The sequence below is a fragment of the Thalia democratica genome, chromosome 9 (assembly GCF_965202585.1).
Source record: "Thalia democratica chromosome 9, ktThaDemo2.hap1.1, whole genome shotgun sequence".
Lineage (NCBI taxonomy): Eukaryota > Metazoa > Chordata > Thaliacea > Salpida > Salpidae > Thalia > Thalia democratica.
This window is the reverse complement of record NC_139173.1, coordinates 35,487,794-35,559,882: the sequence shown is the minus strand read 5'-3', so window position 1 is coordinate 35,559,882 and position 72,089 is coordinate 35,487,794. Positions and strand designations below refer to the sequence as shown.

At 24.8% G+C, this 72,089-nt stretch overlaps 2 protein-coding genes across 3 annotated transcripts; both read right to left on the bottom strand.

Moving 5' to 3' along the window:
• Positions 1 to 16,489: 16,489 nt before the first annotated feature.
• On the bottom strand, positions 16,490 to 44,240 carry LOC145843808 (proton-coupled zinc antiporter SLC30A1-like). Of its 2 annotated transcripts, none has more exons than XM_082951043.1 (12): positions 43,995 to 44,240; positions 43,142 to 43,260; positions 35,884 to 36,062; positions 32,562 to 32,691; positions 30,796 to 30,893; positions 26,339 to 26,512; positions 24,939 to 25,063; positions 23,882 to 24,025; positions 22,145 to 22,274; positions 18,733 to 18,858; positions 17,205 to 17,241; positions 16,490 to 16,964 (listed from the first exon to the last, which is right to left on the bottom strand). In XM_082951043.1, the coding sequence occupies exons 1-12, from the start codon at positions 44,225 to 44,227 to the stop codon at positions 16,906 to 16,908; spliced, it is 1,554 nt and encodes a 517-aa protein (XP_082807169.1). In that variant the 5' UTR covers positions 44,228 to 44,240; the 3' UTR covers positions 16,490 to 16,905. The 2 variants fall into 2 exon arrangements, with proteins under 2 accessions (XP_082807169.1, XP_082807170.1); XM_082951044.1 differs by lacking the exon at positions 43,995 to 44,240 and adding an exon at positions 43,868 to 43,881.
• A 9,875-nt stretch (positions 44,241 to 54,115) lies between these two features.
• Positions 54,116 to 60,213, bottom strand: LOC145844454 (uncharacterized). The gene is made up of 6 exons (XM_082951856.1): positions 60,132 to 60,213; positions 59,604 to 59,727; positions 57,380 to 57,494; positions 56,863 to 56,982; positions 55,144 to 55,275; positions 54,116 to 54,433 (listed from the first exon to the last, which is right to left on the bottom strand). The coding sequence occupies exons 1-6, from the start codon at positions 60,193 to 60,195 to the stop codon at positions 54,335 to 54,337; spliced, it is 654 nt and encodes a 217-aa protein (XP_082807982.1). The 5' UTR covers positions 60,196 to 60,213; the 3' UTR covers positions 54,116 to 54,334.
• Positions 60,214 to 72,089: the final 11,876 nt, after the last annotated feature.

Here is a 72,089-nt window from a genome sequence, read left to right as displayed (position 1 = left end):
ATATTTTATTTTAAAGAAAACATGTATACACCAACTTTATTCTATGCTTCTATTCTCTCATTACAGTAATTATTTTTTTGCAGAACCTAGTTGAAGTGTGTTGATTCGTTAAATGAAATATATGTCGGTATAATAAAATAAGTACTGTATAAGTTGTTGTTGTAGAAATATTAATTAAATTAAATTTATAAAAGTATTAATTCTATGCCTACAGGTTAAAAAATTTTACAAAGTTTACCGAAGTTTATACTTATTCAAAGTGTATTTTAATTTAAAACAAACTTTGGTAACCAAACCCTGCAAATGCATACATAATGTTTTTCTTATTGAAAATTATTTTTATAATAAACTAGTGGAGTGCTTCTGAACCTTTTTCTAGTGGCGGAACCCTTTTCCAAAGTTTAACTTTTCTGCGGAACCCCTAATTTTAATTTTACATAAAATGTTCAATTAAATAAATGTTCTGTTTTAAACTTCGAAAGGCGTCGCGGAACCCTAGGGTTCCGCGGAACCCCATTTCATAAGCACTGAATTAGTGCACATAGATAAAGCAATTTTTAAAATATAATATTACGATTCTTTTTTAACTGATATTTTTACAAACAAGAACCATAAAAAATATCATTTATTGCATTTATATAAAGTTTAAAGTCACAGAAAAAAAACATTATATGTGTGTATAACTTTAAAAAAATAATGAGTGAATTTAGTATTATAAGACATAAACAAAATAAGAAAAAAAATCTCTATAATTACTAACTGGTTACAGTTTTTTACTCGCATTGTTAGTTTAACCATGATGCATAAGTTTTAGTCATAAAGCGTCATTTATTGGTTCAGTTTTAAAAAGAAGGTTAATTTAGTTCAATGTCTGAATATGTAAAACTGAAAAAAAGAGGTTTAGATGGTAAATGCAAGGCAAAAACATCAAACATAGTAAAAATAATATATCGATTTTTCTGCATACACCATTATTAAGCTTTATAAAAATTTTGTGATCTATTTTTGCTATTTTTTTGTATTTCGAAATGATAACGCATTTTTACTTTTATTTATCGAATGCCTTGAAATGTTTTAAATTTTATTTTGAATATTTTAAGTAATTTTTATCATAAAATAATAATTATCGAATTGTTGTATAACTTATTTAACCATTCTACTAATTCTTACAATGCTCTTCAAATATCTTTACTAGAAATATTAATTCGATCAAAGTTTTAACTCAAGTTTTATTTTTTGACTAGTTTTATAAGTCTTAGTAATGCTACCATCATAAAAAATTTTTGTATAACCAAAAAATTGTAATATTTTTCTCAATAAAAAAAATAATTATATTTGTTTTTTAAACAATTTTTATTAGATTTACAATTATTTTGTAACTTGAAATAAAATAAATCAAAAATTAACTTGACTTAGCTTAAATATAACTATTCGTTAAGAAACTGTAAAAACTTTTATTCACATCAATTTTAGGATTTATGAGTCTGATAAAAATAAATAAGACTAAACGAATGAAATTAATGTAATATTGCAATAAAACTGTTATAAGCACAAATTTATATTTTGAAAATTTTACAGTGAATTAAACTAATTTAAACAAGTCTTACAGCTTTATACAAGCTGCTTTAAAATTTTGGACTTGGCCAAAGAAATTGAGTGTTACGATATAGTTACAAGTTTTAGTTTTGTTTATATATAATCATGTGATTCTTGGTGTTGCGATTAAAGATTAATGACGTCAATAAGACCACTGGGATAAACATGCTTATTGTCTTAATGACGTCATTATGTAAACATTAAATTAAACTGATTTGATATTTTCTGTGTTTTAATATGTGTAACAGTAAGTTAGTATACTTTTATATGCACAAGTTTAGGTTTTTCATTATATATTGAAATTTACACAAGTTATTAATTTTATTTTAAATAAGCTTAGTTATACTTGATAGTACTAATGAACTTTCAGATAAAAAGTATATTTTTTAATAAACTAAAACATGTTTTTAATAACTTTAAAGTAAACTTTATAAAGATAATTTGTAGTTTTTACAACTCTCGCATATAAAAAGTCCTAAACATTAATCACACCAGTACTTGTATTTTATGTTTTTAAATATTTAAAAATTTAAAATTTGTTGATTGTAATTAGACACAAACAATTAAATAGTTTTAATTCAATTAAAATTTTAATTTGCAGTCTAGAAAAAAAACATACTTTTTAATTGTTTTGATGACTTTTAAAAATTTTGTGTCTAAAAACTTTTTGTTTAATTTTGCATACTATAAGAAACGTTGATATAGGATATTGCTAAACATTAAAAATATTATAGTTTACTTTTACTGGTTACTTTTAGATTGTAATAAATATCTTGGAAATATCAATAAAATTTTATTGTTTAGTTTAAACTTAAAATAATATTATACACTACGTTTTTTATAATACATATAGTGCTTTCAAAAAATAGTTTTTGTAAATAAACTATAACTCAAACTATTTTTAAAACGTTGACTAATTGCAATTATTATATTTGGTTATTTTTTAAAAGTTTTAGAAAATATTTGTGCAGATATTTAAATCTGCAAAAATATAGTTAAATATTCTTTAAAGTTTAATAAACATGAAATTTATTGATATCAAAACTTAATTGCAATATTTTGTAAATGACTTTGAACACACGTTGTTCAATTTACTTTACAAACAAGTATATGTTAGCGTTTTTAATGGAAAACACTGAATATTTATCGAATAAAAATAATCAAAAACTTAGTTATCTTCAAAAGTTTAATACTATAATTGTTTGTTCACATCAAAAAAACAAAGTCATTTTCGTTCTAACTTGTTGAAAAGATATTACAGGTGTTATTCACCTGCTAAAAAATACCGTAGTCATACCTGTAGAATAATAATAGTAAGTATATTTAAACAAAAAATCGAAGGACATATTTTGTGGGAAATAGTTTGTGACATCGCAAAAAAGTTATTTAATTCTTTGTTTTTTAAGGCTTTATCAATAAATTTTAAACTGTCTCGTTTGTTTATTTTTAATTACTTTCAAAATTAAATTATTTGCGAAAAATGTTTCTTAAAAAAAAATATAATTGTATTATAATTTTAACTTTGTAAGCTTTTATAACTGAATACGTTATTAAACTGAATAAATAACATATGCGTATAAAGTAGCTGTGAGTAAAACGTAGTAAAGGTTTATTAAAAAAAAACATAACTTGGCACTTTTTTACTTATAAAAGTTCAATCATATGTGTTTACTACTTATTTAATAAAAAACCCATTTAAACTTAATATTCCAAATAATTTATCACTTGAGATATGTTTTATAGTATATCATATGTAACAGATTGCCACATTATTTTAGATGAATGAGTGCATGATGCTAAGAAAATTGTAAAATTTTGATTAAAATTTCGGAAACTCGTACTTAAATACTTTAGGGAAAATTTTCAATACAATGTTTTCATAATTTTAAAATTATTTTTAATGTTTAAACTATTTGTATCAACAGCTAAACTAAAGTAGACTATAAATTAATATATGATATAATATACCACAAAGTAAATTCTAGTTTGTTGACAGCTAGTAATATTTTGAATGTTTTCTACTAACGTAGCTATCGGTACACAGCATTAAAAATTTAAATTACTTGTATTTAAAACTAATGTGATTGTAGAAAATTGATTTAAGGTCAGATTCTAGTTTTTAACAGGTGGATGATAACCTGTATTTAAAACTTTTTTATTTCAATTATTTTAATCACTAATGTTTGGAAAAACAGAATAAAAGTTATACAGATGAAATAGATTTGAGACATAAGTGTTTATTTTGTTTTAAAAATTTTAAAATTGTTCATAATAGAAAAATTGTTTATTATCTCATAGAGTGCAAAATATATAAAAAGCCAAATAATATCAGCATTATAAAGCGCATATACACTTATTGTCTAACACTTATTGTTAAATATTTTTTTTAAAAACAAACTATCTAATGTTAAAAAAAAATAAATATAAAGGTACTTACTTTTTTTTATAAAAGTTTAAACTATGATTTAGCTTGAAGTGTTTGACATTTCTATAAACTTAACTAATAAATCACAAAAAATGAATTCATTTATTAATTAAAACATAAAAGAAATAATTTGTTGTCTTATTACAGTAAATATTAATTCAAAGTTGTTATATGGTACCTGCCAAACCCTTAGACCTGTTTGATAGTATAAAAAATCAACTACTGATGAAATCCTAAATTTATTTATCATAGTATAAATTATGAAACAAATTATTTCAAACAACGAAACATGCTGGATTATTAAAGACAAATTGTACTAACGTGTACGAAAGGTAGCATGAAAATTCATTTGCTAACTTAATTGTAATGTGTATTATAACACAATAAATTAACTAGATTAATTTAAATTATACGTTACTGCAAACTAAAGTTAATAATTTTTAAAAGACACTTACTTTTTTTTGTTCAAATTAATTTCAAATTAAGCTAAACAAAATATTTAGTTATATTTAAAACTCACTACGATAGTTGTTTACAAACATATTAAGATAATTTATACTTGATTGTTTACGGCTATTTGTAGTGTTACAGGTGTGCTGTCCTGTTGAAAATACTTTTGAATATAAAAGTAGTAAAATTAAAAATGATAGAGTTATTCAGACAGATATCTAAACTAAATGTTATTTGGTTAATTTTTGGTGACGTCAAAAATAAATTCAATAAATATCCTTTTTTTTCATAATCCACCAACATGCATTTAACTGTCACATTGTAATTTTTTATTAAAATCTTTAAGAAGAAACAGTTCTCCATTAAACATTTCTTAAAATATAATCTTATTTGATTTATTCTATTTATTTTCCATTTAGTTGTTTAGTTTTTAAATACATTTTGTGTAAAAAAAGAATAAACTTGAAAATTCTATCCATTAAATTAAATTTTGTTGATAGTTTAATCGAAATACAGAACCTAGTTATATTAGAAAAAATTTAGAAAAACTATCAAAAAGTGTATGAAGTCAGGTGTCATGTAATAAAACCAAAGTATTACAACTATCTACTTGTTATACTGAATTACTTTTTCTTTATTAAGTTTAAAAACTTCAATATTAAGATGTCATGAAACAAATTTCATATATGTGCTGACGTGCGAAAAGTTTACTAACAAAGTAAACAATTGTTTTTTATAATAAGTAAACATAAATTATGAACATTCAATTACTACCATTGTATATTTATCTTTATATTATAATATTTTGTTATAATCTAAATAAATTGCAGGTATAAAACATCTTTTATGAATGTGGTGCAGTTTGCAAATGTATATTGTGTAAAACATAATTCAATAGCGTATCTAAAAAGTTTAAAAAAGCTCTTCATCGTTTTTTCTCAAGCCATATCAGTAAAAAGAAAGTTAAATATCTTAACCGATGAAATATTTTATTCATATTTTGATGTAATAATCCAGACCAGGATAGCTAGAATTTTGGTGTTTCAGTTAATTCTCAACAATAAATACTTATAAACTTTGATTTATTTTAGTATAAATCTTCATGTTTGAATAATTCTTATTTATCTAATGATGGAATCTCTATTTCAAAAGCCTTTATCTTTATTTGCATTAAAATAAAGTATATAAGAAATCGAATATTAAACAATAACAATTTTTATTTGAACTTATTTACCTTGTTGAAGGATTTACATATAAAACTTAATCAAAATAAACAGAAATCCACCAAGGTTACATATCATCTTAAATGAAAATATCTTAGATGAAAAGCAGGACTTCGACGCTTCTTATGTCATTAAAAAATATAATACCAAATATATCAATTGCGTTCCTCATATTAAATTTTAAGCAGTCTTAAGTAAAACTAAAAGTGTATGCTGTAACTAGCAAAATGTAACAGAAACTTTTTTTTTTCTGTTTTAATATTTAATTCAAAATAAGTATTGTATCATTTGGGATGCTGTTTGGATGTTTTATTCGACTTAAACTAAATCACATGCACTCAGGAAAACTTTTTGCACTAAGTAAACCTAAAACGTCAACCATTTTTCTAACATAACCACAATCTATGTATTTCAGTTTCTGATGGCTAGCGTTGTAAGCAATACACAATGAAACTGTAATAACATTAAATAAAGAATTTAATTTTAGTACAATTTTCAAGAAAATAATACATAAAGACCTTGTACTTTAAACATGATTAATCTATGTTGTTGCTAATTCTTACTTTGTTTTGATAAGTTTAAAAATTTTCGAAACTTGTATAATATATTACATATTATTATAAATTTTTTTTAATATGTTAGCTTATTTAAAACTTGATTAACGAGCTTGTTTTAGAAGAATAACTTATCCTCTCCTAAATATTTAGCAAAAAATGAACTAACTAATTAGTAAAGTGCAAATATTTAAACGTTTAATTTAAAGCTGGTATTTGTTGTTAGCTTTTGAAAGAAAGAGAGTATTGTATGTTTACCACACTAATTTTTTTATACAGCGGTTATAAAAGTTAAAAAAACTTGGGGTAAAAGTTTATAAACAAAGCAAATTAAAATATTGAGTTTAAAGCAAAATTTATTACTTAAATTTAAATATTGATATTTAAATTAAAAAAGGTTGTTTAAATTTAATAACTAACTAATTTGAAGTTAATCTTGAGTTTTGTCCAATGTGTAAACAAGCAACATTTTACGAATCATCAAGGCAAAACATGAACTTACCAATACTAAAAGTGCGCTGATTGTTGCGTTAGCATAGTTTAGTTTATTGAACGAAATAAAAAGCGCTCAAAATATCTGGTCCTGGTGCACGAAAAAACCTTTCGGTAACCGAGTTGCACACAACGGATGCCTTTGAACGTCTTGTCCAGGACATACCAGGGCATAAAACTACTTTAACTTTTATCAATGATGTGTGCAGATATAATGATAAGTTTTTTGTTTGTTTTTTTACATTTTTTCTGTTACATACTTTAAAATTTAGAATGCGTTATAATTAAAATTGGTTTTTAACAACTAAATTAAAACTAAAAATATTCCATCATTATTTAAGAAATTTTTTATCATATATAAAACATTTTTGTTACCAAAAAGTGTTTTCTATATTTGAATATTCAAAAATTTAATCTTAATCTTTTGCTAACAAAGATCTGAGCGAAACAAGTATAGTGTTTTAGTGTAATAAAGAAAGTGTTTAATTTATTATTAATAGTTTTCTATATTTGTAAATTTTCTAAATGTATTTAAAGTTTCAAATAAAGACTTTTCATACATAATTATCTCTAACTTATGTTGTTCAAACGTGAGTAGTGTAGCACTTTGTAAAACAAATCAATGTTAATATAAATTTTATGACCACTGAACACATAGTAAATACTCAAACTTATATTTCGAGGTACTAATTAAAGTTAGACAAAATTATTATACAGTATGTAAAGTTTAACAAACTTATGTTTAAAAAATAGTTAAGTTTATAAAATTTGAACTAATTAATTACAAAATAACGTCAAAATTAAAGTAATTCAAAAATAAGTCAATAAAGATTTTATTTGAATTTTAATAAATGTAAAAGAATATTTTCTTATTTACTCTTGAATGCAACAGGTAAATTTTATTTAAACAATATAACCTAAGACGGTTGTTGAACGCTGTATTTACTTTTATTTGTGGTTTAAACTTTTAATTGACTATCTAATTTAGTAATAGAAAATTGAAAGAATCAAAAAAATAGAATTTCAGATCTTAAGCTGAAAAACATAAACTTTTACATACTATTATAGTGTTTTTGAAATGACTGTGACATAATATGTATATCTAAGGTCATTATTAAAAACTAAAAAAAAAACTATATATGTTTTGATAAACCCAGTAAGACAAAAAATACAACTCTAATTACTTTATCAATACATAACGAAATAACAAAACAAATATTTAGCTTAGCAACTTATAGCTTTTGAAACATTTATTTAAAAAACTAGTTTTCTGATAATTTTCTATTGACGTCATCAACTACAAACAACAAAATAGTTCATTAATGTGTTTGTATTAATATTCTAACTACTTTTTAAAACTAATATTTAACATTGCCAAATAATTTTACCAAGTGATTATTACTTGTAACACTATTTCTATAAAGTTAACATTTTTTTAATAAAGAGAACACATAAAAAATTAGCAGGCTTAGATATGAAAAACATTGATAATTTATCATTGTAGTGATCAAAAGTTATACAAAAGCTTTATTAACTTTGCTTTTCAGATAAATGTTTGTATTAATTATAAACAACTCTTAAATATCTTATTGACTTTAAGTTAAGTATCATAAGTAATACCTTTGCAATCAGAAAACTTTTTGTGCATCAAGTATAAACTAATCTAACTATAGTTTTAAATAAATTTTGTAGTTATATAAAGCGAGCACAAGTATACATACAGTACAGTAAACACTATCTATTCTTAAGTGTTAACTTTTTTCGATATCATGTTGAGATATAATTTTATAAGTAAACTTAAATAGTTTTGTACAACTTGGTTTAAGATTAATTAAAATAAAAACTTATTTTGGACTGCGGAATTTTTTTTTTCGAATACTAAATATACTCTTTCACATGTTGTGAATACTCTTTCACATATGTTTGTATGTAAATAACAAAACTTGAACTTACAAAATTAACACTTGATCAATAAACTTTTTGTAAAAGCAGTTTTATTTTGCTATATACTGTGATAGCAACATTACATAACACCAAAAAAACTGTTTAAACTTTTCAAGCTAACTAACTATTATATATTAAAGATTGAAATAAAAATTACAATATGTAGCAAAACTATTTTATACTTTATAAAGTACGTCGTTTATCATCTAATGTTAAAATCTTATGTTTCTGCTTAGCTTGGTAATGAATTAGACTTTTACATATAATAGACATATTGAATTTCTTTTACCCTCTATAAGCTGTATCTAAATATTATTTAGTAAAATAAAAACAGTTGTTAATTTTTTATTACTGATAAGTTAAATGGTTGTTTAACTTTATGGTGAGCTATAATTCCACAATAAAGAGCTCAACTGAAATTTTTTTGTATCAAATGAAAGTTGAATTTGTATTTAATTTATAATTTTATAAACTAATACTTTACAAATTCATATTATAATAGATACTAAAGAAGTTTAAGATAAAATGCAAACATACTAAAAAGGTTTGGCACAATAAAAATGTTAACTACTACAACTGATTTTTACTGTCATTGTATTGCATCATAAAAAAAACATATTTAACTTTAACATAAGGTACAAACTTGATACTGTTTTTTATTTCATTTTTAATAGTTTTTACATGGTGTGTAAAAAGCATTCAGATTTTAAAATAAACTAGAAAATTTTAATTCAAGTTGATGTTTTTATAGGAAAAACAGAGTTTTTTATCAGTTTAGGTTTCAATCAAGTCTAAGTAAAGTAAAACTATTTTCGTCTTTAAGTAACTTCAATTATTGTATTTTACATTTAAAACTAGTTCAATAAAAGTTAAATACTTTCGGCTTGAAAAAAGTGGGATTTTTTTTATGGGATATTTACTTATTTTAAAATTAAGTTTTAGTAAATCAACGCAAAACATTGCTTGTTCAACCTAACTTTAAATTTGGTTCATACAAAATTAGTTAAGTATTACTGGCGTTGATGACATGTAAAAAACTTAGGAATCAAAAAGTCTCTTCACTGAAAATTTGTAACTTGTTTTATACAAAGACATAATAAAACTAGTTCGTTGTTAATCGTTAATTGTGTCACGAAATGGTATTGAAAAACACTATAATAGTTTTAAAATTAAGTTTAAATGAGTCAAAGCAAGATATATTTTTTTAAGTAGCTACAGGGATGACACATAGAAACAAATTTTTAATTATTTTATTTCTTTTGCTCAAACATGAAGAATTGTTCTACAAGTGAAGTTTTCTGTTAAACGTTTTTAGCAAAATTTCTGTTAAAAACTTTGAAGTGCTAAATTTTTAATGAAACTTTATTATATTTCTAGCTCTTAGTTGTTAAGGGCGTTAAGGAAAAAATTATGTTTAGCTTTCTAATTTGTAACACTTCATTAATATAAATATTATAAAGAACAAATTTTCCTTGTTTAGTTTTTGTTACTGATACCAAAGTTCCTTTTTGTGAATTGTAAGTCGATCAGTAATCAAGAACTTCCAACACTTAGTTATTTAGTTTATAACTTCAAGCTCTAAAAGTGAAACTTACAATTTACAATAAAGTAGTATTGAAGTAGCAATGTAGTATTTAGTAAATTTTAATGTACTAGTTTTTAGTAAATTTTCAATATTAGATAAACATATTTTAAAATCTATAATTGTTTTATAGAAACTTTGTTAAAAATCTAGTCAACATAAAACACCTAGTAATCAAAAAAAAAATTATAAAACCAAAAAGTTTATCGAAATTGTTTTCGCATAACATAACTTAGACTTTACTTCTTAATAAGTCCTGGCTAAGACACTTAACTCTACCTGTGGTATACGGCTCAATTAATCAAAGAAAATTTCGTACACCTGATCCTTAAGCTAAACATTTTAAGTAATTTTTTCATTCACAAAATAATACTATTAAAAAAAAAAAGAGCATTTATTTCAAGAACTTATCACAATTCTATATAACTTATTAATAGAACTATAGATTTTAAAGTGTAATACAATTGCCACACAAATTTCTTTAATGTACAGCTGACGTTATCATAGTTTACTCACAAAGTTAATAACTATTTATATAAACATATTTATAAAGATGTTCAAAATAAATAGTTTGTTTTGTTCTTTTAGTTTGATCAGTTAGTCAAGCCTGTAATAAGTCAGTTTAATAAGTTTTCTCTTGCAAAAAAATTTGATTGTTAAAAAAATTTATATCAGTTACTTTATTTAACACATAGAAAAATTGTTTGTAATTTTTTAAACTAACCTTGTGTAAACATACCAACAGTGTGTTTTGTTAGTTAATGTTCATGACGTCAGTATTAAACATACAAAATTTTATTCATTATATTCAAATTATAACACTTTATAACTTTATAAATTATGATTTGGATTCAGAACTATATAAAAATTTTAGTTAAAACATTTAAAGACTTTTCTAAATATTGCTTACTTTATTAAGTCTAGAGTTTTAGTCTTAAATTTATTTAAGAGAGTAAGTTTATGTTTAGAAACTTAAACCAAGTAAAAATTCAGGTAAACACAAATATTGATTTAAACTAAATGTATGACATAACTAAATGACTTTATTTTATTTTCCTATTTATCTAGTGAGTGTTATAGTGTTCTATTAACATTTTTAGGAATAGTTTGAAACGTTATAAAACTGAAATTGTTATAAGATTGCTTATTAATGTATTTTATTATTTTGTTAAATATGATATATGTTTTTTTATTGATTTTTATTTTTCTGCTGATGTATTATTGAATAAATTGTAATAAAACGAATACAACTCTATAAAACAGTACGTAAACTTAACTATAAATTTTAATGAAACATTACTAAAAGAAAAAGAACGTATATAGAGCTTTGTATATCAATCAATTCTTTAGCACTATAAAAGACATGTTCAGATTTTATACCAAGTAGTTTAGTATTTTAATTTAACTAAAACCAAGAAAGTTTACTATACTCATCACTTTTTAGCGATTGTCATACTAAGAAACTGCTAAATTTATAATAATACAGGTAGCATTTGCCTGCTAAAAACCAAAAAAAAAATTCATGATAAATTTTAAATTTAACTGTTAATTTTAATACAAACACATCAACAATATGTTATATTATTTAATGTTCATGACGTCAGTGAAAAGTATACAGAAAAGTTATTAATCTGCTCAAGATATAAAACTAAATCACTTTAAAACTGATAATAGAGATTAAAAAGTTAAAAACTAGTTAAAAGTTTCACAAATATGTCAAGTTTTTAAAAATTAGAATTTAGATTGAAGAAAGAAAATTTGAGTTCATAAACTTAACACTTAGCTTTACCCAAATAATGGTTTCAACTTAAAGCTTAAAAAACTAAATTAATGTTTACTTTATGATTTTTTTTATCTTATAAATAACTTAGTTTTTTTATTGGAAATAACTTTGAAAGTTATTAAGTAGATCAAAAATTTTTATAAGTCTACTTATATAGGTATTTGGCTTAACAAAAAAGAATGCTCAATTTACTGGGATGTAGAGAGCTTATTTAAATAGATTTATTCAAATTATATATTTTATTCGCGACCGGTTTCGGTGGTAAAAAATTGATAACTTTTCAAGCAAAATAAAAAATTAAACTGTTTAATATTTTAGTTTTGCTTGAAAAGGTTGCAATTTTTTGCCACCGAAACCGGTCGCGAAAAAGATATATAATTTGCATAAATCTATTTATATAAATCTACTTATTATTATTTTTGTTTAAAATGATTCTTTCAGTGATTGCATGTTAATCGTAACTAAGTGAAAAATTAAATGCAATAAAATTAATATAGCTTAATAAAAAAAAAAATTGTTATGAACAGTTAGTAAATGAAAACTAAAAAACGAATATAGAGCTTTGTATGTTATAAATTTATTTAGAACTATATAAAATGTTTTTAATTTTCAGAACTTAAAAGTTTTGCGTAAAAGCATAAATAAAAATAAGAAAGTCTAACCTGGTAAATGAATAATGAGCAATTTATTCAAAATGTTAAAAAGAAATAGATTGAGCTTAACACATTTTACTTCAATAGAAAATAAAGCTCCAAGTGTCAAAATGTAAAAAGTTTCAATACTTACGCTTTGTGAGAAAACAACAACAATACGCAGTATACTAAGTAATTGTTAAAAGTTAGCTAAATATTAAATTTTAGACTACAATAAGGGCTTGCATTTTGGAGAGGATTAGTTATTCCTCTATTATTGAAAATATTTTATAGAAGTATCAGTAGTCAAAGAAATAAGTCAAATATTTACACTACAAGTTAAAAGTTTTTAAACAATAGTAACAACTTTTTACCTTTATTTCAGTGTTTAATGACTAGTACAGTGATTTTTTTGATGGTTACAGGTCCACAGCAAACCATTTTCTACCTGATAAGATTCTAGTACCACTTCAACATAGGACTGGCTTACTAATACATGTTTACTATTATTTATTTATTTTTGGTTTTACTTATATTGTGTAGCAAAAGTATAACTTATCAATAAACAAAATAAATAGTAAATTCAAAAATATATAAAGACTGTATACATAAAACTAAAGTTTTTTAGGAATAAATCATTTTTATACAAATATAAACAAAACTGTATTTTATATAGCTATTTTTAAGTTATATTTTTATATATTAAGTATATAACTAAATAGTAAACTAAAAAAAAACTATATTTTTAAGGAATACTTTATTTTTCACAAATTACAGACCATATTTTGACAATAAAAAAGTAACATGGGAATTTTTGTAATTCTAATGTGAAGCTTTTTTTAATTGTAAATTGGCTTTTATTACAACAGTTTAGTGTGGGAGTTGTCAAATTTAATTAATCCTTTCTTTAAAATAAAATAACAGTTTCTAAAATATTGTTTGATTCAAATAGTAAAATAAACTTATAACTGATTATAATGTAAATAATTAAATAATGTTCTTTAAAGATATTATTTTTTGTTTGTTGTTTTGTTTCGTAAACTTAACTAGTTTAGAAATATTTATTTTAGAACTAACTTATACATTATTTGTTTTTATAACAATCCTTCGTTTTATTGAAATACTTTTTGAAATATTCAAGAACGTGTTCAATGAAATATTTTGAATTATACCTGCATTTGTTTTTTATGTTAGGCTTGATTTTGTTGTGAAGTTATAAAAACTAATGGTTACCACAAATGTTTCTAAATGATTAATATTCTAAAATTTAAACTTTATATTAACAATACTATGAAACATTTTAATTTAATGCAGATAAAATACTACAAAACATAATTTATATAGTTTCGAAAATGAAGTTATACTATTGGACATCGTAAAAACAGTATTTAGCACTAATAGGAGTTAAAATATACATATGTAGTGCGTATTATCTATGTTTAAGTACTAATACTAATCTTTTAGAGTACAAGCGTATAATGTGAAAGCTTAGCATAAATTTTTAAAATTTCTTGAATACTCTCTCGGCTCCAACAAAATGTATTTTGTGCTATTTTAACTTAGTTTAACTCCACCGTATAAAAGTGCTAAAGAGCTTTATTTTAATATTTAATTTTATTTAAAAATAACTAAAACATTGTGGGCTGGACAATATGTTAAAAGGTACCCGTGGTGTGCGGCTCGATAACCGAAAGGATTTTTTCGTGCACCCAGGTCTTAGGACCAGACATATTTTGAGCGCTTTTTTTTGTAGTTCAACAAACTATACTATGTTCTGCATACCAAAATATCACTGAATCAGTTTGCATATTTTATAATACAAAATTGTCATAAAAAGGGTTTCCAAAATCCACTTCTTAGTTGCCTACTTCGCGAAAAAAAACAACTTCATTTATTTGATACCGCCCCTCACAGTGGGCCCGCAGCTGGAAATAGCAAAAATATTATTTTTGGAATTTTACAATCAAAATATTTGTTTATTGAAAGTTAAGATTCTGGCGCATTCATAAATAAACTAAAAACTCATCTATAACAAAAGTTATGTTGGCTGGCGAGAGGCAGTTTGAAGGGTTTGTTTGTGCTTATTTGTGCCTTTAAATTTTGATATTTTATGTATACAGGTGGAGTATATATATTAATATACTTTTGACACAAGATTTAAAACCTTCAAGAAAAGATGCTCTACTAGTGTCAGATTTTTGTAATAAAAACTCCATAAAAAAAAGATACACTACTTTTAAAACTTTCATTAAACGATTTTATTAGATGAAGTTGTTTTTTAATAGAAAAACTGTTTTTAGCAATCACTAAACATCTACAAGCTGTTAAAGAACAAAATTTACTAAAATGTGAGTTTAATTTTACTTAAACTTAATTTCAGAACAAAAATATTTATAGTGTTTTAAAATTTCATAGAGGAAAAACAGTTTATAAGAGCTACCACTTAAAGTCCTACAACTTTTGTTCTATAAGGAGTTTATTTATTTACTTTGTAAAATTTAACAGATACAACCTTAGACTACATTAAAATCGAATATTTGTTTAGGTTTGGAAGCATTAATTTTAGAATAAATTCATTCCCTATTTCCGGTTAACCGCGGTTTGGGGCCAACTTTCTAGTTATTGCCCTCTTTAGCCAAAATCGCTCCAATGAGAGCGTTAATGCCCACACATTAGGAAAACCTGTTTTATATTTTTTACCTGCTGAATAAAATCAATCTAATACCGCTGGAGATGTTAATTGACTAATTTAAATTACAGTATAAAAGTGGTTTATTGAACAAAAACTAAAAATTTTTTTTGTTAAAAGGATTCAGTTTTTTTGGGCCTGGATGCGCAAAAAAACCTCTCGGTCATCGAGTTGCATACCCAAATCTTAATTATTATACTTATTTAACTATTAATAAAAAAAAAGATCATTTTTACCAACAAAATCAGATTAAACTTTTTTCTGTTTTAAAGTACTTTCAAATGCTATTGTTAAAGGTGTTTTTATGAAGATAAACAAAACTTTACTACAGAAAACTTATTTTTTAATAAAACAGACTTTTCATTAGTTTTTTTTTGTCAAAAGTTGGATATTTCTAATATTTTCACTTTCATTAACTTCTTCGCAAAATAAAGATTAAACTTTAAAATATCAAAGCCTTTGTAGTTTAAGTTATCTTTAGTATTTTCATTTAATAAAAGGACTATATAAATGTTAACCATAAATATGTGATTTACCTACATTAAAATATAAAATATTCAAATAAGTTATTCTTAAGTAAAATATAAGCTACCGAGAAAATAAATATTACAGTAAATAAAAGACCAAAAGTTTTAATACTTATTTTATTTTTTTGCATTACATTTATGGCAGTAACTTCTTAAAACAGTTTAAAAGAAAAAATATTTTTTACATTTAAAATTCAAGCTGACTACAAAGCAAAAAAAAATCCTTTTTATTTTCAATAAAATAATGTAATTAAAAAAACAAAGAAAAAATAAAAATAGTGTTTTTTTTATGTTACTTGAATATATGACACTTTTAATTTTCTAATCTATATTCAATTATGCTAAAGCGTATTATAAAAAGTATTAAAAGTAAAGTTTAAAAATTAAAGCATAGGAAAAATACTAGAGGGCACAAGTTTTAATACCAAATTTTGAACTATAAATTAATGAATATATATCATATCCATTTAAAAATTATATTTTTAAACAACTTTAAATAAAAAAAAAAGAAGTTTTTCTACGTTTTTTAAATGAAACATAACTAAAATACTTAATACTTAGTTTTTAATTTTATGGTTTTAATTATTATTTTGGAACCATAATAGCTATGTTAACTAGTTTAACAAAAAAGGTATAAGTCAAATCTTTTATGACAAATCAGTAAAGATATATATTAAGTATATAATTTGGATATAATTTTACATTCAAACTGAAATAAACAAACAATGTAAAACAGATAAAAACCGGCTATGCCTAAAATATTTTGTCATTTTAAATGAAAATATAAGCAAAACATTTTGAATAAAAAAAAAATAATTACAGTCTTATATTAAAATGAATAAGGGCATTTAAACAGTACTTAAAAATTTACAGAAAAATATTTTGCGATTAAGTCGTTACTTAATACAAATAAAACTAATTTTAAAACAAATACAATACAAACAGTCGACAAATGTGTAAAGTTTTTGAAGATTTTAGTCCCTAGTATTGTTGGAGCCAGTTTTGAAATCAGACAATTTCGTTCCGAATTCTCCCGCCTTCATTGTTGTCGAATGTCACGTTGAACTCTGTGAAGAGTTATTTTTAAATAATAATAGTGCTTTTTAGATTATAGTTTCACAATATAATCTTAAGAACAGCTTCAATTTACTTTTTTATTTTTCAATCAAGTTTATGTGTTTCTCTATCATCCAAATATTATTGTTCTTTAGTTTATAAATTTAACTTTTAGTGATGTACTTTAGAAGATAATAATTTTTTATTCATCAATTTTTTTTTATAATCTTAGAAATTGTAACCAAACTTACGAGGTGAATTTCTCCTGGAAGATGTTTTGGTTTCATTCTGCAAACAATTTTTACTTTTAAAACAATGTTTATTAGTTTCTTTTAATAATGTACGAAAACTTGTGTGTGTACTTTTACTAACAACTTTCTAAAACTCTACAACCACAAAGAAGTCTAACATGTTTAATCTTCTTCTAAAATACGCTTGACGTTTTTATATACTAGGTTTAACTATGTAAAATTTGTTGAAAAGTTTTAATAGTTCAAAATAAAATGCCACTGAATTATTATCAAAATACAAAAAAAAACATAAGACCTATGTAAGTCGCATAACAACTACTTTCACAATATATATATAAAATAAGGTGATTAATTCAAACTTGAACACCTTCTACAGAGCCCATTTGAAGGGCTTTCAAACAATTTATTACAAAAAACGATTTAAAAAATACTATAACACATGCTTCTTAAAGCTAAATGCTTTAATCATCAGCCAGTTCAACTTAAAATAAAAAGCACTTTGGTAAACAGATATGCAAAAGTTATACAAAAAAAAAAGTATGACGTAATAATTCAATTATTACAAAAAAAACATAGGGCTTTGTAAGTATATATATATATATATATAGAAATAAGTTGATTAACTAAATAAATTAAATTTTTCAACACAGAGCCCGCCTTAAGGGCTTTTTTAATAAAAAAAAGGTTATTTAAAGATACAAAAACTTTCAGGACTCGAGTTTCGTGCCTGTGCACTCCTCAACTGCAAAGCTCAAAATAAAGCACAAAACAAAAATTTCAAATAAAAGTTAAAAATTTGAGCATAAATAGATTATGACGTAATTTTGAAACTGTCAAAAATCATGCAAAACGAATTGTGCAAAAATTAACTTACCAATAGCGTTAAACTGGCACAATTTCGTAAAACTTCAGTGAGTGACTACATATTTGAATCGAAAATTGAATAACATAAAAATAAGATAAAAAGTTAAACAAAAATTTAAATTGAAAGTCTTATAAAGTGAAATTAAAACTTATTAAACTTCAAAAGCGATTTTGTATATGTCTACAAGACGATACAAACTTGCTTCTTTTGTTTAAGCATCTCTTATCTTTCAGTGCATATACAACGGCTGTTGCTTCTTTGAGACAGCTTTGTATATATATAAAGAAAATAATGTGGTTAAACAAACTTAAGTAAGCCCACTTGAAGAGCTTTTAGATAATTTATTATGAAAAGTAGATTAAAAATCTTTATAAAATATAAATAATAATGATAAATAAATATAAAGCAGCTTCACAGATACGTATCTAGCTACCAACCTGTTCGATAACAACACCAGGTTTAAAACAATTATGTTATATACACAGCTACGTATCTAGCTACCAACCTGTTCGATAACAACACCAGTTTTAAAACAATTATGTTATATACAACGCAGCTTCGCAGCTACGTATCTAGCTACCAACCTGTTCGATAACAACACCAGTTTTAAAACAATTATGTTATATACAATACAGCTTCGCAGCTACGTATCTAGCTACCTACCTGTTCGATCGCAACACCAGCCTTGCACTCCACAGCGGCACAGTCCATGCAGCAGTTGTCTTTATCTTCGAATTCTGGTTGCACCGTCAGTGAGTGAACTCCTAAGTCGCATAACTTCTGCTTCAGCTGTTGGTAAAAAAATGTTTAGTAATAAAGTTTTCAATAATAACAAAAAATAAATTGGTACTAGTTGTTTGATTTTATTTCAAAAAAAAATTCAGTTTAAATAACGTTATTTTTATGTCTCTCTAAATGAAAACAATTTCCCAAATCGCATAACTTTTGCTTCAACTGTTGATAAATAAAAATGTTCAGTAATAAACTTTTTATTAATAACAAAATAAATTGGTACATAGCTGTTTGATTTTATTTCAAAAAAATTTCAGTTCAAATGCACGTTATTTTTATGTCCCTTTAATTAAATTAATTCCCAAGTCGCACAATTTCTGCTTCAACTGTTGGTAAATAAAAATGTTCAGTAATAAACTTTTTAATAATAACAAAATAAATTGGTACATAGTTGTTTGATTTTATTTCAAAAAAAATTAAGTTGAAATGCACGTTATTTTTATGTCTCTTTAATTAAATTATTTTCCTAGTTGAATATTTCTGCTTCAACTGTTGATAAAAAAAAATTGTACTTAATGTTGATAAAAAAAACTAGTAATAAATTTTTCAACATAAAAACAGAAACTTGTATTTATTTAAATTCATGTTTTGAAAGAGTTCAGTGTATATTCAGATTATTATTATTTTTTAATTAAATAATTTTTAATTAAAAGCCGCACAGTTTCTGATTAAACTGTTGATACTGTATTTATTATTATTTTACAGTTTAGTGTAGTATCATATTTTTGAAATAGAGCCAAAAAGAATGTATGATACCACATTAATTCTGCTAGCTATGAAGAGTGGTACTAAGCAATTTATACATTGATCTTAAAAAGATTATTAAAAGTCTTCTTAGGGTTTAGACAAGTTATCTAACTTTTCATTTTGTCTTTTTGTTTTTAAGAAGTATTTAAAACTAATTTTTTTCAAACTGAAAAAAGTTTACTAACACGTTTGCTTTTAACCTTAAAAATCATAACTTAAATAATTTTTGAACTATAACAAGCAATATACTAATTAGAATTTGTATCAAACTATATTTTTGTTTTTATTTACATTAAGTATTAGTAAAAGCATTACCAAAATTACTTAAGTGATTTTTTTTTGAATTTTTCAGTTTCAGTTTAGAATATAACATATTGACTCGATTTTAAATTGTGCTTAAAGTTTAATAACTATTTACACAACTATTTAGGAGTTTAAAAAGATTCTAACTTTGGTCATGTTTAACTTATAATAAGTTGTTAAAATATTTGAGTTTGTAATTAAACTACATTTTTGTGTTAAATTTTAGTAAGTGTCATTAAAGCAGCATTATGAAAATTACTTTTCAAGAAGTTTTAATTTGAGTTTGTGAGTTTTAGTTTGGAATATAACATATTGACTCGATTTTAAATTGTGCTTAGTAATATTATACACAACTGTTGCAAACTTTTATTTAAAAAAAATTGACGTCACACCTAAATTTACTATTTATTTTAAGAATTACTCATTGATAAAATAATAATTGCTTTTGAAAGATGGTAAACTATGGATATGGTAATTTTAAAGCGACTATAATTAATACTATTCTAGTTTCACTGTTAGTTATTAATTCTTATTTTTGTTTAGATAAACAGCAACTAAATGCTTAAACATGCACGAAATTTAAAACAACCCTGTACAATAAACGACAATTTAAACTGTACAATTTCAATTTGCACCAAAGGTTAATATTTAAAGTTTAAATGGTACTTGAGTAGAGTCATTATTTACACAAATGGTTTCAACCAGAAGGAAAACACTTGATACTAAACAGAAATGGTTTTTCCCACAAAAATGATGGTTTAAATGACTCATTGTAAATTACTCTTGAAACATGTATAATTTCAGAAGTGGTTTTCACGAAAATGGTAATTTCAAAGAGTTTTTTCAAAAGGTAGCGTTTAACCAGTTAGTTATGGTTTAACTCTGATTACTATGACTCACAAAGAAGCTAAATCTCACACAGATGTTTGAAAAAATTTGGGAAATATTAAACTTTGCACCTGTAAACTTTAACACTATAAAACTTTTTTGAACTTAAATTGATCTTTCTAACAGATCTAAACCAATAATTTTTCTTCTGATTAATATTTAATTTTCATATGTTTAAACTTTAATATTATAAAGTTTTTACTTTGAATCAGATTTTTAACAGTATAAACTTAATTTATTCAAAATATTTTTTACTAGTTACTAGAACATAGCTTTAAACTTTTATCTTATTATGTTAAAACATTTTAAAACAAATATTAATCAAACTTTTTTTGAATCAATTTCATAAGTTTTATAACTTTCCACATTTATGTGGCATTTAGCTACCATTTTTTATTAAAATATTTAAAACAAACAAACATTTTTAGAAACGATTTCATATGATTCATAGCTTTCAACATTTACGTGGCATGTAGCTACCATTTTTATTAAAATATTTAAAATATACAAACTTTTTTAGAAACGATTTCATATGATTCATAGCTTTCAACATTTACGTGGCATGTAGCTACCATTTTTATTAAAATATTTAAAATAAACAAACTTTTTTAGAACCGATTTCATATGATTCATAGCTTTCAACATTTACGTGGCATGTAGCTACCATTTTTTATTAAAATATTTAAAGTAAACAAACTTTTTTAGAAACGATTTCATATGATTCATAGCTTTCAACATTTACGTGGCATGTAGCTACCATTTTTATTAAAATATTTAAAATTAACAAACTTTTTTAGAAACGATTTCATATGATTCATAGTTTTCAACATTTACGTGGCATGTAGCTACCATTTTTATTAAAATATTTAAAATAAACAAACTTTTTTAAAAACGATTTCATATGATTCATAGCTTTCAACATTTACGTGGCATGTAGCTACCATTTTTTATTAAAATATTTAAAATAAACAAACTTTTTTAGAAACGATTTCATATGATTCATAGCTTTCAACATTTACGTGGCATGTAGCTACCATTTTTTATTAAAATATTTAAAATAAACAAACTTTTTTAGAAACGATTTCATATGATTCATAGCTTTCAACATTTATGTGGCAAGTAGCTACCATTTTTTTTCAAATATTTAAAACAAACAAACTTTTTTAGAAACGATTTAATATGATTCATAGCTTTCAACATTTATGTGGCATGTAGCTACCATTTTTTAATAAAATAATAAAAACAAACAAACTTTTTTAGAAACGATTTCATATGATTCATAGCTTTCAACATTTATATGGCATGTAACTACCATTTTATATTAAAATATTTAAAATAAACAAACTTTTTTAGAAACGATTTCATATGATTCATAGCTTTCAACATTTATGTGGCAAGTAGCTACCATTTTTTCTCCAGCTAACTGCCATATATGGAAGTCGTGGATAAAATTCACACCCTCCATTTTTTCTAAACTGAAATAAAAATAATATGTTTTTTTGAATGTATTATTTCAATAGTTTTTTAAAAATCAATAAGGTTAATCAAAATGTATAATACAAATGCTTATGCACTAAATGTAATATATCATTTTAAATAATAATTAGTTAAAAGATATATAAAATTACAACACGTTATAAAAATATTAAGCTTATGAAAAATGTAAACTAATATCACACACTTACTAATGATACAATATTAGTACAAAAAATTAACAATTTAAATAGAATATCAATTAGTAAAAACTAACTACACATTTACTTTATAAACTGATGATCTTTATATTTTTTTAAACAATAATAAATTTAATTTTAGCAACAAAATATTAGGTCTTAGTTATTTTAAATCTAAGCGAAGTATAATTTAATAAAAAAACTGAAAAAAGTTAATTAGGTTAGGTAAATTTTGAAACAAGAAATGCAATGTTAACTTATCAATTCTTTTTGATGGTAAATATTGATTAACAACAACAATAAATTGCATCATAAAGAACATTAATCATTAACCAAATGCCGAAGACCATTTAAACATGCTTTAGCCTGTACTATTGCATAAGTAACAAAAACGTATTTAAAACGTTAAACAAATAAACAAAGTCCTTAAAAAAGTAAAGAATATGATTCGTAGAAAAAACGTAATATTTTAATTAAAAACCACCATTTAAACCATTTTCTCATTAATGCTATAGTGTTTCATTAAATTCGAATAATTTGCATATTTAACTTTATTCATATATTTATTAAAACGTAATAACCATTTGTAAATCATTATTTTTATAATGGTTACCTATGTACTACGTAATAGTGATGTAAAATGGTTTTTAAGTAGATTAATTTACTTTTGTGATAAAAAAATTTAAAAATGAAACAATGATGTAAAAAATAATTAAAGATTGTGTGATTAATAAATTATTTATATAATGAAATGTTAAAAGTTATTTGTCTAAGTATAATACTATAACTTTTCTATACAATTTTTAAAGCATTATTTATTATTGCCTTAAATCAAACATTTTATAATAAAATTGAATGGTCAAACAATTAAATTAAAATAAATATGTTTGTATAATTATGGTGAAATACATTAATGGTTAAAGTCCAATTTCTTTTATTTAAATAAAATTAAACTTTTAACACACTTATGCTAAACTAAATGGTCGAGAGCTACCTTTTTAATTTAAATGGTTAAAATTTATTTGTTGTAATTCAAATGGTAGGCTTGAAGTTTATATAAATAGATGTTTTCAATATAATGCTTAGTGTTCATTTTGTAATAAAATTAAATTGTTAAAAACTTGTTATATGAAGTAAATGGTTTTAGTCTAAAGGTTACAAAATTGCAGTATTAAAGCATGATGGTTAAGATGTACGTTTAAGTCTAAGGTTCATACTTATGAATTCAAAATTTAATGGTTGTTTACTTTACCATTTTTTGACAAAAAAACTTACTGTTAATAGTATAAAACATAAAGAAATTTAGTATTGTAATCTCTAACTTTTAAAACTTTTTAAACTAGTTTTTTTTAACTTTAATATTGTTATTTTGTTCAAAGTATTATTATCAATATTTTTTTTTAACAAACCTCTTTTTGAGTTGGTGAATATCAATATGCACAGGAACACTTTGAAGCAATATAAATACGGATTGTTTGAATAAGGGTATTGTAGTCACACATAATATAAGAACCAGTAATAACGATAAAGCCGGATCCATGTATAAGATCCATCTGTGTTAAAAAAGTTACTTAGAAACATATTTTTGTAGAAGATTAAACTAAGAATTTTTTTATAAAGAAATATTACAGTTTTAAAAATATGTTTAATACAAGTTTAATTGTACAGAAAAGATTAACTTTTACTATGCACACTTGAAATTTTTTTTGAAAATATATGTGTTTTTTTACATAATAAGAGCTATTTATTTAACTTTTCTTATTTAACTTTTGTGTTTCTTTTTTATCTATGCCATAAAGCCTGCATATGTTTATAATTTTAGTGTGTAAAATGACTAGTATTTCAAAATAACTTAAATGTTGTTAACTTTTATTTCGGTTTTAAATAATATATATTGAAAGCATAAAAATTCAGAATTCAAAACTTTAAATATATAGCTTATTGGTCAAACACCAATTGTAAGAACCATTAGATTTGAGTCCCACGTTTGGTACAAATATCATACTTTTAAAAATTTCATTGTTTAACATTTTCGGTCAAAGTCCAATGGTTGGAAACTTAAAAATGATTAAAACATAGCTTAAAGTCTAAAGACAAAAGTTTATATAACTTAAATTTAATTTGTAGCTTATGTAGCTAAATTTAGTTCTAAACAAAAAATGTATGGTTCAAATTGATATTCAACTGTTTTAGTGTTGGTGGTTTTTTAATGAAACAAAACCAACATTCAACAGTAATATAGTCAGTGTAACCATATTATTAGTCTGTAACTATTTACACCTAATACAATATAGTATATCATGTTCTAAGCATTGCAAAATGTACATTTGAAGTGTAGTCGGAATAAAGTTTTGACACAAAAAAATCTGTGGTATTTGAAGTTTCTTAAGAATAACAACATCTAATAATTACTAAATTATGAATAGAAAACATTAGATATAAATTTGAAATATTAAAACTTCAAACCTGTTAATGGTGATTTCATCAGCTGGGTCGCAACTTTTATTTTCGGCGGTTGTGCTCACTAGAGGCGCCGTTGTCGAGTTTGATTGGGTTGAATTCGTAATTACGCCCTCTATTTCCTTTGTGTGCTACGCAATAAAAGCAATGTAAAAATGTTTAATAAAAAATAAAAATTATTGGGCTACTTTACCTTCTATTTCTTTCTTGGTCTTTTTTATTTATGTAAATAAAAACCAAATGCTAAGTTTGATACATCAAACAATAAAGATTAGTACATTGAATTTATAACCGCATACTCCATTTCTTTCTTAGGCAGAAAGTTTATTTAATTAAATAAAACTATGTTGGATAAAACTGTTTTCAACCTTCTGTTTTTTTCTTTTGCTATCAAATTTAGTTCAAAATATATATATATATATATATATGCTGAATTGTAAATAACAGCACATGATAGATAATAACAAAATGTTTGTATAATAAACTAAAACAAAAAAAAACATACTAAGTTTTATTAAATTGATAATTCAAAACTATATGTGATTACTTTTGAACCAAATTTAGACCTTTTTACCAGAAATAGTATCGTTAATAACTTTATCATAAAATTTATTGAATTAATGGCTTCTTGTAAACTATCAAATATTTTCAATCGTTTGATTATGCTACGGAGCAAAAAATAATTAAAAAAACGTTTGTTATTGCAAAACTGTTTCATTTCGTTGTGGCTTTTTTAAGTTGGTTTTTTTACAGACTGTAGAAGACATTTAGCTATGTGATTAAAATTTTGAAGGTTAAACAAACTACTAAGATTTATTTTCATTAAACTGTTAAAAAACAAGCTAAAACTTTTTTTTGTGTAAGTATCATAACGCTTTAAGACAAACTTTAACATAAAATTAGAAATTTATTATTTAATTTTAGACCAAAGTACTTTAAATACTATAACAATATACCTATGCACTAAACTAGTTGATTTCAGACTCAAATTCTTAGGCACGTATATGTAGATTATAGAGTTTAAAATTTACCTAATTTACCTTGAATCGTCAACCTAAAAGTTTAATTTCTCGTCAAAACTAACATCAAAAAATTTGTTAGATAAATTTTCACCGACTTGCAAAACTGACCACGATAAGAAATACTTTATAAGAGCTTAAATACTTTTAAATAAATAAACATGTACATGATTTAAACGAAAACTCGCAGGGAAATATGTGTACATGATTGCATTACATACCTAATCAACTTGTTTAATATTATCACTTCATTAAACTAATTTATGGCTAAAATTAACCTCAAACTCTAAATCTACGGGACAGTGAAATTTCTCATAATAGGGCATCATTACAGTTTAATTTTTTTCAATAAACAATTATCTTCCATAAAACTCCACGAAAACTCACAGGGACGTAAATGTAGATGAGAGCGTTGCAGACGACCACAACCGAACCCAGGGCATCCCCCAAAACGTGAAGGAACACCGCCCGCATGTTCATCTGGTCGTGGTGGTGCCCATGGTTACCGTGGCCACTGTGGTTGCTATGGTTGTGGGACTTGACCGACTCCGTGTCGCTAGCCTGTAAATTAGTTGCTTTTAAGGGGAATTCCAAATTTATTAACTAATGAGAAAATTATTTTATTAAATAGTAATAGGGGATAGATCTAAAATTATCCGAGAAATAATGCCAAACAAAAAATTCAAGAAATGTTTATAATCTATCTAACTATAAGTTATAAGAAAAAAGTAATAGTCATTTTTTAGGGGGTTATAAAAAAAACTTTCGTTTTTATTTGTGGTTGAAAGAACAAAATATAAACAAATATTAAATAAATTCAAAAATGAAAAAATATTGGTAAATCTTAACAGTTGTTTGTAGTTAAGCTGCAAATTTTAGAAACTATAAAACTGGTAATGTCAACAGATATATTTTTTTACCTTGCTTTAATTTTGTTATGACAAAAAGTTTAATTAGTCATATTTTTTAGTACAAAGGCACTAATTTAACCGACATCATAGGATATATTTTAACACAACAGTTGACTTTTTTTACAAAAAACAGATTTTGCATTCAACTTTATTTTTATTACTGTTTAATGAGCGCAAAAGCACATGCTTTATTTATAAATTTTTTTGCACGTTTTTAAAACTATTTTTTGCACACGTTGTTTGAAAGCTTTATATTTGTTGAATTTCTCAATTTTTAATTATACTTGTTTAAATAATGAATATAATTTAAAAATTTAAACTTTATATCTAACTGAATAGTTTTATTAATTTATGAAAAAAAATTATTAAGGTAAACTAAAGGTTAACATAATGTTATTTTAATTGAATTTAATTGATTTTTAGTTTTCTAAAATGTATGTAATTTTACTATGTGTTGGCTATTATGTAAAAACAAAGTTTTATTGTACTTAACAATATTAAATGCTTTAATTTGCAATATTTCAATAACTTTAAACTTGGTTATAGTTAAAATTTAAATAAAATAACTTAACTATAAAAATTTGTATTTTTTTATGTTGTCTTATATCAATATTAAAGTTTTTTGTCTTTTTTATACAATTATTGTTAAATTGTATTTACCAAATAGTTTGTCAATTAATTCAAATATTATTATAAATAATAAGTATTTAAGTTATTTAATTTAAAGACATAAGTGTTTAGTTAGAATGATATATTAAAGTGACAAAAATTAACTTTATAAATAATTCAAATAGAAAGGGATAAACCTAAGTAAACAATCTCTTACAAAAAGTTGTTTTTCAGAAAAGATTTCTAAACCTAAATGACCTCAAATATTTAGTATCAGTCAGACTATTTTAATTTACATCTATGACAGGTTTTGAATTAAATAAGTTATTTTGAACTTATTATTGATATTCTTTTACAGACTAAAAAAAACGTTTTAAAAAGTCGTAAAGTTTATTTTAAAAAGTCGAAAAGTTTATTTTTTAAATAGTTTATTCAAGTGTGTTTATCCAATGTTTTGTAATCTATTAGCAAACACAGGTAAAACATTGTTTGTTTATTTTAAACACATAAAACGTTTTGCCTAATTTTATTGTTTAAAAACAACTAAGTTTGAAATAAAGCTACATTTTTATTTGAAAACTTTTTATTTTACATCATGTATACAGGTTTTTTTATACTAACTATTTTACCTAGGAAAACAAAAAAAGTAAATAAACTGTTAAACAATTGTTGTATATGTATTTTTTAAATTAAATTTCACTGTAAAAACTTTATTTTTTGCAATATAATTTTCTTTTAAAAGCTCAAAATCATTGTGTATTTTTAATTTTTTTTAAACCAAAACCAAACCAATTAACTTGATGATACTAAACTTTTGCATTTCATTTTATGCCGCAAAACATTTAGTTTCTTTAACTTGATGTAATTTTAAGACATTAAGTACTAATAGAACCTTGAAAACCTAAGATTAATTGAACAACCAATAATAACTTATTTGTTTGGAAACATCATAAAAAATTTTCAAGACAACTTAAAAACAACAAATTGTGATAATGGGATTTTAATGGATTTACTGTAAATTATTAAAGGTTTTACGATGATTGTAACTAAACTACTGCTTTTAAGACAAGATGGAAATTTTTACAACATAATTAATTTCCTAAAAACATTCAGCAATAATAACAGTGTTTGTTTTATCAGGAGTTAGTAGTAAAAATACTAAAAACATTATTTAACTACAAAAATTTTATTTTTAGTATGTACAAAGTTATAATTTCCAATATTGGGTAACTACATATTAAATGTATCTATAACATGTTAAACAAAAATTAATTTCTAAACAATTTTTAATAATATTAAAATCTACATAGTACCAATAACTTGAATAACATTTTTATAAGTTATCTTTTGATAAGAGGTTATAAAATAAAATCAAATTTATTCTTTTTACTAAAAATTAATACATTTGTAAATTATATTTCTATTTATATAGCATTACATCTCAAAAACTACTTTATTTTAAGTAAATAAGTAAACAAATTAAAAAGAAATGCACGTTTTGTGTACTGTTATAAACATTTACTTTATGTATAGTATCTAGTTTTTTTTCATACACAAAATTAACTTAAATAAATAATTTCACTTAAAAAACTATACTGTCTTCAGCAAATAAAAAGGGTTTAAAATAAAAACACTTTCTCCGAATCAAAATAAAAACTAAAAAAACTTTTTAATCTAATTTTTCTGTCTAATATGTTGTCAAACACACATTTAGTTTTCTTTGAATTCGTAATCCTACCTACAAGCACATGAAAAAGATTAAAATATGTTAAATAAAAAATAATTAAAACCGATTTACTTGTGCTTTTAAACCTGATTAATGTTGACAGAATTAATTTGTCTGATTTTAGTCTAAACAGAGCTAGAAATATACCGTAAATCCTCTTATAAATTTTATTTTTATTTACTAAAAACTGTAGTATTTTAAAGTTACGGTAAAACAACTACAACGAAGTTTATGTTAGAGTTTATTAAAGTGTTAATATTTAATATACTTTTCGCTTAATCCCCTTCTAATTGCTACGGTTTTTATTTAACGATGTTAAAACTAATGATAAAGTAGTTTTAAAATAAACTAAAAAATTACAAGCAAATTTATGAAAGTGTATATAAAAATGTAAATACTTATACACGTTTTCTTATAAACTTAAAAATTGCATCTATAAATTTAAGTATTAGTTTACAACATTTATAGATGTAGTTTCTAAGTAAATAAAATCGTTAATTTTTTAAGCCTTAACACTTAAAAAAGATAATTACTAGTTATAAAATGAACTTAAGTCAAGAGTTTAGTACTGTCTTAATCACACTTCCTACTTAAGAAAAATAAGCTTAAACCTCATTATACATGACTAAAAACATTGTTTGTAATTTAACTAACTTTATTCTGCTTCTAATAAGTAGATTGTCTTATTTAACTTCTATAAAGTATTATGAAGTTTGAAAGCAATTTGAAATTTTATATGCTACTTCTACACAATATAAAAATTAACGTTAAACGTATAAATGAAATGATTTTATTTTTTACTATATATAACTAACTTTGAAATAAAAGAAAAAGTAATTTAGAAATTTGATACTAACTTTCAAAGGTTTTTGTCCTAAAACATTCCAAAAACAGTTTAAAAAACATACATTTAGTTTTTAAATTTGATTTTTTAAATTAATATATACACAAACTTTTCTCAAATTTCATCAAAATACATAATCTTATTTTTCGATATTACATTTTCACAAAGTTGTGAAACACAATATTTGTGGCTAACCCTATATGTATTAAAGACACCTAAATTTTCTTAATACGCAAATTATGGTTTTAAAACAATAAAGCTGATTGTTTAATATTGTTTTTTAAAATGTATTGCAAAACTTGAGTCTTTTCTTAGACGCAAGCTTCAAACTATTTTTAGAGGTATATCTTGGTTTCAATAAGCATATCATGTTAAAATGGTTTAATTATAAAAAAATATTTTAATTTCAAGGTAAACTATTTGAAAACAAAATAAAACAAAGTTTAATTAAGCAGAAAAGAAATCAACCCAAAACATAAAATGTTGTTTTTTTTTTATTCTCTGTTTATAACTTTCATGAGAATGTTTATGGTGATGTCTATACACTTAAATATCTTTGTAAATTATCATACAATTTAATTTTACATGCAAATTTATATGGCTTTACAATATTTTACTTGTGTTTCAAATAAAATGCACATTTTAATTGTTTTGTCCATACTAACAAATAATTCAACATTTTTTGTTAAAAACTTTATGATTTTTCAATAATAGTTGTAAATAAATTAATTGTTTTTATTTATTCAAAACTAACATGGTTACTTTTATGGTCATGTCCATGGTCGTGACCGTGATTGTGGCCAACATGACCCCCGAACATCATAAGACCCAAGATATTTACGACCAATCCACCTTTAAATAAATATATAAAAGTAAAACATAAGAAGTCCCAGAATACTTACAACCAATCCACCTTTAAATAAATATATTAAAGTAAAACATCATAAGACCCAAGATATTTACGACCAATCCACCTTTAAATAAATATATAAAAGTAAAACACCATAAGACCCAAGATATTTACGACCAATCCACCTAGATAAATATATTAAGGTAAAACATCAGAAGTCCCAGAGTCTTTACGACCAATCCACCTAAAATAAAACTAAAATAAAAAACGTAGAGTTTTTACAACTAGTCCACCAAAAACCTTTTAGTAAAAGTATCATAAGTTTTAATAAAGATAAAGTCCTGATCAAACAACTACTAAGTTGACGTAAAAATAATTTTGTGATATAAGAACAAAGCATAGAAAACTAGTAAGCTTGCATTTATTTGTGTTATTTTTATGTTATAAACAAAATACAAATATGTTTTCAAAAAATTTTACAGTATAGCATTTATGTTTTATTTCGCAAAAGGAAATGTCAGTATAATTTTTTACACCCAAGGAAACAATAATTAGTATTTGTTAACTGAAATGTTGTCTACTTATGATCAAAATGTTTTCAAATCTTATTATTGTCATTTTTAAAAACACTATAAACAAAGTGATACTATAGGGAAGTAAATCGCAATTTTCACAATTTGATTTTAAATTATAGAGTTTTGACTAAGCTGCAAGTTGTTTTTTACAGACTTTAAAAGCTGAAAATAACTTTTGAGATATAGCAGGTCAAAGTCGGAGGCAACAACAGGTTCCTAATGGGAGGCGCAAACTAAGAGGTTAAAAAGACTTTTTCATTATTAATCTATCTTCTCCTACATTTTTTGAGAGAAATACCTCAAACTTTTAGGAAATGTTCCTTGCAATATTTAGAAAATTCTGTCGGAGAAAATTTTTAAAAAATTTTAAAATAAAACTTTATAAAAATATTTAACAAAAATAACAGATCTTTTTTGTTATAAAATTCCTATTTTATTTGTTTAACATATGGTGTAGTTAGTTTTTTGTAAATATGTTGTATTGTAAAAAGGTTTAAGTTGTTTTAAAAAACTTTTGTGCAGATCAAACTTATAAATAATTATAACTTAACAGTGTTCAAAATCATCAATTAACTTAAAATCACATGACAATAAAGTTCACTGATTTTTATTGTTGTTAAAACAAACAAAAAAAAAGAGCTGCTAGTTTAACAACAACATTGAAGTTAAACAAATCTGTAAAGTTTTTATTTCACATTAAAGTAATAACATTTATCTATTTTTATTACTCACATGAAACAGCTTCCAACTTTAGCATATGACCACATCAAACTATTCTTTTTGAACTAAATATTCAACTTCAAAAAATTAAAGAAAAAATTTGAATTATTGATACTGTTAAAGTATTTTCAAAAACTTTGTCAGCAAGCAAGTAAACTATTTTTTACTTGTTATTTTTTCAGTTTTCATGTATTTAGTAAATGTTGAAGACAAAAAAAGCACAAAGAACGGTTGAAATATCAGGAGGATTAATTGAGAGACTTAAATATTATAACATCATTACTGTACAAAATATTTGAATACATATAACTCACTTAGTAATATACTACCATATGAAACTATTTATTTAAATAAAAATACTCTAGATCAACTTACTTGCACCAACGATTAACACAAGCATCGGGTCGTTCGGCAATTGTGGGTTCATGAATTTCTCAAAAGCCTCCATGGCTATTGAAAGGCACAAAGCTAGCAGGAAAGTCGCGTTTACAAGGGCTCCCACCACCTAGAAAAATTATAAAATATATCAAGTGTAAATACAAGTTCTAAAACTATATCAAGTACAGTGCTCAAGATAATATTAGAACGCTTAATTAATATACATTTATTCAACAGTAGGGCATAAGTTAACAAGTTTTATTTATGGTCACCTATAAGTTGTGATGAGCCTATTTTAGCCGAATAAAAGTTATATTTTTGACATGTCGTTGAAATGTTTTCCATTAATACATTAAGTAGAACATTTGCAACACTGTATATTTAAAAAAAAAATGTTGATTTTACTACTAATTAGTCTATTTGGCAGTAAATATTAATAAAGATTTTTGTAAAGTACATCACAAAAACAGATGTATTTGTCAAACTACTTATTTCAATTCTACTTTGATTAATTTGAAACAGAAAGTGTGTAAAATAAGTCAAACGCCATACTGGTAACATAAATATATGTCCAAAAGTATCAATGATAGTAATCAAATAAATATTTTTTTAAGTTTGTTATACAAATGCTAAAAAGGTATTGAGTTTAAAGTTAGTAATTGTTGGGAATATCAAAAGTTATTGAAAAATTCAGTTTTATGCAAACATACCAATAATACAAGTAGTATTAATTCTGTTTGGCTTGTTTTTAGGCACTGTTAAGTTATTTATTAACAAGTTTTATTTAAGTGTTTTAAAGATTAAGGAATTATGTAAATGCATTTCATACTAAAATCAGCAATTGTTTAGAATGAATTAGAATTATCTGAAAATAGTTGAGCATATAATTTTCATGGTAAATTAAAACTATATGCAATATTAGGTCACACCTAAATACTATACATTGCTAAATACGATTTTTAGTTAAATATGTTAAACAAAAAAATACACTACTTGTACTTATTACTTGTATAACAATTGTTCACTATTGAAGATATGTATTTCAAATAAATATAACATAATAACAAAAACAAATATGAGTTTTCCACGGTCTAGTTGTATGTATGGTTTAACTTGAACGCCCAAGTTATTACAGTTAGTTTCTAATAAAAATATACTTTAAACAAAAATTTTATTAATTAGTCATACTTATATTTTACACTGATGTGTGCCATATCAGTCAAAAGTTAAGAACTTTAGATTATACAACTTTGGTTATTGTTCAACAAAGGCTTTGATCAAGTTTATTAAAATTTCTTACAATATTCATTAAACTAAAACACAAACAATAAAATAGTTGACTTTTTCTACTACTTAAAAAAACTAATGTTTCCTTCTTAAGGCTTAATAATCTTATTTGAAGTTAATATCAGAAGTATATTTTTTATTAAATATGCAGAACTAGATTTTCGAACGTTTTTTTTAAAGTTATTTTGATGAAACTATGCACTTAAAAACAATAAGGTCAACGTGATAATATAATTTGAGTTAGATAAGATAAAATTTAAAATAGTTATAAAACTTTATTACATATTGAACACTTTGAAGTTTGTAAAATTTAATCTATAAAATATTTGCAAAATGTAGAATACCAATGAAAACAATTAATTTGAGATAAAATTTGCTAAAAATAGCTAGCACCTGTAAACTATTAATAACAATAAAAATAAAAAACAATGATAATATGATTAACTGTTCATTTTTATAACTTATTACACAATTTGTGGTTAAAAATATTTTATACTTGACTGCACTTTTATAACTAAACAGTTTAAATTAACTGTTTGTGTTTTATTTCTACAATTTTTTAAAGAGTTGCTAGTACAAACTAAAATATGCAACATTTAAAAGAATATTTTTAAGTATTAAAAAAACAAACAAGAACTTTCTTTCCATTAGCTTGAGGCATTTTTTAATTTCAATTAAAATATCATGAGACCAGAAAAATTAAATCAATTGATTTTGTATGATGTAGAATTTTGAAAACTTTAGTGACATTTCAAAGTAATATATTTCATGGTACAATTAAAGTCCAAAAATTTATAGAAATGTACTGACTTTTTAAATTTAGATGTAAAATTAAAATATTTAAGTTATCAAGGCATGAAACTTTCAATCTTATACAGTTTTTTTAAATATTCCATAAAATTAATTAAGTTTTAATTTAATATTTATCCTTAGCCTTTATAAATTTCTTGCAAATTTATTAAAGAAGCTAATTTTTTTTATTGCATGTTTCAAAACTTGTAAACATAAAAACCAAAAGGGTACGCAAAAATATTACACAGTATTACCCTAACATGCTCAGCTAGTCTTTAGTGCATGCCAAATGTATTTTGTTTCCTATGAAAAATTTGTTTGTACAGCTTTACACAGAAAAATACACCGAGTTAGAACAACAGAACATGATACAATGGAATAACAGTAACTAATAGTAGAGAGATGCTATATTACAAATTAAATAAAAAAAATCTGATATCTTACCTAACATTAGATGTTTGTCAACAAGTTTCAAATAAGTCTATTTTTAATTAAAGTTTAATGACACATCCCAAGAACTATGACTTAGCTCTAAAGTTTTAAACTTTAGAGAAATTAAAACATTTTGTACACATAATGGATAGAACTTAACTGAAATAATTTGTATTTACTCTTAAGTACATAACTAAGTAAAACTGTAATATTTTACATACATAAGCAGTACATATAGTTTATAAAAAATTACAAAATAATATTTAGAGTGAAATTTCTAATCAAAATATTTTCAAAACATTAGTTTAACAAACAGTACAAATAGGGAATCTGTTTCATTTGTTTTTTGTGTTCTGTTTATTATATTTTCTAATTATATTGAACTATATTTTATATACCATCCCATTTTAACAACTTGTCTCAAAAAATTAGTGTGTTAGAAGCTTTTTGCAAATTATCTTTAAGTATATACTATAAGTTTTTAAACAGGGCAATTTATCTTTTATAGTAAACAAGGTAGATACCCTACGGCCTTTATAAAATATATTTGCAAAATAGGAGACTAGAGCTTGGTAAAAAACAAACAAACAGCCTGTTGTAAAAAACACCTCATCTGTGGCCTAAAATGTAACACAAACTTAAACTAATTGAATTCAAGAACACAAAACAACCAACCTTCAATATAAGAATAAAAAATTAATAATAGCCGAAAACTTGAACAAATCACTGATTTTTTTCAAAACAGTTCAAGCCAGCTTGAGTTAATTAAGGCAATTCTGTTATGGTAAAGAAATAGCAACCAACCCACCTCAAATCTGACCCAGCCGAAGGTGTTCGAGTACTTGTTCCTGGAAAACCACGGCTTGAGGTACTCCCCTGCCCTCCTCTTGCTGTAAGTGACGGCAATGAGGGCCACCACAAGAGCGAGGGCGTCAGAGAGCATGTGGAAGGAGTCCGCAAGGAGTGTTAAGCTGTTTGTTATCTGACCTGCGGGAAAAAAAAAGTATTATCTGACAGGTTAAAATGATAAATATTAGTTTGCAAGACTTTACATTGTTATTTGCTAAAGTATGAATATAAGTTGTATTTTAGTCAACAGAAAACTTTTTGAATATCCATTTTAATGATCTTTTATATTATTCAGTTCCATGTTAATTAGTTCTGGTTTGTTTATTAAAAAAACTATTTATAAATTATGTGTTTTACTTCATTTTTCTATGATTAAAAAAATTAAGATTGTAACTAACATTATATAACTAGAAAACAAAAAGACTCAAGTTAAAAGTGAAGTATATGCTTTACTTCTACTCTCCACTATAAACGTGTCAAAAAAAACCAATTTATTTACCAACGATCAGCTCAGCCACGCAAAACACGGACACCATCACCAGCATTGAGGCCAAATTGCACTTTTCTGAGCCCATTTTTGTGCTTTAACTTGAAAATTAAAAAAAAAACCTGATTCTATCTAGAATTTTTTACTAAACTCAAAATGAAATATCTGATGCATAAAACTGAAGAATTACTTTTAATTATATTCATTAGTTACTTATAAGAGTATAATTAACAAAACTACTTATAAATTTTGTAGTTATTTTGTTAATAGTAAATAATGAGAAATAAACTAATACTTTTTTCAATAACATTAAAGTTATTCTAAGACTTCATTGCAGAAAAAATTTAACAACTAGTGTTTCGACTAGACTGCTGGATTTAAATAATAAATATCAACTATAATTATGCTTTTTTCTGAAAATAGAATCAGTAGATATAAAAACAATCTTTAATATAGTGGTCAGCTTAGCTTCAATTCTCTCAGTGTATAAAAACACCTACAATTTTTTTAGCCTATTATTGTAGTTTTACAACTTACTTTAATTTTAATTATCAATAAATTATTTAATTGCTCTTTTAAAATGTTTATGACCAGAAAATATTAATAACTTTAAGTGGTTAAACAAGGATAAAAGTATGTTTTATAGGCTTATAAATTTAAAATTACAACTAAAAACATAAGTTTTAAAGTATCTTTACATTTTGACTTAAAATTTTGACGTTTTTGATTTATCTTATAAATAATTATGCTGTTTAAAAATAAGTTTTAAAATAACATTAGAAAAAATTGACTAAACTATTTTTTTTTGTAATTAAAATTTATTCCATTTTTGGCATGCGATTGCATTTTACTTGTACTCTGTTAGATACAGAAAAAAGATAATAAATGTATAAACTTTGGAAAATAATGGTGTGGTGCCCATGGAAACTTAATGGTTAAAATTGACACCAATGAGTTTAAAATGGTGTTTACTGTATTTACATTAACTAAACTTATTTTAGTTATTAGAACTTTAGTATTTTGTTTTATTGTTGGAAAGGGAAAACATACTTAACAAAAAATATTACTGCTTTGGTCAATGATGTTTACTTATTCTTAAAATAGTTTGTGACTGATAAAACATTTTTTGTAAATTTGTTCACCAATGGGTTTTGATCTTGCATTTTCAAGGTTACTGATTGAGTGAAAATTACTTAGTTTTTGATTACCATATGACTACAAAATGTCTGCAAATTTTAATATGGAAGAACTTATCTATTATATTTAGAGTGTTAAATATAAAATTATCAAAAGAAAATCTTAGCTTGTACCGCCTAGTGATATAGGTAAACAAACTAGCTTCATGTTTGGTGATCAAAATAAAGTATAGAAAAATAAAACCAAAGTATCGTTTTTAAGTATAACTTTACCAAAGCAAAATAAATAAAAAATTAAAACTGATAATTTTCTATTAAAGTCATCAATACAGTATTAATTCTTTTTTTTTTCTTTTAGAGTAAAACCTTAAGTAAATTTGAAATTTTCGAAATTTTATTGCAAAACTTATTTTAAGTAGTACAATCGACCATGGTGCATGTTTTTTAGTTTTGATAAATATTGTCAGAATAATGGTAATTTGTTGACTATTGGTGTGATAAGCTTTCCAGAACCAATTGTTGAATAATATTTGCACAACCCTTTACGAACCATACAAAAATACGTCAAACTTTGATAAATTATTCGACTACCCTTCAAGCAACAATAAATAAAAGTTGTAAAAACAAAAGTTACGAAATTTTAAAACTAATGCATTCTAATGTTTTAAACAACCAAGGTCAAGCGAAACAAAATCGTTAGTATATTTACATTTATTCAAGAAATAAAACATATTTGTTAATTATGATTGCTTAACGTATTAAAGATTAGTCCTTCAATGTATCTTAACACTTTAATTTTGTTAGTAAATGTTATATTGTTTTAAATTTATTCAAAAATTTAACTGTTATTATTTTGTTAATAATAAAAATTAAATATTTAAATCTGAAATGTTTTAATATTTAAAGGTAATCATACAACCGGGTGTATTTTACGAACTTTTGTTTTTAATATTACTAATAGTATAAGTAAAACAAGTTTTGAATATGTTTATTCGATTTTTCTTTAAAAAATAAGCCAATGTTTATATAAAAAAAATTGTATTTTAAAATTAAACTGTAAAACCTAAACTATAATTAAATTAGTATGACTTATTTTTTTATAGAAATTTAAAGTTTACATACTTACAAACACTATTTTTGAAAAACTATTTGCATTCGAACAATTATAATTCTCAAATAGTTTTTCAAATATTTCACGTCTATAAAATTAATTTAAATTAGTAAACAACTTAAATAAATTCTCAACTTCTTAACTTTTTTACAACCTATAAGCTTTATGTATAAAGTTCTATAAACTATTTTTTTTTTGAATCCAATTTTCTATTTTTTGACTTAAAAAAAAATTAAATTGTAATTACAACTTAGCCTGATGCTTTATATAAAGTATAAAAAACACTTTTATTCTCTTTTTTACTTTGCTTTAAGTTTTACAGATTTTCTCAAAAAATATTAACAGTCTTAATAAAAAACTTAAAGATCAAGAGTCAGCTGTTATAAAATTTATTTTTATACAATTTAAAACAAGCTTGCTAACTCAATGTTATAAAAATAAAATGTAACATTACACTTGGTAAAAAATCAAATTCAAGTTTTTTCAAATGTGTTATTTTTGCTATATGGTCTCCGCTACAATGGTAATTATTGCGTATTGATTCTGTATCTTAAAATGTTTTGTTATAAATTATATTGTTTTTTAGTTTTAGTTAACCTAAACTATATTTATACTTAACTTAATTTTTTTCTTAAATTAGTTAAAGTTTATTGAACAAAAATTATATAAAAAGTGCTTATAATTTCATTTATAACTTAGATTTTTATATCTAACTTTTTGTAATACAGATAACCTTTGAAAAACAAATAAAACTATAAATAAAACATAAGTGTCATAATAACCATAAACCAAACGATTATCTCAACTTAGGGGATTCTTACTGTTATTTAAAACAAGAAACGTGTCTTTAAACGGAAGTCTATATAAAGATTTAAACAATAGAAAGAACAACCTTTTAAAAAGGTAGAGTGATTTAAGCAACATTTAATTCATAAACCCGTTTTTGAAATATTGGAAGAAAAAACTATAGCAATGTAAAAAAAAGCAAGAACAAAGTAATCAACTGTTTTTTTTTTTAAATTTTTCTGTGTATACTTTTTTTTATTGCTTGCTTTATTAAAACTAAACTTAAAACTATTAAAATTTTATTTTTATCAGGTCTGCAACATACTAATAAAATCGAAAAGCTAAAATATTACAAATATTAAAGTGCACAAAGGTGCAACAAAGACTTAGACTTACTTCAATTGTTATTTTAAAACGAATAGTGACACACTAAACAGAAACAACTTTAATTCAAAACAAAACTAGGTTAAAAAAAAACAAAATAAATAAACTAAGCAACATTAGACGAATACTTTTTGTACAAATGTGCCTTGATTTAAACGGCTGTGACTTTTAACAATAAATAAAAACTAAAGTATCTCGTGCAAAATAAATTTAGTACCAAGTGCATTATTTGAGTTATATTTTAATATAAATTTTTCGTGGGTCAACATACTTTGACAGTGACTTAGCCTAGCTTGACCTGCTAAATTTTTTTTAAGTGTTTGATTAGATAAAAACTGTAGCTAATGCATGTTTTTGATTCATAAATCAAAGGTCATAAACCTTTAAAAAGGCTTTATATACTTTCGATAGAGTTTTAAAGTAGGTTTTAATATTAAATAAGTCTAGTTTAGTGTGCAAACCTTGTTTAGTGTTAGGTGCAATGTTTGAGTAAACCTTTTAAAATTTATTTACTAACTTGTCAAAAGTATTGTAAAAATAAAATTACTTTGATGTTATTCAATGTCGAATTAATAATAATGCCATAAGTATTGTGTTTTACATATTAATATTAAAAGAAAACAGTTCACATTGAATACTAAAGTTATTTAGGTTAAATATTAGAGATAGTTTGATGTTGATAAACTTAAATCAACATTAGACTACAAGTTAAATTGTTTAAGTAGTCAATATGCTGTCAATTTTCTATTTTTGATTATTAAGATACTTTATCTTAATATAAATTTTAATAGTCTCCTTAAAGTTAATTTTTTTAAAGTGAATAAAGGCATATTAAAGGATGCTGGTATGCTATTACAATTATTTTTTTAAGTTGACTTGTTTTACAATTTTGAAATTGAAAACAAAAATTGTATAATGTATTTCACTGTTTTGTTTTAGTAGGTCAAATGTGACTGGTAATTAAAATATGCCGGTGTTTGGCTTAAACCCAACTTTTTTTTTAGTCTACTTTTAAATGATTAAACTGTTTTAACGACTCTTTTACTAAAATTCTTATGCAACATCGTTTAAAATTTTGCGAAAAGTTTGCCATGCTAGTTACACAAATACAGTTAGGATTCATTGAAGACTAAAACATATATATTTTTTAAATAATTAAATATTCGCTTTCAGTAGGTCAAAAGTGACTTTTAATGTAAACTTGCCGGCATTTGGCTGATAACCAAACTTTTATTTTGTTTTTAGTTTTTAACAATGAAAAAGTTTTTTAATGACTTGATTCTTGTGCAATAACGTTTTAATTTCAAAATGAAGTAGTTAAGTTGAAAGTCTTTTTATATTTTAAAATAATAGCATAAAGTTTCATTTCATTGAGTCTTGTGCAATGTTTTTATGTCTTTTAAATGAAAGTTTATAAAATTAATTTAAGGATGTAAAAGTTTTATGAAAAAAAAATAGTTCAAAATTTTAACTATTTTTCAAAATGAAATACATTTTTAATCATTCATTTAAATCTTAATAATTAAGTGTTATCGTTTAAATGGGAACTAATAATTAAAAAAATCTCTAGTAAGTGATTAAACTAGCAGACATAAAATGTTCGAGTATAAGATATTTAAAATAACAGTTGATAAAATAAAATTTATAGTTTTTAACTTTAGTAAAGATATATCTTATTATTCCTACAATAATAACATAAATGAAGATTACAAAAAAATGTTTAAATTTTGTTTCATTATAAATAACTTTTTTTTTTCAATTAACATTGAACAAATAATTTAGTTCTAACTTTTTTGTAATTAAATCAAATCGAACATGTTAGTAAACAATCTACTTGTGACCAAAATGTAATTTAAATCAAATTCTTTATTGTGATGTTCAGTAATATATAAATAATTAATCGATGTTTTTCATTTCAGTACATAAGAGTCATTTGTGATTTTTCTCAATGGTTTTAGAAGAAATACATATATTGATATAATTTAAAAAGTTAGTTTACAGTTAGTCTATTAATAAAATTATTCTTTAAATTGATAGGACTAATATTCATTCACATTGTTTGATATTAATTTTTTAAAAACAACTTTTTATCAAATCCATATTAATACATGAGTGAACTTGGTTTTAATTAGCCTTTGTTCGAAATTCGACTTTTTAGAATAATAAAAACATTTTACTTAAGATTAAAAAGATGATTTCTATATACACATGTATCAAATTAATATCAACACATTTTTTTTTAACTCAAACAACCATTACCAACAAAAATATAACTATCAAAACAAAAATCAGTTTGAAGTAATATTAAATTTTAGTATAAGTTTAATTATTTTTTAAGACAATAAACTTTATTGTACCGGCTAATTTTATAAGGCCGGCGAGTTATTTAATACTTTCTTGTACAAAGTTCAAGGTCGTAAAACAAATGTGTCTGCAGATCTTGAAACAAAAACTGTTTTGTTTAATTTGAAGTTCCTTTTTTTCATCATGATTGCAGATAAACGCCGGTAAGATATTTGTACAAAGGTCAAAATTGAAATATTTAAAACAAAATATGTTATGTTGATCTGGCTTTCATACTTTTTATTTAATGTGAATTTATACAACAAATACTGCTTTTCAAAAGCTTTTTGGTTCAAACAATTTTTTTTTTATAGTAGTAGCTAGTAAGTTTAAAATAAGCATACAAAATAAATAAAAACATTGTTTCATTTAAAGTAAGATAAGTCAATATACTAGCGGGGATGTAGTAAGTTATACACTTATAGATAGCCCAAGTATTTAAAACCAAGTTGGAATTTTTTTTTATCAAATAAATTTATAAGTATAAGACCTACTTACCAAGGCTTTCATGATAAAGATGCAAAAAAATTGACAACATAATTCTGTACTTATCTTTTTAATTATAATAAAATGCATAAATAGACCTAACTAAGTTCACAGCTAAAATTAAAACTACAACAATTGTACTAAAAACTATGTTATAAATGATAATGTCACAAGTCTTTCGTGAATAAATAAACAAATAATGACCTGCCTGATAAAGCCAAATTTTTTACTGAGTAAACACATTGACACATAACGTCTACTTTGAAAAAAAAAAAACTTTAATAATTCATACCTACCTACTAAAGCCTCCATGTATAGTCTACTAAATACCATGGATAAGATAATTTTTACATATTAACTAAGAATAAAATAATAATTATATAACATCAACTTACTAATGCTAGAATGAATAAACACTGAATTCCATTGACAACATGATAGTTAAATGTACTTTACAAATTAATTAATAAAAATAAATACCCACCCACTAAAGCCTCCATGAAGAATATGCTGAAGACCATGGACAGCATGACCAGCAGCCTGGACTCTTTGGATTTGAGGCAGCCCTGAGTACATCCCCCCTTTTCGTGGTCACTGTGGTCACTATAAGATTTTTTTTTTATTTTTAGTTTTATAAAAAGTTTAATCATCAACTTTAGTCGAACAACTTGTAAATTAGTATTGAATTTTTGTATTGATGATGAATAAAGCTTGATTTTTGTTGAGAGGAACAAATTCTAATAACTTTTATGCGATTTAATGAAGTTTTACACATCGTAAAAACAATGAGTAGTTTGAACTTCTTGTCTAGATCTTGATAATATAGTAAAGTTGAACATTTGAAAACTTTTTTTGTAAAATACTCAAGATACTTTAATTATAAGCTTGTCAGTATTAATTTGTGGCATGAAATATGAAAATAAAGTGGTAATTAGGCTATTAACTAAAACTTAAAAACTGTTAGAACTCACAATTATTGCAAAGAAAAAATTTGAAGCTTCTAAAAATCAAAAACAAAACTACTCGGTTTACAAAATGGTAAACAACATTTTGTTATTTTTACTTATAAAGGAAAAAATCTAAAGTTTACCAAATGATCAAGTTTGAAAATAATATTTAAGAAACCATTAAAAATAATATTATTATCAAAATAAATATTAAATTAAATATACTTTTGTAATAAAAATAAAATTACAAAAACAAGCTAAACCTGTTATTGTTGTTGTTTTTCTCAAAAAATTTTTTTAAGAAAAGTAAGAAACAGTTTACTTTTTTATTTATTTTTAAGTAAAAATAAATAAGTTAAATAAATAAATAGTTAAAAAAATTTATTTAACCTGTTATTGTTGTTGTTTTTTTCTTGGGGGCTTTCCAGCAGTGACTTGTCGGGGCTGAAGCTCAGGTAGCCGCCCTTTTCGACCAGATCGTCGCCAAGGTCCACCTTGTTGTCGAACACGTTGGGGGACCGGTTGCTAAGCGACCCGTTCGCGTGGTTGCCAAGCGACCCGTTGCTGAGGTGACTGGAAACTTTGGGGGTTCCGTTTTGGGGAGTCATTCTCAGATCAGACATTTAGTTAACTCTATTTACTGAAAAACGTTTTTGATTAATTTTAGTTACTTTTGTAGCAGTGTGGTATTTTTATAGTTTATAAAAAACTGTTAAAAGTTATTTTATTGTTTTTGAAGTTTTTGTATTTCATTTGTTGATAATTTTTTTTATTTTTTTTTAAATTTATAGTTTCTATACTAAATCATCTCAATAAAAAATTTACAGACTTCAAAAAACAATAACTATAAGTAGGCTTACACCACCTTAAACCTGTCTGAAGAAAGCCTAAGTGATGGGACAAAGTATTTTAACTTCTTTTGACAAATCAAAATAAAACTATTTCATAACAGATTAAAACTGTGTTAGCATATACAAAAGACTAATCCAATTTAATTTGTTATAAATATCTCAAAACTGTTGCTTTTTTTGAGAACTCTACCCTAATTAAAATTTAAACTGCTATTAAAAACATGTTTAACACAACCTTTTAAACTCAACACATGTACTAATAAAAAGCAAATGTTTTTAACAGCTTAAAACAGATGTTAAGTTACTCAGAATTTTGCTAAAAAGTTGTGCAACATTTGCTATTTTGTTTGCACAAGTTTAAAAATAAATTTGCTTACCAAAAATTTCAACGTCAAGTTCAACTAGTTACATTAACTTGTAATAATTTGCTACTTAAAACTTTAATTTAAACTCAAATTAGGAATTTAAGCAAAAAAAAATCTTAAACTCATACTTTAAAAGTTTAATTTGAACTTTTTTTATAAGTTAATTTTTTTTTTTTTTTTTGTATAACAAAGCACATTTTAACACATATTTTCTCTTTAAATTGGCAAGACATTGTAAAATTTTAAAAAACAATCTTAAACCATTTAACTCAAACAATCTGTTCTAAAACAAAAGTAAATATTTAAAAAAGATTAATATTTTTAAGTACATTAATATAATTTTTAAGAGTTTTATTTTAACTTTAATACAACAATCAAAAGAGTAATAATTAAAACTAAATCGAAATAAAAAGGTTAACTGATAATTTAAATACATTTTGTAGAAGGTAAACATCTGTTAAAATTCTTTTAAAAGCTGTATTCTTAGTTTTTGTATAATTTAAAGCAATATTTTTTTAAAGTTTTGTAATTACTAAAAATTGTATTAAAACATGTTTAATCCATAACAAAAAAACCAACATAATCACAATACAAATAAAAGTTTTTATACTTTGTTAGTATGATATGGAAATAATTTAGTTTTGTGTGAAAATTTCAAAGTTATGAATTGAAATAGAAAAACAAAAGTAAAAAAAGTGGCAGTTATGTGTAAAAGTTTGTGTGTTAAAAAAAACCTAAAATACATACTTGTAGATAAACAAATTAAATATATAAACACATGTTTTAAAGGAAATTTCTTTCAACTAAATTTAAATTAATTTATATATTTGAATATAAACAAGCTTTAAAGACATGTATGATTTAAATTTCAATGAAAATCAACAAAACTTTAACAAAACTGCTAATTATGCTTTCAGATATGTAAGTTTCTAAATTTAATTAGGTTAATATTAATTTAGTTAAATTAAACAATAAAAAGTATTTCATAAAAAATATAAATATAATAAAGTCAAACTTGTTATTTTAAGTATTAGTAAAGTTAAACAAAACAAACTGAAAGCTACTTGTGTGTTATGGTTTTTTGTGTGGTAGTTTTTGAAAATAAACTTAAAACTTTTACACAAACAATTTATTTTAAGATATTTATGTCCACACATATATATATATAAACTTAATTCTTTTTTTTTTTTTTACTTAAAAACAGAAAGTAACAACACTGAAACAAACAACTACTTATGTGTGGTGGAGTGGTTTGCAACGAAACGAGTGGTTTGCAAACTAAATGGTGTTTGCAGACATAAAATGGTTTTTGCTCTCTGACATCACCTAGTGTCTACGACTCATTGCAACCATATTTTCGTAAACAACTTTTGTTTTTGGCAATTTATGAAATCAAAATGTTTTATTGAAAATGGTTACATAACTTACTGATTTCTGTAAAACGTGGAAACATTTAATTTAGACAAAAACAAATCTAGTCTTTTTTTTTGTAAATATTAAGGATAAATTAACAAAACTTTAAACAAAACATATGTTTGTTGAAAATTTCTTTATTTTTATTAAATATAAAAATTGGTAAGATTTAAAATTTCAAATAACAAATTTTATGCCAGACAGTGTAGTTTTAAAGGAAATGAAATAAAATGTTTTTGAAAGAAAGTTTTGATAACAACAAGCCTTAAAAAATGCATTTTCTCGTTTAAAGTTTTAGCACTAACACTATACTTGATAGTTAAAATATTTAAACGTTGTTCTAAAATGCTTGAGAATAACTAGTTTGTAGTGCAGCATGCAAAAGCGCAAAGAAAATTCAATTCAAATCATTTAAAGGGGAAAAAGGTGAGAAGTCCTTAGTTACAGTCAAAAGGAACTTTTTTCTCTAGTTTTCAAGCAAGATTTTGAATTAAATTTTTTTTCAAAAACTCAAACATGCGTTCAGCTTGTTTTCAAAAACAAAAATTTTCAAGAATAAATTTCAAACTTGCAACCTGACGAAACGTGCCTCATGTGAGAAGCGCAAGTTGCAATGCAGAGGCCTGACAAGTGCGCAACATTTCTGCTCCCACATTTCTCTCGTATTACTCTTCGTTCTCTCGTTTTTCTCACGAGAGCGGTGCTCGTTCATGCGTGACGCTTTACGTTTGAAGTTGTTTATGGCTTGAAATTTGTTTTGTGTGCTAGGATTGAAATATGCTGTTCGCTTTTTTTTTGGAATGAAAATATCAATTTCACAAACAGGGAAAAGTTTTGAAGGCATTGTGTTAAAGAACCTGTGGAGAAATTTACACTAGTGTGAAATGCTTTGAATAAAAACAACACAAATTTTTTTAAAAAGATTAATTCAAATCTGATGTTAGTAATTGTAAACAACAAAACATTTTTTTTAGAGATTTGATCAATTCTGATGTTATTTTTGAGTAGAAGTCTTAAAGGCTGTAAAAACAAAAAAAATAAATATTTACTTAAAAATACTTTTTGAAGTATGTAGCTGTTGGTTTTGTAATACAACATAGGTTAGTAAAACAAATCTGATTCTAAAATGAATTGTTAAAAACAAATCATTTAACCAACATTATTTGTAGTTTTAAGTCTATTCTAAAAACATTAAAACTATATTTATAAATAAATCAAACAGTCTGAACAAATTTTAAAACAAATTGTTATGTTATTTTGACACATGCCTGATAAATCATATAATATGAAAATGTATTCCATTCATCAGCTTTAATTTTAATGAAATATGCAGTTTAAGTAAATATTTTTCAATGTTATCTATCTAATTTCATTTTAATAAAAATAAAGCTCAAAATATTCAACTCTCACTGTAAAACTAAAACAATTTATGAGGTCTGCTATTTTTTATTGAACTAAAAAGCTAGAATGCACATTAATTAAACGACAAAATCCGCTCAACAATTTTAGTCCAAGTACCTGGTGAACAAAAAAACTTTTAGGTTATCAAGTCATACACCAGAACAGTTTAACGTCATGTCCAGGACATTAAAAAATGATGTTTTCATTTTAAAAAGAAGAATTCACAACGAAAACGAAAAAATACAAAAATAAGGAAATTCACATGAGAAAATGTGTCTGTAAGAACAAAAACTTTTTTTATTTACCAATGCCATTATTAAAAGAAAAAAATGAATATAGTTTAAATTGCATTAGTTTTAAACTACTTTTATTCAAAACATAATTAGTACATTCATAAGAATAAAAAACTGTTTGAATTTTGATTTTCAAATTATTAAGATAAATTTTAAAACTACTTTGAAATTTTAGTTTTTTTTTTCAAGTTACAATTTACTAATTTTATACCCTAATTAGACGAAAGTTAACTTTAAAAGAGTTTGATCAACCAAATATTTATTCACCTATATTAAAGCAGTTTTAAGTTGAAAATTATTAATTTACACTATAGTTTATAAGAAGATAGATATAGTAAGTATGTTATGTTCATAAGGTCTTTAAAACTATGAATTTAAATTTTTGTAAAGACATAATAAAGAACAGTTTTTGTTAATTCAATTACCCTCTGTTCATGTACACAATCTGAATAGGCAAAATTTTCTAAATTAAAACATGTTTTCATGTGTTTAAATTTTCAAATAAAACTAAACTGTAGTTAGAGTGAAATTAAACTAAAAGTTTTGAAAAACTTTCTAGTTATGCAATGTTTTATTGTTAATATTACAAAATTATATACTTTTTATATATTAATTTTCAGTACAACGTATATTTTACTTATTTAAAAAAAAATCAATAAATATTTGGAAATATGATGGTAGGTTATTTTGTAGGAAGTTTTTTGAAGTTCTCACAAGTTTGAATTCAATATAATGCCCATACGGATAAATGAATTGTTTTCAATTTTTCAGTTAGTGGAAACAAACATTTGTTTCATATGGCTATTATTTAACATTATATCTATGTAAATTTATTTATTTGTTGATGTTTATTAGTTTAAACGAAAATTGTCTGATGTTTTTTCGGGTCTTTTCAAATATAACGCTGTGTCACTAAACTTCAAATATTTTCTCAATAATACAAAAAAAAAATAAAAAAAAAAAACAAACAAGCCTGCAAACAAATGGCAGCTGTTATTGAGAATTATTGTGGCGCGTGCAATTTCGAAAACCACGTGCCGTGCGCAGCTTTTGTATAACAAAATGGTCGTTTTCATATGAATGATCCTACAGCAGGGCAGCTTGCTCTAAAAATTTAGCTAACAAGTTTAATAGCAAGTTGTCGAACTATGCAAACTTAGAAACTCACAAGTTATTAAGTAAAAATGATAGAATATGTACTAAACGTTGTTTATATTGGTGTGCATATAAACAAATTTGAGTAAAAAGAAATATGAGAGTTTTTTATAAGAAAGCTAAAGCTAAATGAAATTGTTATCAAACAGTGGACTTGTTTGAAAAAATAAACGTTTTTATGTGTATAAGTATTAATATTGAATATCAAAACTTATTTTGATGTGTATGTGACAGTGGCGTCGCGGGGTCTTTTTGTTAGGGGGTGCTGCAGATTGACATTGAAAAATTTTAAAAAAATCCTCTTGTTTGAAACATTTAAATTAAAATCATAAAGATAATATGAAGAAATAGCAAACTTTCCAGAAAAAAAAGTTGAACATATTTGTTTAACTAAATAATAAATAAAATGTAGAAAAATAAATGTAAAAGAAAGCTTATACATCATACCTTTGTATATCATCACCCTATCTTTAACAACTATAGCTAATGTTATTTTTATTTATGTCTGTATGTGTACAATTATAAATTTACTAACATAATCTTATGACTTGTCTAACTAGTAAAAAAAAACATGCAAGTAACATAAAAAAACGAGGTTACCCCTGTTCGAGTTTTCCCTTCTCAAGTTTTTTTCTGCTCGAGTTTTTCCTGCTCGAGTCGTTCCTACTCGAGTTGCCCTTACTCGAGTTTTTCCTGCTCGAGTTAAACTTGTCTTGTTGTTCTCGCGTTGTAGTAAATTTTCAACAACGATCATGATTTAATTCACATGGTGCTGAAAGGATTGAGCTCTAAAAATCAACTTTTAAACATTTTTGTATTGAAAACCTGTAAACATCTAAGATGCAGCTGACACAGATTAAGTTTGCAGCTCTAGTTTTTGAACATCAAATATAAAAATTTGAAAAAAAAACTAACTTAACTGGGAAGTTAACGAAGTTCATGCACATATTTGGCTGTATTTTTGTTACAACTTCATGATAGCATAACTTTCTTATTTTTTAAGGTAGTATAAATATTTTTCTTACCTAAAGAAATATAACTAGTCTATTAAATAATGTTTAAAATGCACTGCAATCAAAAAATAAAAGTTTATTTATTCAATTAGCTTGGGTGTAAGTCATTGGTTTCTTGCTTTAAATTCCGTTTATTTTTTGTAGTTAAGTTCTCAATTAGAATATATTAAATTATTACTAGTTTAAAAGTTATAGTTTGTTGTTAAAAAGTTTGATTGTTTAACTATAACTTTAGCGTCAAATGTATTACAGTAAAAATTTTTATAAAAAAAAAGCTTCTATTTTATGCAATACAAGTATTACATAATTAGAGTAATGTTGTAAAGTAACAGTATGTGGTTTAGTTATTAAATGCTTGAACTTTTTAAAACAAAACCAGTCGATAACATATCTAACACATTTTTTTAAGCAGAATAAAAACTGAGCTTAGAAATCTAAACACAAACCAAACAAGCGGTAGAACTTGTGAAAAAATATACGCTAGATGTCGCCACCCAAGCGCAAACAGACTTTGTACTTTTTGTAAAATGAAGTTTAAACTGCCTCATTTACAAAATCAATAGTAGTACCTCCGGCTTTTAAGTTTACACTTAAATAAAAACTGTATATTTCGAAACATTTTTCTTTACTCCTGTACTGTACGTTTGATTTAGTATACTTTTTTTCTTAAATATTTTCTTTTTTTATTGTCGTATTTTTTATCGACTTTAATACGCAAAGACATAGTGCTTTATTTTTTTATTAAACATAGATTACCTATTTTCTAGACTAACCATTTTTGCTTTTAGCCGAAGTGTTTATTACTTAATAATTAATCTGCCTTGGACAAAACGTTAAAAGATATCCGTTGTGTGCGAATCGATAGCATAAAGGTTATTTTATACACCAGGTCCCAGAAAAAATACTTTCAGCGTTTTTTTGTTGTTCAATAAGCTATAATTAGAATTTATATAAATGTAATACTCATTTAAAACTTTACTGTAATACTAAATAAGTGTAATACTCATTTAAAATTTAAATTTTTTTAAAAACTATCAAACTATGCTTTTAGGTTAAAACCAAGCCACAGTTACCGATCTTTAGCGAAAAAAGGATAAAGTCAAACTAAAAAAGATGATAATTAATCAGCTTACTGTTAAGTTTACTTTTTTTTTTTTGTTAAGTTGTTACTCTTTTTTGTTATATAAGTAAATTTCGGAGTCAAACAATGATAAAAAACCAGTTTTTTTTTCTTTAAGATTGTTTCGTATAAAATTTAGTTGTGATTTGATTAACAATGCAAACTTTTGGTAAACATTAAAAATTTACCACAAAACTATAAATGTATAACTCACGCGTGTTTACGTTTAAGTGTATGTAGTTTGATACTTCAATTTTTTATAAGAAATTACTACTAAACTTCATTTGTAACAAATCTACTAAAAGTCGAGGTTTCTATAGCTCTAGCTAAAAGAAAAATTTATGTTTCTAGAATTTATGTTGTGCATTTTGGTTGAGTACGCATTCTATGTACAGCTTACTTTGTACTTAAATTTTAAAACAAATTTTAACGTAAAAGTATAAGAGTTTAGACTTAACTTTTATTTAATGCGGTATGTATTTAGTAAAAATAAATTATAACCGTTTATTTTAAACCAGTATACAAAAAGTTGAGGTTTTAAAAGCTCTAACTTAAAGAAAAAAAAGATATTTGATTACACATAAAATTTTAATTAGAAAATTCTAACGCTAGGTGGCGCCTCTGAATCACACACTTCTTCTGAGATCGCACCATTACCGTTCTATAAACAAATTTAAACAAACTTACTTGTTTTTTACACCACGTGGTGTCGCTAACACCATACTAAACCTATTCCGTAGACCCTCCAGACCAGACATGTTAAAAAGCTTTGCTTTGTTTACTCGAGCGTGAAATTACTAACTTAAAAAAAAACCAAAGTTTATACGCTTTAATGCTGAATGACCATAGTAACTATTAGCATTTTACCATCTCTGCTCCAGACCCCAGACCCTTAGATTTAGCGATGGATCATACAGAGCAAAATTATTTTTTTCACTAAAAATATCCACGCACGTAATAAACCCTTCCAAATGCATTTTTCACTTTTATCAAAACTTTATCCTTTTTTTTGTTACTATGCAAACTATAGTAAATAAATATGCAATACTTTGTTTTTAATAATTTTTCCCACAGATAAGCCCTTTATACTTATAAGTATTAATATGTTTTATATTTGTGCTATATATAAGTGTATTTGATTTAAAAAAAATAGTTAACGCTTTAAAATCTTTAACACACATAAAATTTGTTCAAAGTATCTATTATTATACGTGAAAAATTTTTTAAATGATAAGTTAATCAATACTTTACTTATGCAAAATTAAAAAAAAAACAGTATTTGAATTTATATTTTAAAAGACAGAAAACTTAAAAGTAAAAAGTAGTTGTTATTAGTTATTTATATTTTTTGACACCTTTCTTAACTGTGATAAGAGTGAAAACTAAACTTTACATTTATCCTGAACTAAGTTGTATAAAACAGTTTGATAACATTTCACAAATCTTTATACATTTTATTCTTTTTACATATCCTTGAAACAAAAAATGTTATTATTAAAACATATTTACGTTTGTATGCATTACTAACTACAAAATATTTATTCTTAATTAATTTATGTCACCAGTTAGAACAAATAACATTGTTTTCTGTTTCTTTTTCAGAGTTATATGTTGCCTTGTAAATAGTGTTCTCCGAACGGCAATTGCCCCTTTCAAACAATATCTGCAGCCACTAGCGCAATTACACCGATTATTGATTAAGTTACTTTTGCTTAAAAACCTTTAATTGTGTGACTTAATAATTCTATCCAAATTATTATATACATGAATAACAGATTCCCGTATTATGTTTGTTAAATTTCTTTGATAATGGGTTATGTTTGTTAGTAATCTTTGACAATGGGTTTTATGATTTCAAAGATGTTTCAATCAACAAAAAACATCGGCGAAAGTCAGCAGAGCAGAAGCCTGGACTTTCGTTTGCCGTGAGACAAGCTCAAGTTTAACAATAGGGTTGATCACGCCAATTCGACCATCAGACCACAAGTTTCGGTAGACTGAGACCGGTTTCGTCCTTATTAGGACTCATCAGTCAGTCACAACCGAAAAACTTGTAGTCGTCAATCTACAAACGGTTTATCATGCTTTCACATGAATAAACTATTTGTTAGCAATGATCAGTGACGTCAGCATTGTCATTTGCCGTGCAACGTTTAAAACATTGTCCACTAAGCAAGACATCTTTTTTGTTGATCGTACTAAAACGAGCGTGCCAGATGTCTTGCTTAGTGGACAATGTTTTAAACGTTGCACGGCAAATGACAATGCTGACGTCACTGATCATTGCTAACAAATAGTTTATTCATGTGAAAGCATGATAAACCGTTTGTAGATTGACGACTACAAGTTTTTCGGTTGTGACTGACTGATGAGTCCTAATAAGGACGAAACCGGTCTCAGTCTACCGAAACTTGTGGTCTGATGGTCGAATTGGCGTGATCAACCCTATTGTTAAACTTGAGCTTGTCTCACGGCAAACGAAAGTCCAGGCTTCTGCTCTGCTGACTTTCGCCGATGTTTTTTGTTGATCGTACTAAAACGAGCGTGCCAGATGTCTTGCTTAGTGGACAATGTTTTAAACGTTGCACGGCAAATGACAATGCTGACGTCACTGATCATTGCTAACAAATAGTTTATTCATGTGAAAGCATGATAAACCGTTTGTAGATTGACGACTACAAGTTTTTCGGTTGTGACTGACTGATGAGTCCTAATAAGGACGAAACCGGTCTCAGTCTACCGAAACTTGTGGTCTGATGGTCGAATTGGCGTGATCAACCCTATTCAAAGATGTTTATCATATTATTTTCTAACTTGAACGCATATCATTACAATAATAAAATACCAAAAAAATAATTAGTTAACTATTTAAAGATACACAACATCTTTTTTTATATTAAAAAGCATTTATTGTTACATATAGCACACTTAATTTTTTTAAAGAAAAAAATTATTTATATTTCAAACATAAAAAAGTCATCCTTTATGTACATGGTCAGAGTGAAACATAAAAATGATTAAGTTAGTGTTAAAGAAAAAAATTGGTAAAATATAGCTCTAATGTATGGTCAATGTTGGACATTCAAGGTTAAAGTGACGTCAGGTTTATTGTTACGTCATCACTCAGTGTTCGTTCCTGATATTGTGGCGATCACCTGTTTGATCGGGGAATTGAACGCCCCGATGCTACCGAGTCCCATTTTGATAAGTGCGCAAAGCTGTTTGAAGTATTGATAAATATTGATAAATATTTATTAACATAATTTAATTATGATAAATATTTATATAGTATTGATAAATATCAACAACTTAGATCAATAAGCATACATTTATGTTGAAAGTAGTGTGAAGTTTGTAAAAGACAGCGAATCACTTAGTTATATTATTTAAGGATAAAATAATCAAAATGACTTGATTAAGTGATAAAGTTAAGTTGGATAGTCATATATGTTTAGTGTTTTTATTTTAGTAAATAACTATATTAAGGATATTTAGTATACCTAAATGTTTACCGATATAAATTAGTAATAAATACTAACTTGTAATATTATTTAAAAGCTATAAATAAATAAAATTTACTATTGGCCACGTTAGCAATTAAAAATTTAACATCATTACGAAGTATTATATATGTATACTAAAAAGGTCAAGTAATAATTTATAATGGTAACATTCGTTTTACTCTTGTAACTGAAATACTTTTCACAATTACTACAAAAAAGGACTTTTTACGTAGATATTATTTTACATATTAATAAACAAAATAAACATCAGTTATACTTTTAATAATATTCTAAACACAAACACAAAAGTCATATCAAACAAACCCTGAGTGCTTATTAAAGTATGCCTAAAATACACATAAACGTAAGTACAAAGATAACAAACTAAACATACGTCATAATACGTCACAATAAACTAAACGTACGTCGAGCGCTTTCTCTTGTTTTTCAAAGAAAGTCTTTACCAGTTTGGCGACTATTTGTGGAAAATATTCGGTCATATCTCCGACTGACACCTCAAATTCTCCAATCTCGACATTGCAGCTCTCTAGAACCAACTGTTCAACAAAATAAGTAAGTATTAATATTTTATTAAAAATTTTATTATTTTAATGATTATTTTAAACATTCGGTCATATCGCCGACTGACACCTCAAATTCTCCAATCTCAACTTTGCAGCTCTCTAGAACCAACAAAATAAGAAAAGTATAATTTTGTAATTTTATTTTTTTGTTAATTTTATTATGAAAAAGTATTCCTTCATGTGTCTGAGGGAAATCGTCAGTTCTCTGGAACTTCAAGCTAATCAAATTCTGTGCACCCCAATCTGCGAACACCTAGCACAAGTTTAAAATTTCCCGTTGTACCTACTGCACGGTTTTTCAAACTTTTTTTCACCCTCAAACAACATTTCTCAAATAACTGCGTAGACCCTTTTTTTTGCTTTCTATTGTCAACTCCAAAATATCTGTTGTAAGTTTTAAAATTTAGGACAACATTCTAAGCTACGTTTTGTGCACACTCGTGTGCACTGGTGCACACTTTTAAGACCACTGCTCTGGAATTAATTGTTAAAAATATTCATAATTCAAAAATAATATATGCAACTCACTAGCTGCTGACCAAAACTTTTTGTATATAAAATATTTTATTTTGTTTACTGTCCGATTATAACGTTGCAGCCCACTAACGCTAGATATTGAAAGTTTCAAAATTTTGAAAATTATCGAAAATCCCTTCAAAGGCCGAGGTTGGTAGTCAAAATAAAAACATTAAAAATTAATTGAGAAATAAATATTTTTTTTTTTATTTTTTGCTTCGGCGTAACTTACAGGCGTTGTGGCTGAAGCAAAAATAAAAACACAAATTGAATTTACAAAAAAAAATCTAACGTGCAAACTATGTATATAAAATTTATAAGTTGAAGAAAATGCTTTGACAAAAATTAGGAAGAAGCTAGTTTTAGGTCAAATGTCGAACTTTAGTGAAAAACCAGCACCACTGCGACGCGTGGTTTTGTAAAATGAAACTAATATGTAATTTAAACACTTGATTAAAAAAAACTTTTTTACGAGTTACCTAATACTTGGTTCATAAAAATTTCCTAACAAGCAACTAACCCTATCAATTTCTTTGTTTAGTCGTAGTTTTATAAAATTCCCCTAACAAGCAACTAACCCTGTCAATAACTTTATAAAGCTCCCCTAACAAGAAACTAACCCTGTCAGTTTCAGCGCCAAGTCATAGTTTAATAAAATTACCCTAAAAAGCAACTAACCCTGTCAGTTTCCTTGTCAAGTCATAGTTTTATAAAATTCCCCAAACAAGAAACTAACCCTGTCAGTTTCCTCGTCAAGTCATAGTTTTATAAAACTCCCCTATCAAGAAACTAACCCTGTCAATTTCAGCGCCAAGTCATAGTTTAATAAAATTACCCTAACAAGCCTATCAATAACTTTATAAAATTCCCCTAAAAAGCAACTAACCCTTTCAGTTGCCTCGTCAAGTCATAGTTTAATAAAATTCCCCTAAAAAGCAACTAACCCTGTCAATTTCAGCGCCAAGTCATAGTTTAATAAAATTACCCTAACAAGCACCTACGCCTATCAATAACTTTATAAAATTCCCCTAAAAAGCAACTAACCCTGTCAACTTCCTCGTCAAGTCTGCCCATCAGGTCAGCTCTCACTACTTGGTTCGAGACCTTCAACTTCTCGTTCATCTCGGTCCTCAAACAGAACTTGCCAAAACAGAACAGTCTCGCCTGAAAAAAATTTAGCGACTTTTAGTTTTAATTTTAGTGGTTTTAGTTAGTTTGTTAGGATAACACATTTTATTAGGCCAGTTATGAAATACATTAGGGTATGACTAAATTCGTTATAGATGTTAACCGTTTAATTTTAAAAAATTCACTGCTTGATTGTATTGATACATAAAAACAATAACAGAACAGCTTTCTCTAGAAGTGTTTGGTAAGTTTAAAAAAAGTTGTGAGCTAACAATAACAGAGGCAATGTAAACACCTGAAAAAAAAAACCTTTTTATAACGAGAATTTAAAAAACCCAAAAAAACATAATCACAAAAGTTTATAACATATTCCCCTGAACAAACACCTGCTACGAATAAATTAAAAGATAAAATCCCCCGAGTAACAACTGACCACGAAAAATGCGTGCGCGGAAATGGCGAGTTTCAAATCTTCGATTTCCAATTTCAACTGTTGCCCCTCCATGATGATAACGGCGCTTTTGGCGTCCAATTCTTCTATTTTGATGCTGTTAGTTAAAATTTTATAAATTTGTTTAATTGTCCTCAGTATAAAATAAACAAACTAGTTAATACGTCGACTGAAACTCAAAAGGGAGGGATAACTAGCAAAGGGGTCATGGGGCCATGATTTGAAACTTACACCAGCTGTTCTGGAGTTCATGATGAAGAGCATTATAAAAAAAAGTCTCGGGCGTTTTCAACGGTGGTTTTTTGACAAATCTTGTTGTGTGGGGCCACAGCGTTTCCAACTTCTTGAAAGAGGGACTTGTGAGAAAATGTTTGGGAACCCGCTGCAAATTAGTTGATCATGATAATTAAACTTCTGCCTTGGATGAGACTAAACAATTTCACAACTTGTTCGTTGTACCAATGACCAAAGTATCTCGTTGTGCAATTACATAGTGCGAATGTGTTTTTTTCAACAAAACAATTTGAAAGGTTGTGTATGTTATATTTTACAAGTTATTTGAAAACGTTTTCAGGATTGAAAACAAACGCAAGCTTACAGATTTATACAAACCTCAAGGCTGAAATATTTACAAATTTACTTCTGAGGGACATTTAAAAATTTTGATAAAGCGTATATTTAATTAAACTATTTTTTACAAACTTCTTGTTATCAACAGTTTTTTGATTTTTAAGTAAATATAAACTCAGCAATGAATAACCTGGTTTATATCACAGTGCTTGGAAAATCTTTTTAAAAATATTGATGTTAAGTTGTTTATTTAGTTTGAGTTAGTTTTTTAGTTATTTTGTAAATTACTTCCAAAATATGCCTTTTTGAACTTTATTGCGTCAATAAATTTATTTTTTATAATATAATTTTTCAAAAAACGTTTTTGGAAATGCTTAGACTCAATATTCAAATTTAACTGTGCGTTTTTTTTTGTGCAACAGTTTTTATATGTTGCATTACAAAAACTTATACTACTTGTTAAACATAAAGTTAAAACCACTTTCCAACGTTTCATTTTTGTAGCTTAGTACATTACTTGTTTTCATATAAAATAAATCTAAAAAATAAAAACATTAATTTTTTGGGAAAAGAATATTACACGTATTTGCTATTATAATATACTTATGCTCCGTACTGTTTTGACCGCATTTAGTTTTGAGATATTATAATCGATTTATTATACTTATAAATTCACGTCAAGCAACTAACATGTTTTATATTGCAGTAAAAACCACAAAACTTACAAACCAGCACTGGTTTATACGTTTTTACAAACACTGAAAAACATGATTTAAGTAATTCATCTAGTTTTGAGATTACCAAACAAGATTTATTGTACAACAAATTCGTGGTACAAGCTATATAAATGATGTAGGAGCTAAACTGTCATTTTACAAATTATTCACAAGTGTCCAATGAAAAAGTTTACAGTCTTCGCGGTTTCCCAACAAAAACATCGGCAAAAGTCTGCAGTGCAGAAGCCGTGAGACATGCTTAAGTTTAACAAAAGGTTTATCATGCCAATTCGATCATCAGACCACAAGTTCTAGGTAGACGAAGACTGGTGTTGTCCTTATTAGGACTCGTCAGTCAGTCACAACCGAAATACTTGCAGTCGTCAATCAACAAACGGTTTATTCATGCAAGCATAAAGCAACCATTTGCTGGCAATGATCAGTGACGTCAGCATTGTCTTTTGCCGTGCAACGTTGAAAACATTGTCCACCAGGCAAGACATCTGGTAAGTTCGTAATAAGTACAATCGACAATGTTGACAATAACTTATAGCAGGTTGCTGTTTGTGTTAAATATGTTTTTATTTTCACGTAAATATTCTCACTTAAAATATTTTTTATTTTTGAATGTGTTTGTGCTCTTACTCGCTCACTTCATGACACGTTATTTGGTAGCAATAATTATTTTACTTTCTAACATTTATTTTTCACACTTCGCAAAGTTGTGACCGTATTTATTTTTTTTTACTATTTACAAACTATTAGTGTTATAAACTTTACTTGTTTTTATTACTTTATTATTCTTACTTATTTTTTATTACTTTAACTCTTACTCGCTGAAGTTTTTGGGTTTTTTTCCTATTAGAAAAACCATGTTACAATTATTTCACTTGTTTTTATTGCTTTATATTAGTTCTAACTTGCTGAGCTCGTAACTTTCGACTCGCTTAGGCAGGTAAGTGGTGTCTTCTAGGTCGCTCGAGGAAAGTGTGAAGTTTTGCAAAAAAAATTCGGAGTCATTCCTCAATCCTTCGAGTAATGGGCCTGCAAAAAAAAAGCACAGTAAATTTTTGAAACTGTTTGTTATTTTTTCGTTAAATTGAAACAAATTTGTTTGTGCATATTAGAAAAAAGTTAAAGTTATATATAAGTTGTGCTAATATTTTATCTATTTTTACTTTTTTAAATGAAATACTATTGTGTATTAAACGCTTCAACAGAGTTGGCTTTACAAACAGGGTAAGTAAAATAATTAAAAAAACTGACAGAAAAACGTGTCTTTTTTATTAATTGTGTATTGTTTTAATTACCACGTTTTAATCAAATTTTTGAGACAAAATAAAAAAGTTAACAAACAAGCACATTTATTAAAAAAAAAACATTGATAAATTTAAGTACGGTAAAGTAATAACTAAACTTAATAGCCATAGTAATTAAACAAAACTAACTGAGTTCAAATCTGAATCCGTAGTTGGTGGCGAAAAGTGCAGCGAAAAACACAAGAAATTTCATGTTGACTTGCTGTGAGGGCATACAATAAATTGTGTTAACAACACTGACTATATATATATATATATACTAATATACGCGGTCATCATTTGCCCTCAAGGCGTACCTGTTATCGCATTATGTACGTCACAAATGCGCGGCGCTGTATGACGATTTGCGCCAATTTCAGGTGCTTTGGAAAAATTAATTCTGAATTTGTGACCTGAACTAGTCATCAATGTTTTGTGTTGACAATTTTGATAACTTGAAATGAAAAGTAAATTACTCGTAATGAGATTATAACTAACCATAAAGTCCAGTTTGCGGTTGAATAAATTCAACAATTGTTGCATCAGAAATGCGTTGTTACCGGGTAACATTTCGGCAAATTTAGAAAACTTTCTTTCCAAATTAACCCAATCTTTCACAAGTTCAGCTGTATTTTCTTTTATGCTGAAAAAATATCTTGCGATAAAATTAAATAGCTAAAAGTCCAGTTTGCGGTTAGATAAAGTCGATAAATGTTCTCAAAAATACTTTAAAACATACAGCTTTTTTTTTTCAAGTTGAAAATTGCTACAAAATGACCAACATATAAAATAAACTTCAAACAAACTCCTAAAAAATTTTTATAAAATCTTATATATATATATAAACTTTTGTGTTGAGTTTTATTATTATATAACACGTACATTTTTTGATAAGCACCACGCGAAACATTTTGAGCATGATTGATTTTCAAAATATTTATTTTGATGTATTGAATTAATTTTCATTAATTTTTTGGCGTTGAAGCTGTTATTTACCACAAACTAAACGTTTATCAAGTTTGAAATAAATAGCTTGATATTTACTTTAATATTTACTTTACTTAAAAAAAATTAGCTTAGGACTTTGTGTTTGACCTCATCTTTTAAAATCAACTAAGTAATAAGACACAATAAAAAAAAATATTGTTTTTCTACGTTTAAAAAGTCGATTAAAGCGTTTAACTTATGAATGTGAATTAGTTGTAAACGTTAAGTTATACCAACTAATACAGTTAGCAAATTTGTGTAAATATACTACAAATTAAAGTTGAATCATTTCAGTATATTTGTGCTAAATCCAGCTACAATTAGTTGTTTGTGTTAAATAACTTATTAAGTATGTTAATTTAGTTTGCAAAAAGTTAATTACAAATTTAAAATTCCAGAAATCAAAATTTAATCTCGTACATTTAATTTACACGTAGTTACGAAGCACAAACTATTGTTGTTGTGGTATAAGCATTAAAGCTGTTCTTACTTTAACTGCAATAGACAATTGTTAAAAATATGATTTGCTTATGAATATGAACACTTAATGAATTTATATTTTGAATAAAATAGGTTAAACAAGTACAGTTTTTATTTATTTTTTTATAGTCATAACAAAAATATTCACACGTTTGTGAGTAAACACCATCAGAAAGTAATGTCAAATGGGTGAATTTTTCACACGATGAAAAAACTTTAGCCTTGTATTTTACTTTCTTATATGCATTTGGTATGACCTTAATCTTATTAAATTCGTATTGAAAACTAAGATTTTTTTTAATTTTAGATGGTTTGTAAGTGTTTTCTATATGTTTTTAATATTATTTAATGTCAAAACTGGTTGATAAAATATTTTTAGTCTAAAATCAATTGAATTTTATGATAGGTATGACACAATACCTGATTTAAAAGCGTTGCGTTTGGCTTTTCATAAAAACTTAAACTGTTATTATATTAATTCTTAGACAAAAGAAAAACCAATTTAGTTAGGAAACTTGTTTTAAGTCAGGTAATTTATTAAATTTAAAATAAATTATTTTACTAAGCTTTTTTTTTACAATCTTGTTTTCAGTGTTTAGTAAGTTTATGTTTTTCTTCTTTATTATATATTGCCTTATGTGAAGTATGTTAAACATAATCTGAATTTGAATTTTATTTTGTACTTTCTACAATAAGCAAGTTAACTAGTACTAAAATAAATTTTAACTATGTTAAACCAAGGTTCAACTTAAATAAAACAATGCGTATTAAGTTTAACAATACTTAATTAAACATTTAAAAAGTCTATCTTTAATTTGTTTAAAACTTTAAATTTTATAAATTTATGATTTTTGTTTAAAAAAAACTTTGATTTTTTTTAAATATAGTTAATTTTTAACATAAAACTTAACAGCCTTAGCTACTTACAGCTGAGTATAACATCTTTTTTTGAATTTCCGTAATAACAAATGTCATCAAACGTAAATGCTTATTTATTTGTTTATTGTACAAATTAAAACAAGGAACACTGAATATCGTTCATGGAAAATTTTATTTTTATGTTCATAAAAGAACGCACTAATACGTTGTTATGAATGTAAACTATTGTTGAATAAAACGTAGTGAAGTAAACCCGAAACTGCTTTTATTTTATTTAAGTTTTGATTTTGAAGTACAGAATTTTTAAGTTACTTGATACATACTTTTTAGTGAAATTTAGTTCGAATTATTTAAACTTAAAGTTTGAAAGTTTCGATTTTTGAACAAAAATAAGCTTACAAACACTTCTGAGAAAGATGATAATGAAGTTTTGAACAGTATAAACTTCTCATTTATTAAATTTAAATAAACGGAACATTTTTTACTACCAGCGTAATCATAAAGCTATATATATATATATAACGATTACAGTCAAATTAAAAAAAGCCATATAAAGATAAGAAGTTGTTTGCTTAATAATTTAATTTATAATTATCATATTGAAATTTAAACAAATATTTCAATTGTTTACATAAATTAATCATATTTTTGTAAATGTTTTTATTTGGATATATCCCTATGTTGACTTATAATTTATAAACATTAACAATTTAAACAAAAAACTAAACGATTTACTTTAATTAAATGTTTACATAAAACCAACAAATATAGTCGTGTAGATAAAGCGTTTAATTATGGTTTTAAAGTACACCTATTGTAGAAACAATTATATACTTAAGTAAATTAAATTTTTAATTAAATTCTATATTAGAATAAACAAAGCATTACACACAAGTTTGCAATACAAAGAAAACACATTAAATTTTCAATAAAGTTTTATCAGTTTCAAAAAATATGTTTAACAATAATTTTAATTTAAATATTTAAACTTTAAGTTTTATGTTATGCGGCGTTAGAAACCGTCATGTATAAGTAATCGTCGTAATTATTGTAAACAAAAGTACTTTAATTGAAAAAGTTATAAAAACTAATTTTAAAAAAATAACTATAACACTTTTTGATCTGTTTGTTTTCTTTTGCATAAACCTATTAGAAAATTAAAAATCAAATAGTTTATATTTTGATCAAAACCAATAAATAAAGTAATAAATGTTTTATGTTATTTTTTTAAAGCTAAAAGTATTTACAATCTTCATAAAGAATTGAAAAATAACAAGTTCTGTACTTTTTACACGTGTTTTATTTTACACATTATTTCTAGTAACTCTTCTTTTTAAATATATAAAGTTTTTAGTATTCAGTTTTACTTTTAAAATATTTAAGTTATTTAATGCAAATTGTTAGCCAATACTGAAGAATTAAGAACTCTCGCGGTTACGTACCGCAACGAAAGCAGTTTCGTGCATTAGTGTTTTATAAACTGTTCTGAAGTTAAAATAGTTTCGTATTTTTAATGTTTTAATTAAAATCAGTTTCGTGTACTAGTGTTTTATAAACTGTTTTGAGGTTAAATCAGTTTCGTATTTTAGGTGTCTTATATTTATTTTCAAATAAAATCAGTTTCGTACTGTTACTGATTTGTTTTTAATTTTATAAATTATGTTTTATGCAACTAATAAAAAATAGAGTCACAAGTAGTACAAAATGTTTGATAAAAATAATTTTTAAGTATGTTTACAATAAAACCTAAAGTTCTGTAAAGTTCCTAAACCTTTTTAGTGAAAAATATTTTAGTCTTAATTAGATTATAACAAAAACAAAAAAGTTTGTTTTTACTTTGTAAAAATTAGTTTAAAAATACTGGTTTCAGTTTTGTATAAACAGTTGAAGCTTTTAAAATCATCGAAATGACTTTAAAATAATAATTCTTATGTTTTTCTTTATTAATTCTAATTGTTTTTTAATGAAACTAAATGTTTTTGTTTTCCAAAAAAAAAAATTCTAAAACTTAATTTGTGGAGTGGTCTAACATCGTTGATAAAATTTTTACAATCACATTTAAAAAATAAACATTTAAGTTGATTAATTTAATTACACAACTATGTAAAATACACAGTTATGCCTTTAAATTAAAATCAAAATGTTTTTCGAACGTTTTAAAAACAATTAATGGAATTATTGACTAGTTTTTATTCAAAATTGAAAACACAAAATAATTCAACTAGCTTCAAGTGTTCACATAAATAAGAATTGTAAAAGATTTTAAGAGAAAATTTCATCATGAGTCATTTTGTTGCAGTTCATTTTAGAGAAGTTTTGTTACAATCAGTTTTAACTGTTTAGTTTTCGAAAAAAAAAATAAAATAAAGAAAAGTTTAGTATATTTTGTTAAACACAAACAAAGTAAGCTAAGCAGTTTATCCAAGGTCTTCTACTAAGTTGTAATCAATAAAAAGTAACTTAACCACTAGTTAGCACTAATGAGTTTACATACGTAATGTTGAAAACAAGATTTTAATTGCATTGTTCAATCAATTTTTACTAGTAAAACACTTTTAGCTTGATCTAAACATTTTGAAAATTTACAAGTTATTAAAAAAATTACTAAAATAAAAACATATATTTTATGTTTTTGAAATAAAAGTTTTATTTAATCGATAACTGAGAAAGTTGTGTACCTATATTTAAAAATATAATGATTATTTCTTTTATGATTATTAAAACAAGCATACTCTTATAAACAAAGTATCATGAATTTATCAAAAATTTAATTATGCTTTTAGTTGTAATCAACTAAACAAATACTTATTTTATCAGCAGTTGGGCTTTAAAACATTTTCATTCAAAAAGCAAATACTTTGTACGGATTTTATGACTATAACTTCTACGTGTGTAACTTAAAAACCATTTTAAAATTACACATCTTATATTAAAAAATTGTGCGACTTAGTTGTACTTTTTAGCTAAGGAAAAAAATATATATACATTCTAATGAATTGTTTCATGTAGCAGATAGAAAAATTGATTTTGATCAATATGACGTATGAATTATCAGAAGAAATATTACCTTTGTGTAAAAATTGTGTCGAAGAAATAGAAATTTGGATGAACGAACCACAAGTTTACGATAAAAAGAAAACTGATAAATGCAAATATTTACATAACACCAATTCAAACTTAATTTATAGAAAAGTATGTTTATATAGCTCACGCCTTACTGTTGGTAATAATTCTAAAAGTTTGGTCAAAACAAAATTTGACTATTCTACAACAAAACTTAGACTACTATCCACTTTTGAAATATAATGGGACATCAAGTTCAAGTTTTAGACAGCAATGATAAAAAACTTAGTCAAGGAAAACAATTAAAAATTAAACAATAAGGTAATTTTAACTGTGCATATATCATAACTTCATAACAGTTCTTAGTAAATAAAGTTTTTATATCTTGCACACATCAACAGTTTAGGTACTCTATATATTTTATTTACCTCCGGAAGCGATATTTGATGAAATTTATCAAAAAACAGGAAAATACTTCGTCAGTAATAATAGCATTATTTACTTTTAATTTTTTAACCACTAACGTAGATATTATAAACAAACAGCGGGAATATTTAAAATCAGAAGAGATACACTTGAATATGTTGTTGATGTTATTAGTTCACTTGCATACTTTGTTGAACATTTAGAAGTTCATTTCAAATCGAGTGAAACCTCTAGTATTGAAGATAATGACAAAATAAAACATGCTTTTGATTTTCAAAGTATCAACACGAGCAAAATGTTAAAAAAAGCAAGTTTAAATATAATATAAACACAAAATATTTTAATCTATAATACAATATATAAAACTACTGACTAATTGTGCAAAAGATCGTGATGGAACTTAGAATACTCACAATTTATAAATAGAAATTAATTTACTATTGCGATTGTGATTAGAGGTAGGTAAATGTAGTCTTTAGAACTAATAAACAGTGTTTTTTTATTTTTCATGTTATTTAATTTCAGGCATAATATTAGTCGTCACAAGTAAAATTTCACTGATTATTGAAACAAGCTTCAAGAAATCTACAACTCAGAAAGTGCAAAATATTTACAAACTTTTATTTTTCATAAACATTTTGTGTTGGTAAACGTTGAATTATTTTTGTATCTTTTTGAAAAGCACGACTTAAACTGTTTGTTAAATCAGATATTTATTTTACAAAATTGTCATTTTATTAAAATTTGCTTTCCTAAGTTTCACAATGTAGCGATTATTTTTGTTGTATTTTTTAATTTCTACTTTTTTAGAAAATTTTTTCATTAATTTTTTCATTTTTAATTACAGCAAAACATTGTTTTTATGAAAATATTCTATAAGTAAACTGCCAGTTGTGATTAATAAATGCCAATTTAAATAAATTCCAAATTAGTTCAACAATTTTCTTTTTTAACAAAATTAAATAAAACGATTACACGTAAACAGTTCTTTTGCACTATCAATTATCATCATATATATTTTCATAATTTTTGTGATTTTTAAAGCTTATCAAATGTAGTTACAATTTAAAACAATTTTTTTTGATAAACTACTATTTTAAAATAGTGTTATAAACTAAATTATGCATTGTTAAAAAAAAAATTTGATTCATATATTGCTTTTGAATATAATGATTAAATGGAATTTAAGAATTGATGATATCTAATTTATTGAATTTGATTTTAATAGAAATAATATGTAAACATAGCTGATTTATTTAACTTATTTCGAACTTAAACGTCATTAACCGTTGTATTATTATGATAACGTGTTTAAACTTAAGTTTTTTATTTGAAAACGAATTATAACTTTAAGTGTGAAAAAGTTTACAATTTAAGGTTACTCAATACTTATTAAGTTTTAAAAGTTTAAATGAAGCTAAAAGTATTATTTTTACAAACAACGATTTATCAAAGCAAACAGGTTTTGTTTTAATTATGACGTATGAAAGCTCACCAGTGTTAACTAGCGGTTGAACTTTTTTTATTGTTTACATGTTTGTTAAAAACCATAAACTATTTTGCTGGGCTCTTTTTGTTTGTCTTTTTTAATAACGTTAAAATTTTCATTTTTTTTCCAATAATAAACACTTATTCATATTGAACAGATAATGTAACGAGTTCACTAAAAGGAACTACAACAAACAAAATTTAACTTTTTTTTCTTTAACTTTATATTTTTAAATAAAAAAATAAAATTTGCACTCTTTTGGCAGTTTGAGTTAAAACCAGCCATTTAAACTGAATTAAAAATATTGAATTAGTTAGGTTTAAACAGGGTTCGTGCGCATCAGGACAAATCAGGCTGAATTTTTTTTTGAAAAAGTTGAAAAACATCAGGCTAAATAAGTTTTTTGTTTAAATTTGAGAATTTGAGAATCTCATTTTTTCTCAGTTTAAATGCTTGAAAATTTCCGATTAAAAAAAATGAGAATAATAAAAAAAAATTGAGATGCGATTTTGTTTCTAAATATAAATTTAGTTATTAAAGACAAAACTAGTCAGTACTTGTAAAAATAAATGCTTGAAATGTTTTGTTGAGTCTCTAAAAATGTTTAAGAATCTTAATTATTTTGTTTTGAGTAGATTATATACGTCACGGTTATGAAAGTTCATAAAAAAAAACAGTTTAAACATTATAGTTTAGTTCAACAACTAACTGTTTGTTTCAATTTGTTTACATCAGCTATGCTTTTGAGAGCTTTGTTGCTTTAGTTGTTTTAATTTATAATTAAATGCTATATACCAAATAATGGTATATATGATGATTAAATGGAATTTAAGAATTGATGATATCTTATGTATTGAATTTGATTTTAACAGAAATAATATGTAAACATAACTAGTTTATTTAACTTATTTCGAACTTAAACGTTATAAACCGTTGTATTATTATGATAACGTATTTAAACTTAGTTTTTTATTTAAAAACGAATTATAAATATAAGTGTAAAAAAGTTTACAATTTAAGGTTACTCAACACTTGTTAATTTTTAAAAGTTTAAATGAAGCTAAAATTATTATTTTTACTAAACAACGATTTATCAAAGCAAACAGGTTTTGTTTTAATTATGACGTATGAAAGCTCACCAGTGTTAACTAGCGGTTGAACTTTTTTTATTGTTTACATGTTTGTTAAAAACCATAAACTGTTTTGCTGGGCTCTTTTTGTTTGTCTTTTTTTAATAACGTTACAATTTTCTTTTTTTCCAATAATAAACACTTATTCAAATTGAACAGATAATGTAACGAATTTACTAAAAGGAACTACAACAAACAAACTTGTAACTTTCTTTTTTTAACTTCATATTTAAAAAAAAAAAAAAATTGCACTCTTTTGGCAGTTTTAAGTTAAAACCAGCCATTTAAACTGAATTAAAAATATTGAATTAGTTATGTTTAAACAGGGTTCGTGCGCATCAGGCCAAATCAGGCCGAATTATTTTTTTTAAAAAGTTGAAAAACATCAGGCTAAATCAGTTTTTTGTTTAAATTTGAGAAACTCCTTTTTTCTCAGTTCAAATGCTTGAAAATTTTCGATTAAAAAAAATTAAGAATTAAAATAAAAATAAATTGAGAAGTGAATTTATTTCTAAATATAAATTTAGTTATTAAAGACAAAGCTAGTCAGTACTTGTAAAAATAAATGCTTGAAATGTTTTGTTGAGTCTCTAAAAAATGTTTAAGAATCTTATTTATTTTGTTTTGAGTAGATTATATACGCCATAGTTATGAAAGTTCATAAAAAAACAGTTTAAACATTACAGCTTAGTTCAACAACTAACTGTTTGTTTCAGCTTGTTTACATCAGCTATGTTTTTGAGAGCTTTGTTGCTTTAGTTGTTTTAATTTCTAATTAAATGCTATATACCAAATACTTTTTCGACTAAAACTCTTAGCAGTTTATTTATATACACTACTGTTTGTTTATTTTAAGTTATTAGAGATATTCAAAACACTAAAACTTAGCTTTAAGATATAACTACTAAATTTGTGGGAGTACAAATTTTAGGTACAATTCAATTTTCTTTGCAAGAACAAAATTAAAAAAAAAAAATTTAATTTAGTAAATCTGATTTGACATCAACAATCACTGTATTTATTTAGAGTTTAGGATTTATAATTATGTATCAATTTTAAGTATTAGTAAAATAAACATTTTTACTTATTTTAATACTCGTGTAAGCCTTTAATTTTAAATGTTAATAAAACACGACAATGCACGTCGTTTTATTATAAAATTTCTGGTTATAATTAAGTACCATTTAACTACAAGACAAACAATTTTTTTCATTATACACTTTATTAAAAACTTAAGCGCTTTCGGAATGTCCAAATTCCCTTATCAAAATGCTAAACACTCCCTAGTTAAACTAACACAAAATAAATTGAGTGAAATTATATCATTTGTAAAAAACACAACTAATTAAAACGACAAGTAATTAACAAAAATGGATTTTTATAAACAATTAAGACAAAATTGATTATTTAAATACATTAATAGTTACTCTTGATCCTTTATCAGGACCAAGCTTATTATTCAAGTTTGGCTGGAATTTTTTAATTAGTAGAGCTTCTGAAGATAATAATTCATTATACGAAGTGCACGTTTTAATAACTTTGAAACAATGATAAATATTTTTACAATTAGTACAAAATACACAATTTTCAATATGTTTAAACACCGCACTGTTGGTTGGAGTCACATGTTCTTTAATTCTGACAAAAAGTTGTCTTTCTGTCTCACCAATGTACTGGTTGTTCAGATCACCTGGACACGTAAATTTATAGACAATACAACTTTGATAATGGTTCTGGTTATAATGTTTTTACTTAGTACTTAATTAAATTGAACCATCGTCAGTAATATATATTTTACACTAGTAATAGATTAGATATAATACTAAATTTAAAACTTATCACTGAATTTATTTTAAGGGCGTATGGGGGGTCAATCACCCTTTTTACAATTTAGTCTTTATTATTGAGTTGTAACTATGCTGAGAGTTGCTTTTTGTAGATTTTTAAAGCTCAAAATATTTTTGAGATAAAGCCTGTTGAAGTCGGAAATTACAATGGTACTAATCAAGAACCCCAATAACCAAAATGACTTCTAAAAGGGATTTTTCTTACTTTGAAAAAATATCAGGTCTCAATCGGGCTAGATGAAAAAAAAAATCACGCAAGAACCTTGTTTAAAGTGCTCTATATTTTGCAAGAAAAGTAAACCAAGATTAAACAAAACTGGCCAATTCTAACACGAATGTCAGGTAAAATGTTTATGCACCAAATTTATTCAGTATAATTTTTATTTCGCCTGAAGTTATTAAATATACAAAAAACCAAGTTTCATTCGATCGATAAACTAATAAGATATGAACAAAACTTTAATAAATTTTTAAAGTAACGAGCTAATTAAACTTATCAAAACTTTACGCTAAGTAATGATTAAAACCTTTATTTAGCTTAGGGGTTGGAAAACTATGGCTCGCGGGCCAAATGTAGCTTTAAAGTAAAAATCTGCGGCCTGCGAGATACTTTTTAGCTAAAAGCATATTTAATAAAGGGTTGTGTAATAAAAACTTAGAATTAGGCTCTTAATTTAATAAATATTCTTTACTAGTGCTTGTTTTATCATTTTTTGTTTTAAAACAGTATTTTTATAGTGATTATTACAATCAAGTCGAAATATGTCGGAAGAACCCTCGAAGACTTTGTTCTGAATAGAGAAGCCCGCGAGCGATTTTTTATGATAATTGGCTCGCGACTAACTGAAGGCTGCCGATCCCTGATTTAGCTTTTAATAAGTTTTTTCAAATTTTCATTAAATTTCTACCGATATTCGCGAAAACTTTACTAAATAAATAATTTTAAGAGTAGCGGTTCTATAATGGTGTGTAGAAAATTCGATGAAATTCTGTGAAAAGCAAAGTGTTATGTAGTCGTTTTGAAGCAAGGGGTCGGAAAGTCAGGGTCCGCGGGCCAAATGCAGCCCTCAGAGAGACTTTCTACTGAACGCAAATTTTTTAGTAGAAAACATACTTTTTCCAAAAATTTAAAAACTAGTTTTGGTAAAAAACAATCATGCTTTTCAATTAAGAGTTAGTAATTAATAGTGATTAATCACTGTTTATTTTTGCGGATTTTGGTTTAAAATGAAATGTTGGCGCTCGACTTAAAAAAGCCTGTAACTTAACTCAAAAGCTTCAAAAATTTAACTTGAAAGTCTAGGAAAAAAAGAATTATCATAGGCTTTAACTTGTTAAAAATCTGTTAGGTTTTGTTTTTATTTTAGTGTTTTCACGAAATTATGACATCACAAAGTTATTTGTTTGTAGGATTCTAAATGTTCCGCATTAATTAGAAAAAAAAAATATCCGAAAGATTAAAATATTAAGAAATGTTTTAATTACAGGAGCTTTTTGAAATTAACGAACAATTTTAACAGTTTCTCGCAGTCCGCAGTTGTTTTACAAAATCTCTAATTATCAAAACAAAAACACTTTTTTTTAACAATGTGACAAAAATCTACGAAAAAAGTTGTAGTCACTAATTAAAGAGTTTGATTGTTAGTTTTTACCAAAAAAGTTTTTCTTTTGTTTACAAAAGTGTTAATTTAAAGAAAAATTAGAATGCGGGCCGCAATTTATCAAACCCTTTTTTATTATTACAAATTAAAACTTAATTAAATTTAATCCACACACACACGACTGGAATGCGGTTTAGATAAAAAAA

Coding starts and splice junctions, on each gene's coding strand:
- LOC145844454 (XM_082951856.1), bottom strand. CDS start 60,195: ATGAAATTTCTTGTGTTTTTCGCTGCACTTTTCGCCACCAACTACGGA. Junction 59,728..60,131: donor CGGATTCAGATTTGAACTCA/GTTAGTTTTGTT, acceptor TTTTTTTTGCAG/GCCCATTACTCGAAGGATTG. Junction 56,983..57,379: donor CCGCGCACGCATTTTTCGTG/GTCAGTTGTTAC, acceptor AATTTTTTTCAG/GCGAGACTGTTCTGTTTTGG.
- LOC145843808 (XM_082951043.1), bottom strand. CDS start 44,227: ATGTCTGATCTGAGAATGACTCCCCAAAACGGAACCCCCAAAGTTTCC. Junction 24,026..24,938: donor GATGAAATCACCATTAACAG/GTTTGAAGTTTT, acceptor TTTTTAACACAG/ATGGATCTTATACATGGATC. Junction 17,242..18,732: donor CTGGTGTTGCGATCGAACAG/GTAGGTAGCTAG, acceptor AATTGTTTGCAG/AATGAAACCAAAACATCTTC.